The 61,962-nt window shown below is 33.9% G+C and overlaps 4 protein-coding genes across 6 annotated transcripts; 2 read left to right on the top strand and 2 right to left on the bottom strand.

Moving 5' to 3' along the window:
* The first annotated feature begins 8,061 nt into the window (after nucleotides 1-8,061).
* On the top strand, nucleotides 8,062-12,936 carry LOC110798873 (UDP-galactose transporter 1). Its single transcript, XM_022004103.2, has 5 exons — nucleotides 8,062-8,498; nucleotides 9,544-9,793; nucleotides 9,949-10,156; nucleotides 11,606-11,837; nucleotides 12,482-12,936. Exons 1-5 carry the CDS (start codon nucleotides 8,391-8,393, stop codon nucleotides 12,701-12,703), a joined length of 1,020 nt encoding a protein of 339 aa, XP_021859795.1. The 5' UTR covers nucleotides 8,062-8,390; the 3' UTR covers nucleotides 12,704-12,936.
* Nucleotides 12,937-14,839: 1,903 nt separating this feature from the next.
* Nucleotides 14,840-17,501, bottom strand: LOC110798790 (uncharacterized). The gene is made up of 3 exons (XM_022004014.2): nucleotides 16,819-17,501; nucleotides 15,370-15,491; nucleotides 14,840-15,256 (listed from the first exon to the last, which is right to left on the bottom strand). The coding sequence occupies exons 1-3, from the start codon at nucleotides 17,218-17,220 to the stop codon at nucleotides 15,106-15,108; spliced, it is 675 nt and encodes a 224-aa protein (XP_021859706.2). The 5' UTR covers nucleotides 17,221-17,501; the 3' UTR covers nucleotides 14,840-15,105.
* A 24,825-nt stretch (nucleotides 17,502-42,326) lies between these two features.
* Nucleotides 42,327-43,839, top strand: LOC110798716 (36.4 kDa proline-rich protein-like). The gene has a single exon (XM_022003931.2). It carries the CDS (start codon nucleotides 42,378-42,380, stop codon nucleotides 43,731-43,733), a length of 1,356 nt encoding a protein of 451 aa, XP_021859623.1. The 5' UTR covers nucleotides 42,327-42,377; the 3' UTR covers nucleotides 43,734-43,839.
* A 4,212-nt stretch (nucleotides 43,840-48,051) lies between these two features.
* Nucleotides 48,052-60,555, bottom strand: LOC110798529 (uncharacterized). 3 transcript variants are annotated; one of them, XM_022003853.2, is made up of 18 exons: nucleotides 60,040-60,555; nucleotides 59,321-59,381; nucleotides 57,758-57,927; nucleotides 57,389-57,556; nucleotides 56,970-57,257; nucleotides 56,795-56,874; nucleotides 55,653-55,737; nucleotides 55,315-55,524; nucleotides 54,554-54,613; nucleotides 54,252-54,331; nucleotides 53,859-54,166; nucleotides 53,621-53,712; nucleotides 53,393-53,522; nucleotides 51,367-52,542; nucleotides 50,390-51,294; nucleotides 50,002-50,288; nucleotides 48,814-48,981; nucleotides 48,052-48,366 (listed from the first exon to the last, which is right to left on the bottom strand). In XM_022003853.2, exons 1-18 carry the CDS (start codon nucleotides 60,418-60,420, stop codon nucleotides 48,261-48,263), a joined length of 4,755 nt encoding a protein of 1,584 aa, XP_021859545.1. In that variant the 5' UTR covers nucleotides 60,421-60,555; the 3' UTR covers nucleotides 48,052-48,260. The 3 variants fall into 3 exon arrangements, with proteins under 3 accessions (XP_021859545.1, XP_021859492.1, XP_021859433.1); XM_022003800.2 differs by having other exon boundaries at nucleotides 50,390-52,542; nucleotides 59,321-59,378; XM_022003741.2 differs by having other exon boundaries at nucleotides 50,390-52,542.
* Between the last annotated feature and the right edge of the window lie 1,407 nt (nucleotides 60,556-61,962).

A 61,962-nucleotide genomic window follows, 5' to 3' on the forward strand; every position in this document is an offset into this window, starting at 1 on the left:
CTACGGCGAAAGAACATGCGATATAATATTTCACTTTTTTGTTATAAAAATAATATATTATTTTACTATTTATTAAAAACCTAAATAAAGAAAATACTCATGTCTTTTCTCGCAACCAGATGTTCTTTCAATTATATACTAGTGTTCTTAAGGTGCACCATGCTCTATGTGCACCATGGTCCACCTTCTAAATTGCGCCTTTAAAGAGATAATAATAACGATAAATGAATAGTTCAAATTTCATTACTATTCAATGACACTTTAATGTGACCCGGTCACCCGGTTAATTTCTGTTCAATTGTGTTCAAATGTGACCCCATTAAAGATGGGACGAAAGTGAATATTGATTAATGAAATTGTCACATGACAGATCAATGACAAACTTTCATAAAAAAGAAGCCACGGGAATAAAAAGAACCAAGTGCATCCCAAATGGCTAAATTATGCTACTATGCACGGCTTGTGGTTGGTGAAAGGAACTCAAATGAACACTTCTGTTATTCGAAAATAAGAGAGGAAGTCATTTCGGCATGCTGTGATGTGTTTCAAAACACATCACAGGGGCATTTCTGTAAATAAATTGAATTTTAATGGTACATGTTTTAATTGTAATGGTACATGTTTTTATCGTAATGGTACATGTTTTTATCGTAATGGTACTCCGTTTAATGAAATGGTACTTTCCTTTTAATGAATGGTACACAAAATGCCCTGTGATGTACATCACAACATGCCGAAATTAAATAAGAGGTTTAGAGAGAAGTTTGGGGAAATATATATCAAATCTACGAAACAATAAGAAAACTGAAAAATAAATGGATTTACCAATGGTATACGCATGGAAGTTATGCAACATGGGGTTTTAGACAGTATTTCTCACTTTTTGTTAGGATGTGCCCGTCGTTTCTTCCGCATCTTTAAACATTGTTACAAAAAAAGATTTTGTACATTAATGTGTTGTTAGATCGAATGTTTTTTATTGTATGGAAGCGTCAATCAATGTGTTCATGACCAGTGCAACGCACATATGAGATTAATTTTTTACGGGTATTATTAATTATTCGTAAATAATAATTTATAAATAGAAAAAAAAATTAATGTAATAAATATTTGTATTCGTTATGTGTGTTTGAGAAAATATAAGGTACAAATTAAAAATAACCACGTAGTAAAATTTGGAATTTGTGTAAAACATGATTAATTAAAATTAATCAACTAGGCATGGCCTCATACTGCTTACATAAAGTATATTTTAAACTTGTTATTTTTAAACTTATTTTCATTTTTTCGGGGAGAAAGTAAAGATAACTTATGTTATAAAAAAATAAGTTAAGTTTTAAAAAAATAAGGATTAAATGATTTCTCTAAAATGTTAGGTGTTGAAATTGAAATGAGTTTTATTTGTAAATTTTGAGTATTTAGGTATTTAAAATTAGAGTCCCAGTTAGATGTGTTGACATGTTCTCAGTGTTCATCACAATGCAGCTGACGTCTGCCCCTGTTGTGGCATTGTTTACCATCGTCATGCAGCAAGAGTGCATGGCAGGGGATATGTACCCCTGCTGCTGATGCCAATGCTGCGCCTGTTGCCGATGCTGCGCCTGCTGCCGTTGTTGCTGCGGCAGAAGAGTAACCTGTATAGTCAGTGTTATGAAAATATTGCCAGAGTTGTTTGTTAAACAATCTTTTAAATGTATATTTTTTGTTAGTTGGATGATATTAGCAGAAACTCTGAAAATATTAGCAGTGATGGTTAAGGTTTTAGCCGTGCCGAAACGTTAAACAATTTCTGTTAATTGGATATATTTTGTTAGTTGGATAATATTTTAGCAGAAACTATGAAAATATTAGCGGTGCTGATTAAATTTTTTCCATGTTCAGTATAACAATGCAGATAGTGAATTTGTTCTCAACAAAAAAACATACAAAGTATGTTATACGAAAATATAATTTGAGTCTATGTTAGGACTCGTGTTATATATCAAATTCCATACAATTTTATCATAACGGTTATAGTTAGTATATATATTTATCGGTCTATATTAAAACACATCTAAAACATGTGGTAGATTATATGATTTAAGTTAGCACAAGATATATAATTTATTGTTTTGGTTATAAATATAATGTGTTATTCCTAATTATTAAATTACTATTTTAGTAAATTTTGTCAATATATTTTTTATGCTACATAAACACTCTTGTTATGATTTTTGAGTGTAATTGATGACTCATACAAAGCATATAAATTGTAGAAAATATTGTAAAAACTAGGTTTAAACCCGTGCGATACACGGATATCTATACTAATATATTAAAAGGCGTTGCGGAAAAAGTTTATGTGCCACCACTAAGGCTTTGTGATGTTATTGACAACCAAAAATCAATGCAACAAGGTTTGAACACAAGACCTCAAGTTTGGAGAATAACTATCATTACCATCTTAACCAACCACTAATTGTTGTTTATCCATGCACATTAATTTATAAATACATGTTAACATGAAGTCTAAAATATTTAAACCTTTATGTTACCTTTTATTTCTTGTATACTATATTGGAATAAAAATAACAAATTAAAGCATTAAGAAAACCATGAATTAAACATGATGTCTTATCACAAGTCTCATAAGCATCAACTACAAAATGTCCTGCATATATCTAATTTTGTGTTTATTAATTAGAAGCACTTAGTTTCATTAGAAAATAAATTAAATGAATTGTATGATGATCTAATTGAAAAATTAATTGACATGATAAATGACGCAATTTACATCTGTAATTGATCAACTTAATGAATCTTTTCACTTTTATGGACTACACATACTTTGGTAAAATATTGAGGTAAATTGAGAAGAATATATATATTCAATTATTTAAAGTAACAATCGGGGCATCGCCCGGGCACACACTAGTTAACAAATAACAATGCGTACAATGTATATCATCGCCGCCAATAATAAAAAGAACGGTTTTTTCATGAAATGCCCCTGAGGTTTAACGAAATGCACCAAATACACCTGCGTGTTTCAAATTACATATTATACCCCTATTTAAACTTATTGTGCACCAAATACCCTTCTTACTGACGGAAGTCTAACGACATTAGTCATTAGTGCTAATTAACTTACTTAACCCCCCTAATTAAACTAATTAAACCTAATCGAACATGATTATTTATGGAAATTAGAACCACTGTGATAGCTCTATCCACCACCAAGCCCACAGACACACCACCATTGAAGCTGCACCACCGCCATCACAAAAGTCCGCACCGGCTCCACCGTCAAAGTGCACAGCACCACCTCCATCATCCAATTTCCGCACCGTCGGCCTCCACCCTCAAAGCGCACACCGCCTCCACCACTACAACTCCTTCTCTCTCTCCCAAGTCCGAATGAAGTCCCACATCCACCACCAAAACCACCATCGACTACCCCAATAATGAGAATTACTCTATCCTCTCCATTCCCCCATCCTTGCTCTCCTCTCATCCTCTTCTCTCTCCTCTTCAATTCGCAACTCAAACCCCCAAATTTTAGGTTAAATTCATGCAACCCCAACTCCATTGAAGAAGCAACGAAGCTCTCGCGATGAAGATGCTTTTCAGAAACCCAACTCCATTGAAGAAGCAACAAAGCTCTGGATTAAATTCATATTTTCGAACCCAAAATTTTCCTCTTTTCCTCTCCCCTTCCCTGATTTTCGAACCCAGAAGTTACATTAATTGGATCAAAACATAAAGAAATCAATTCTGAATTTAGGATTTGGCAAATCAAATTGGGGATTTTACCACGAATTGTGGAGCTAATTGATGAGATAATTGATTGAAGTAGAAGCATTATTGCTCGATTAATTTTATCACAAGTTTGATTTAAATTGGGCAAATTTTGAACCTAGATTTTCGAGAAGTTTGATTGAATTTTGAGTGAGTTTTTTTTTTTGGTTGCTAAATCTTTAGGTTTGTTATGTATTAATCAGGTTTATTTGGAGGTTAATTGTTAATAATTAGGATAAATAGGTAAATTAGCACTAATGACTGACGGCGTTAGACTTCCGTTAGTAAGAAGGGTATTTGGTGCACAATAAGTTTAAATAGGGGTATAATATGTAATTTGAAACACGCGGGTGTATTTGGTGCATTTCGTTAAACCTCAAGGGCATTTCATGAAAAAACCGTAAAAAGAAAGTATATCATCATTCTTCAAATATCATCATACATTCTCGTATTTTCTTCTGTATATGTTATGCATTACTTTGTATTTTGTGACTTCCAGTAGAAGAACCTAACACCATCATTCGAAATTTGTAATTCTATCACACGTAGTAATATTGTTAATTAATAATTTAACTCACATCATCTTACTACCCGTGTCCAGCCAAGTGAATCTCTTAAATAAATACGGAGGGAGTACTATACTGAATCAAGATTTACACATTCTAATCGATATCTAATTTTCTTATTAGATACGTTAGGACAGTCTTGATGAAAATTATCCTGATTTCTATTCACTTTCATTTTATAAAAAAAGAAAAATTCTATATGTTGGGAAAAACTTGATAGAAATGATTCAAATGAATAACAGAAGCCTAATGACAAAAATAAATGATGATTTTCAGTTATATCGAAGGATCAAGATTTTTTTTAAAAGGGTGTAATTTTAAATTGCCAACATATTTTTTTCTAAGTTGATCGAGTACGAGTACATAATAGAGGGGTTTTGTATACACTTTGGTAAGTCAATTCACTTAATTTCTATCAATCTCTTCTACGTTGTTGAAAATATTTTGTCTTCTCACGATCGAATATTATAACCAAACGACCCCTACATCATCCCGAAAAGAATATTTTTCAAGATTGCCATGGTAGAAAACCACATGTAAAATATGTTACGAAGTATTGAAGAATCAAACGTCATAACAACTAGTTTTAAAATGATGCACACGTACGTGACACATGTATATTGCGGAGCTCTATTACCCCAATATATACTCGCTCCTTTCCATGAAATTCTTCTTATTTAACATTCATGTGGTCGTATTAAATATTGAGCGTTAAAGAGTTAGATGAAGCGGAAGAGGTTGAATGAATATATGAATTAAATGGTGAATAATAAAAGAAAAAATTGTAAAAGTAAAATAAGATTATGCATGGATGAAAGATGGGGTGAAACATGTTATCTAATCATCTATGATTTTCTTTTTTAAATATCAGGTATAAATTAAACCCCGTTATGGCATTAACCATTGTTCTACTCTTGTTTTTCATTATATTTACGAAACTAATATTTAAAATATATCTTAAACAACGCCTTAACCACTGTTCCGCCCGCTCATAGAGCCGTCTCGCTTAATTTAGCCCAAGTCCTGCCTTTAACCGTACAAGAAGTCATAAAGGCTAATATGAAACTTAAGGCTTAAATATGTCATCAATTCATCATCACATAAGTTATAAAGATACCAATTGAGGTTGGCATGAGTGGTTAAGGGTCTCTTGCTCCTTAACCATGGTCTCGGGTTCGAGCCTTGGGAATGGAAAAAATCTCAACTGGGAGGGATGCTGCCCATCGAGGTACCCATGCAAACTCCCGCGGGAGATTAGTCCACTCGCCGAAGGCGGTGGGAACTCCTCATAGTAGAACCAAAAAAAACATAAGTTATAAAGATGCTTTTAAATGAAATTGAAACTGCAGCATTGAAATCTCATGAGCACTCTTTCTTAAATTCTTAATGATACAAAAATAGTTTGTACCCGTGCATTAGCACGGGATTTTTATAAAATTAAAAAGCTAATAAAAAAAAGCATTAATTTTAATTTCCTTCTTTATTCATATTATTATTTAAATTGACTTAAGTTTTTAATACTTACCTTTTTTGTTAGTATTTTTTTCCTATAGTTAATAATTAATTTCATACTTTGGTAGTTTCCTATTTGGTTTAGCTTAATTTAAGGAAATTAAAGGTGATGAGGTGGAGTAGTTGTGGTTTAAGAATTGGGCTTTTGAAGACCTCTCATTTCTCACCACTCTACTTTAATAATATAGATATACGACATTAGGAGTCCTTCTGCATAAGGATCACACTGACCTAAGCCGTTATTGTTTATCATCGAAAGTAAATTTGCTCGTACAATGTTCTATACATATGACCTTCAAAAAAAAAAAATATACATATGTGAGCTCACAGGATGAACAATATTTGCAATCCTATCTACCGCCTGATTTGATTCTCTAAATACATGCTTGATTTCTCAAAAGTCGAACTGTTGAAGAATAGACTTGATATCCTTGATTGATGGTGGTGTAAAGTTTCAACAGGGTCTTTCGCACACCTTTAACTGAATTTATGATCGTAAGATTGTCACCTTCATAAAATACTTGAACTATACAGCCTTACTACCTCCGTTTCATAAAGTTCTTTACGATTTGAAAAATGTGTCCAAAAATTAAAACTTTGACCATTATTTGTCACTATTATATCTATCAAATATTATCATGAGATATCTTGTTATATTTGTCTCAAAATGTATTTTATAAATATCAAACTTTTTATATTTTTTTGCCATACATAATTGAATATATTAATGGTCAAATATTGCACCGGAGTCCGTGCAAATAGTAAGTGTAAATTTTTTGAAACGGAGGTAGTATTTATTTACCTGAATTTTCTTTTTCTTTTTTAGTTTAATTATTTTTATTAATCTTTGGATGCCAAGTATCAACTGTGTGTTCGACTTGTCAAATGTAATAATAGCCACCAAATACATTTATTAATGATGCCAAATCTCCATACTCATGGGAACAACAACAACAACAACAACAACAACAACAACAACCCTTTTATATTACCAAACGGGTGTCCATTTTTGGACCTTCGAACTTCAAATTTTATCAAGTGGGTCCCACTAACCCCCAAAATTGGTTGTTAAGGCACACATAAAATACACAAGGAGGGGAAAATGGCATGTATGAATGATTTATTTATGAATTTTGAATGAGCCAAAAATAACTTAAATTATTATGAAAATTATAATTACGGAATATTAGTAAAAAGTTATTGTATCTCTTTTAAAAAACACACGTTCTTTTGATAAATACTAACTCTGTTTTTGGAAGTTCTTTACGCTTTGGAATATGTGTCCAAATTATAAAAACTTTGACCGTAAATTCTCACTATTATATACTTCCTCCGTTTCTGAAAGTTCTTTACGATTTGGAAAATGTGTCCAAATATTAAAAACTTTGACCGTAAATTCTCACTATTGTATACATCAAAACGTTACATATAAGATATTGTTAGATTGGTCTCGGTATGTATTTTCAGAATATCAAATTTCTATAATTTTTTCACATACGAAATTGGATATATTAATAGTTAAATATTGCATTGGAGTTCGTGCAAATAGTAACTGTAAAGATCTTTTTGAAACGGAGGTAGTACATCAAAATGTTACATGTAAGATCTTGTTAGATCGATCTCGGTATGTATTTTCAAAATATCAAATTTTTATAATTTTTTCACATACGAAATCGGATACATTAGTGGTTAAATATCGCATTGGAGTCCGTGCAAATAGTAATTGTAAAAAACTTTCAGAAATGGAGGTAGTAATTGTTTAGAGACATTCTATTGAAAAAAATTAACACGGTTCGAGTTTGAAAAAATATTTAATTGAACTTTTAAAATATCATAATACGACTTTAAATTAGTTTTTAACAATACTGATGGAAAATATGAGATCCAATTAAATAATATCTCAAACTCATTTGAGTGTAATTTTTTTCATAGTACACTCAAAAACTAATTTAGAATCGCATTATGATAATTTAGACTCATTCGATTATATAACCCATAATGAAAATGCTCCACTTTTTGCCAGACTGTCTTATATTTAGACTAATATAAACACGGACTAATATACATATCGGTAAGAGGTGGGTGGCATGACATTTAGTCGTACAATTAAATAAAAAATATAAAAAAAATTGTAATTCGAAAAGGCAAAAAAAAAATTTAAAATAAAAATACAATAAGAAAAGTTAAAAAGGAAGAGAAATCACACAGATTTGTAGTAGAAGAACAGCTTCACCTCACTTCCCACGATAACGCCCCAAATGCCTTCCATGCTCTTTCTCTCTCTCCTCTTCAATCCCCCTTACTCTCCATGACACTCCAAACCCTTCTCAATTTCAATTCCAATTGAACAATATCTGGGATTTTCTCTCTCCTTTTTTGATATACAAATATAGCTTCTTCAATTGGGGTTTTCAGTTTTTGTTTAATTTTTCTGGGTTTTGGTTCATTTTTTGAAGGGTAATTTTGATCTGGGTATTTCTCATTTGGATCGATCTATCTGTGGAGAATTCAGGACAGAGAAATTAAGAAGAAGAAATGGAGGAAGCGCTTTGTAATTGGGCAGTGATCCGATCTCTTCTTGCTATTGTTCAATGGTGGGCTTTCAATGTCACTGTTATTATCATGAACAAATGGATCTTTCAGGTCCTTTTCCTTCCCTTTATCTTGAATTTCCTTTCAATTTAATTTGGTGTATGTAAATTATTCATGTTTTGATCGTAAATAAACTAATAGTGTTGAATTGTTGATGGGTTATTTGAGCTACTTCCTGTGTACAGTTATCTGTGTATTTTTTGAGGTTTGCCTTGTTCTAATTATATGGTAATCTGTAATGGGCTTATTTTTTTGGTGCGAATGAGCCAAATGGGGGCGGGGGATTCGAACATGAGACTTATTGTACCCAAATTTGCATCGATTGGTGTTAATTTTCCTGTGTGAACCATATAATTGTTACTGGTATTTCTTTTTGTGTTCAGAACAGTTTCCATTTTAAGCTAGTGTATGTGTTTGTTAAGTGACTTTGTCTTTGGTTATGATCAGAGTGATGCTATGGTTGATTAATGTAGTTGTTCGTTTGTCTATGTTTTTTTTAGTTTCTATGAGAATAAGGGAGAAAATAGGGAAGAAAAGTTCTTGCTATAACAAATTTGGGATCCCTTGAGGTGTGAATCAACCTAGTTCATGCACAAAATGTGTATGGAATTGTTGAGAATTCAGTGTAACAAAAATGATTAGAATAAAATTTAACCACCATGGACTTCCAAATCAATGGAATTCGTTTTCCTTGATATGTTACGATGCATAGTATTTCTGTAAAAGACTTTGATCATGGCTTATTAGGGAATTGCTGCTGTTGTGGAATTACAAGTCAAGCAATGTATTCAGATGGTATTCTTTGTTAAGTCGGCTCCTCATAGTTTGTGAACATGCTCTATTGTATTGTGAATAAATTGAGTTAAATTAAAACTCCATTGGAATGAAAATGGGGATTTTAAACTTTAAAGAGTTATACATACTTTTAGAGAAGATTATGTGGTGTTGTCTAGGAAGAATATCAATTTTTTCATAAGTTTAGATAGATCTATCAATGTCCAATGCCATTCTAGTTCTGTATTTTCTTAATTTACTCCCAGGTTAGCATTTTTTGCGGTTATTAATGTGTTTTCTTTCTCGGGTTTTGTTGAAACAGAAACTGGATTTTAAGTTTCCTCTTACAGTATCTTGTGTCCACTTCATATGCTCGTCTATCGGAGCTTATGTGGCGATCAAGATTCTGAAGATAAAACCTCTGATAACAGTTGACCCCGAGGATCGCTGGAAAAGGATATTCCCTATGTCATTTGTGTTCTGCATCAACATAGTCTTGGGAAATGTGAGCTTGCGTTATATACCAGTCTCCTTTATGCAGACCATTAAATCCTTCACTCCAGCAACAACAGGTTAGTTGTGGAATTAATATTGTTACATTAGTACGTACTAGGGAATATTACAAGATTATATTACAAATAATATAACTATCACTTAAAACCACAGATTTTTTTTACCTGGACTTTGATGGATTTAGTATTTGTTGTCTAAACATAAATTGTAACAGTTATTTTGCAGTGGCTTGTATGGAGAAAAAGTTTTGAGTGGAGAATCTGGGCTTCTTTGGTCCCGATTGTCGGAGGGATTCTTCTAACTTCTATGACAGAACTTAGTTTCAATATGTTTGGATTTTTGGCTGCTTTGTTTGGTTGTTTGGCGACCTCAACCAAAACTATTCTTGCGGAATCTCTTTTGCATGGCTACAAGTTTGATAGGTACTTGTTTATGTTTATCCTTTCCCATTTATTTTACTTGAAAGACCTCGGTATGCATGGTAAGTTGATCATTTTTGCATATATACCTTCTTTTCTGTTCGTGGTACTTTGGGTTGTTTATTAGACAGTTATAGAGGATTTATCAATGTTTTTTGTTTCTCATATACCTGCCTTTGGTGTAAGATTGATATTCATCCATGATTTTTTTGCACGTGCATTCCATTTTCACCAATCAACACTTACACTACATGAATTTTTGCTTCTAAAACTGGGGAATGAAGCTTCCATTGGGTAGAAGAGACTCAAGAATGGTTCCGTTAAATTCTGGCCTTGAAGCACATCCCTATTCCTGATTTTGCTCCATTGTTTTCATCTTCACAGCTCATCCCTGATCTTTGTATGGAAATGGTGATTCACTTTATGTGCTACCTAATTTTAGAAATCAATCTTACCTTAGATCAATGAGAATTTTGGTATACTAGTGTACATGAGCTTGCAATTTACTATTTCAGGAACTTCCCCCTAATTTTACTTTTTTTAAAAAGCATTTACAGATTTATTTATCAATAGTAACAGTCAGAAACTCAAAAATCAAATACATCGTATGTCGTTTGATGTTTTATTTATTTATTTATTTAAATAAGCTCTTAGATTTCTTACGATATTCATGAGGAGTCGAGGGCGATTAGAATATATACTTAGGTTAAGGGAACAACGCAGTGGCCTGAATCCTGATAAGACATTGCTGAACTGATGTTAGCAGGTGCAATCCAAAGATTTATAGAATCTTGGGCTTGTAGCCTTATAGCATGAGGAACTTCTGTCTTTAGATTGTGTGCAATTCCCACTTAGAAGTACAGTTCCAAAGGTAAACCAAGCAAGATAGTGATTCCAACCATCTCGGGAAAGGACTGAGGTCTCTGTTATAGTATATTCTTGTAGGAGGAAAAGATGTATGAGAAGAAAGAAAAGAATAAAGTTTTTCTCATAGTAATTTTGAATGCTATCTTCAGTAATGTTGCTCTTATCTACCTTGAGGAACTATGTTACCCAAACTCTTCATTTTACCTCAAATACCCGTCTCAGATCCCTGACACTCTAACATGGATATAAACACTTTGACACTTCATTTTTTACCAAAATCATGCTTTTTTTTCACAAAATAGCCATGTCAGACTCTTGGACACATACTCGTGTGCGACATGGGTATCCAATTGACCGAGTATGAGTAACATAGTTGAAGAATACAGCTTTCTAGAAAAGCATTCATTGATCTTCCGTGCAAAGTAGTAGAAAAGCATTCATTGATCTTCCGCACATAGTTAAGGAGTATAAGTAACATAGTTAATATGCTTGTTTTTAGTAGTCTACTTCCATCTTTCTCTTGCCTTGCTTCTGTAATGGCCTCCATTCTCTGTAACTGACATTGTTGTATTGATATCTACACAGCATAAACACCGTCTTCTACATGGCACCTTTTGCAACCGGTATTCTAGCATTACCAGCTTTGGTACTTGAAGGTCCTGGAGTAATTGTATGGCTTAACACACACCCTTCGGTCTTCTCTTCCTTGAGCATCGTCTTTGCCTCTGGAGTATTGGCTTTCTGTCTCAATTTTTCCATCTTTTATGTTATTCATTCTACTACGGCTGTCACGTTCAACGTTGCTGGAAATCTCAAGGTGAGCTTAAATAGTTCTGTTTTTTGTTTTTGTCATCCCTTATTAACTGAACTTCTTTTGCTAAATCTAAAATACAACTCTCTTTTTTGTAAGATTAAAGAAACTAATATTCCCTCTGATCCAAAATACAAGTCAAGTTGTAATTCAAGGGAAATTACTTCCCTTGTTAAATTCATGGGATCTTCCTTAGTTGTTTGGTTGACAACATGGGAATTAGAAATTCCTATGAATTTTGATTGACCAAGAGGGGCTAAGTAACTTACTTCTCATGTTTTGTAGACCAATTTCCTCCATTTTTTATTTTTTATGTCAACCAAATAACTACACTATCTATAAATTCCCATGAGTTGTCAACCAAACAGGAAAACAACCCCTAAAATTTCTGCTTTTGTGGATTGTTTCATAAATCAAAAAGCTAAGGGCCTGTTTGGTATCGTTTTTTGTTTTCAGTTTTTTGTTTTTTACAAAACTAAAAACCAAAATATGAAAACCACAATTTTTTTTGTCAGTTTTCAAAATCAACATGATTACTATCATTATGATTATTTTTTAATCCATAATTCAATCTAAATCATACGATTATGACTTACAAAACCAAAAAACCGATAACTGACAGTGATAACTCGTTTTTTTGTTTTTCTTAGGTTGCTGTTGCCGTTCTCATTTCATGGCTGATATTCAAAAACCCAATATCGGGTTTGAACGCAGTAGGGTGTGCAATAACACTGGTTGGTTGTACGTTCTACGGCTACGTGAGGCACATGATATCACAACAACTGCCCGGAACACCGAGAACTCCTAGGACACCACGGAATCGTACAGAAATGATCCCCCTTGTGAATGAGAAGTTAGATGACAAGGTCTGAAACTCTGAATCAATCAAGTAGTAATTTTCCAGGTAAAAATTCAAGGTTTCTTGGAATATAGGTTTTATAGGAAGACAACAGAGGTGATTATGATTATGATTATGATGATAATGATATTTATTTCTTTGTTGTTTTAGACATGATTAGATTCTTATAAGTTCAAATAGAATGCTTCTTTCCTAACCCTTCATACATATATATAGAGAGAGAGAAAAGTTTTTCCCTGATTGTCATATTATCATGTAGTTCTATAATTACTTACAGGTCTGAAAGTTTTTCGTTTTCTGAATTTTATCAGCAGCAGCACTTGATTTGTATGATTTCGTTCTAAAAAATGTTCGAGTCATGGTTAAAGGCCGAGTACTCTAACGTTGAGCTAGCAACCCGAAAAACAGACATGTTTTGTAGTTACAGCTGATATGAGAAAGAAATGGATAGATTTGATGCACATAAACTAGAGCCTAGTGGTGAATAGGTGATCAAAATTTGGTATGGGCCTGGGATTTAACCCAAAAACTCATGCGCAAACCCATAAATTTGCTATGGGCTTCTTGGGTCAAATCGGGTTTTGTTGGGCCGGACTGGGGCTTTTGGTAATAAAAAGCGTATTTGAGATTGCTCAAACCTGTACTTTATTTGGGCCGGGCTATAGTTGATCAGGTCTAGCATAAACTATAGAATTGTGAATAATTGGGAGTTTAATGAAGTGATTAGTTATACTTGTAATGGTAGTTTTGAGTACTAACTCATCTAATTGGTTTTTGTTTTTGTTCAAGCTTACTTATCTTAAATCGAACTGGAACATGGTTACTTGGTTACTATAGAATTGTGAATAATTGGAGAGTTTAATGAAGTGATTAGTTCAAGCTTACTAATCTGAAATCGAATTTGAACATGGTTACTATACGCAACCCTTCAAAATTAAGTGAAAAACAAATACTCCGTACTCGTAAAGACATGACTCGAACCCGTGTTCAATGTGGTCGGATATTCAATACGACCCTCTTCATAGCATACATTATACTTCATCTGCTCTTGTTTAGTTGATACGTTTATCTTATAAAATTTGCCAATATATTCAATAATTAATATCTTTAATTACTAATGGGTAAAAATTATAAACAGTTAAATCATTTTATACACAAGATTTTATATAATTATATTTTTTCTTTAGTATAAATCATAACTGATAGTCGAACTAGATTTTATGAATAGTGTCAAAAATCAAAGTGTATCAAGTAAAAAAAAATAGAGGAAGTAATAATCTATGTGTATAATAATATGGTCTCTCTTGAAGTTTACCCCTCTTTACTTGTCTATTATGGGTAAATGGGTAAATCCATTTTTGTTGAAGCATCTTTGTAATATTTAAAGTTTAACATTTAAGGGGGGGTAGGCTTTGATGGCCTCAATGTTTTGTTTTACTTAGAACGGCTACATACTTTTGTAGTTTTGAACTATCATATTTATCAAATAGTAGTATTATAAATTTATCACAACTAAATATGTGACATAAAATTGTCCTATACGAATTTGGTTTATACTCCTTACCAACCTTGGATTTAAATCTCCAATACGCAAACATTTGTAATTTATATTGTCCTCATAGCTAATTTGAATCAAACTAATTAAATATGACACAATGTTTACAAAAAAATTTATATATATGACTCGTCTTTTTGCCAAATAGTTGTACTATCTAATAAAATTGTTACACATTGTGATCAAATAGTTAAACTCTATAATTAAATAGTTATACCTTTTAATTATAAGTAATTACGGGGTATATTTTTAATAATGATATCAACGATCTTATGTGTATGACGGTCACATAGGAGTCCTGCTCCACAAAGTTTATGCCTCTACAAATTCCAAGACACCTTAATGATCTTTATTAATTGCAATAAGAAAGTCTTCCATTCAATCAATGCAATTTTAAAAACCAGAAACAAACAATGTAGGAGTACTCCATAGCATTCAAAATCCAACTAAACACCATTATATCTCACAAATCTAAAGGTACCCTTCAACCTGTTTTTAATTATGATAAAGTTACCAGTCTATTTCCAAAATCTGACCATTTCTGACATTATTGTCACATTTCATAATTATAAATAAATGAAAATTGCAGAGGAATTTAATTTAAAAAAAGGAGATAATCATGATTATGATACTTTCCCATTTCATAAACAGATCTAATGATCTAAATTAGTAGTTAGTAATTACATCATGGGTTTAACATATAATCCCAAATATTTTACTACAATAATTATTAATAATAATATTCTTCATTCCCCTTCTAAATTCCTAATAATTCTTTATATTCCCATTGTTTTTTTCTCTCTACAAACCCACATAAAATTCAATTTAATTTAAATTAAATTAAATTAACTTTTAATTTATTAAGCTAATAACCAGAAATTCTTCTGCCACCTTGTGCTAATGAGGTAACCTCCCATGCCTTTGCTTTGTTTTCTCACTCCAATTGTCAAGCACTCTGCATTGTTTATGCACTGCTCCACAAAATCCTCTGAGTTGCTCATTCCAAATAAACTGCCCAATTAATCAAACCAAAATCATAATTAATTAATATTAATTAGATAGATCTATGAGTAATTAAAAAAAATTAAGAATTTTAATGAAATTCTTTAGAAAATGAAACTTACCATGTCATTATTGGGGAGGGTTTCTTTTGGCCTAAAACTAGCACAGATGCTTCTAGCTTCTTCACTTGGCTCAATACTGTTGATAGCTTGGGACCTTGGATCACTAGTGCCTCTACTTCCACCTGAAAAAGTATTAACAAAAGCTTTACGCGTAATTCAAAGACTACTAGACTCTGACTAATCCGGATTTGAGCAGGCAAAACCATAATTTGGAGCCAAATGGACTCCGGCTAACCCGTATTTGAGCCGGCCAAACCATAATTTAGAGTCTACTGGACTCTGACTAATACGGACTTGAACCGACCAAACCATAATTTGGAGCTTACTGGACTCCGACTAGTCCGGATTTCAGGCGACCAACTATAATTTAGAACCTACTAGACTACGACTAATACGTGTTTGAGCCGGCTACACCATAATTTGGAGCCTACAAGACTACGATTAATTCGGATTTGAGCCGTCCAACCCATAATTTGGAGCCTACTAGACTCCGACAAATCCGGATTTGAGCCGTCCAACCCAACCCATAATTTGGAGCCTACTAGACTCCGACTAATCCGGATTTGAGCCGTCCAAACAATAATTTGGAGCCTACTAGACTCCAACTAATCAGTATTTGAGCCGGCCAAACCTTATGGAGCCCACTAGACTCCGACTAATCCGGATTTGAGCAGACCATACGATAATTTGGAGCTTACTGGACTCCGATTAATCCGGATTTGAGGCGACCAACTCATAATTTGAGCCTAACAGACTCCGACTAATACAGATTGGCCAAAACATAATTTGGAGGACGCTCCCCCCAACAGTTTGAAATTATTCAAAATAACCATACTTTTGATGCATAATTAATTAATTATACAAAGAAAGAGACCCTTAACAGACAGCCCAATAAAAATGGGAAAATTCTGGTTTAAGTCACTTTCCGATGTTATGAAACAAAGAAAAAAGTTCAAAATTTACAAAGAACAGAACAAAAATAGTGTATTCCTAGATTTCATACATGCATATACTTCCACTAACAAAGATCCAATCTTTTTCCCCCATAACTTTAGCTTAACTTTTTGTTAATTTAACTTTATGAAAGCATCATTATCATTAATTAATTTTCATATGTCACAAGAAAAGATTAAAAACCAAGAAATACATAACAACCAAAAAAAATAATAAATAATCCAATCTTATGAATCTTTTCACTGAAAATCAATCAACATCATCTAAAAAAATGGTAAGTTGTTACACTCCAAATTAACCATGTAATAATAAACCATTTTAAACAGCTAAAACTCTTTTCCAATGAATCTTAATTGATTAACCACCATAAACAACCAAAAATCAAGATCTCAACTTTACTCTGTATTTCTGAAAATCAACCCACAAACAAGGTAAACAAAAATGAGTAAACTTCACAAAAATCAACATCAGTAAAAAGTAAAAAACAAAAATTACCTCAGGTTTGCAAGCTTTGCAGAGAGAACCAAGAGAGCTAGCAAGAGTAGTGTTGTTGTTAGAGTGAGAATCAGAGTCAGAAATTATATGAAGAAGAGTAAGCCAATCACCCTTATTAGTAATATGAGTAAGTGCCCACATCATAGCATGTTTAGATCTTGATGTTTCATCAACAACAACCATTACCCTTTTCTGGGCACCGCCATTGTTACCACCACCACCACCACCACCATACTCATTCGCATACATTTGTTTCCAGCAAGAACCCATGTCACTTTCACCGCCATAGGAGTTGTATCTTCCATGGGTGCTACGACCTCCGTAACTCGCCCATCTCTTTGATGTTGATTTCCACCCTTCTTTCGCGCTTAACTGCCTCAAGATTGAACCTGGGGTTGGCATTTTTTTGTTGTTTCTGGGTAAGGGATGCAGGGAAGGTGTTTGATGAAATGCGTGAGTGGGGAAAAAAGTGAGGAAAGTGGGAAGAAGAAGGGTTTTTATTAATGGAGAGGAGGAATGGGTTGATGGGGGTATTGAAAAGGTGGAGGGGGGTTTAGGAGAGAGAAAGAAGGTTTGTTGGGGTGAATGGAGGAGAGAGAAAGAAGGGTTGCAGGTAATTATAATGAGACAAAGCACTGAATGAAGTGAGTAGAGTGAGAAAATCAGTAAGTGAGTGAGCCTCATTTGTGATCAAAATTCGGGTGTGGTCGGGCTTTAATATAAAAAATTATGTCCAAATTCATAAATTTTGTGCGGGTTATTTGGATTGAAACGGGTTTTTTTGAGTCGGGGTCAAGTTTTGGTCTACAAATATTTTCCCCGTTTTGAAAATATCGCACTATTTGTTTTTACATTATTCACACTACGACTTTGGCCATTTTTTTGTGATTCGTACGTAAGGAAATTTTAGTCATATAGGGTCATGTTAGATTCGTATCGATATATATTTTCTAAATATTAAATTTTTATAATTTTTACTTGCACGCGATTTGAGATATTAAGAGTCAAAGTAATAGTCAGAGGAGTAAAAGTCAACCATAATGAGATATTTTCGAAACGGAAGAAGTACAAAAATTTATGTCCAAACTCATAAATTTGATGTGGGTTTTACGGGTAGAAACGTTGGATCGGGCTCGAATTTTGGTCGAAAAATACATATTTTAGAATATCCAAACCCACATGTTTTTGGATCAGGTCGGGCTATAGTTGATCGGGTCTAAAATGAGCGAGTGCAAAGACAAAATAGTGGACGGATGGATGAGTGTTTGGATGGGATGTGATGAAACGTATGGATGTGATTAACAGGAGAGACAGAGTATTTGATGGAAATAATTATGAGAGCATTTACTTTATGACAAGATTAATTAATCACATAATTAAGGAAGTAGTAATAGATTACGTCAAAGATGAATATATATCCTACGCCTCATGGAAATAATTATGATAGCATTCACTTAATCACAATATTAATTAATCACATAATTGAGGAAGTAGTAGTAGATTATGTCAAAGATCAATATATTTGTTATTTTCTTCCTGTCTCATGGAAATAATTTTGGTAGCATTTACTTAATCTCAAGATTAAATAATCACATGATTAAGAAAGTAGTAGATTATGTCAAATATCAATATATTTCCTCCGTCTCATGGAAATAATTATATATGGAGTACCATTTACTTAATAACAAGATTAATTAATCACATAATTAAGGAAATAGTTGATTATGTCAAAGATCAATATATTTCCTCCATCTCTAAAATATGATCCCATATACGGAGTACTTTTTTGGAATTCCATATTTATTCGCCTTATTTACTACTCCGTATATCACAAGATTAATTAATTACATAATTAAGGAATGGGTAGATTATGTTAAAGATCCATATTTCCCTCAACCCCTAAAATATTGGCCCATATATTTTTTGAATTTATCTTTTTGTTTAACCCAATTTATTTTATTTAATTTATTTTTTTCCATTTGCTCTCTGTATCTCTCACCTTAAGGCCAAACTTTTTCAAACCATTAACTTAACACTACAAATAAGTTTAAACACGCACTCCGACCAAGTAATTTTTCATAATTTCAGTTCAATTTAACACTACAAATAAGTTTAATTTAGTTAAGTCTAAAAGAACAAAACCTGAATTAATTCAGAACAAGTCATCGTATTGTATCAACTTCCACCACGTATCTCTACCCCTCTGTAAACTCTATTCTCTCCACTTCATTCTTATTACTACCTCCGTTTCAGAAAGTTCTTTACGCTTTGGAAAATGTGTCCAAAATATAAAAACTTTGACCGTAAATTCTCACCATTATATACATCAAAACGTTACATGTAAGATCTTGTTAGATTGGTATCGAGATGTACTTTCAGAATATCAAATTTTTATAATTTTTTCACAAACGAAATTGGATATATTTTTAGTTAAATATTGCATTGGAGTCCGTGCAAATAGTAACTGTAAAGATCTTTTTGAAACGGAGGTAGTATTTATTAGACCGAACAGATCAGAATGAATCAAAACAGATCAAACCATAAACCAGAAAACCAGACTAGACCAAGTACAAACAAGGGAGCCTATTAGTTTATGGAAAAGCAAAAACTAATCACTTGAGCTACCCTACACTAGATTGATTATCATAATTAACCAATATTTCATCATAATTTTTTAAAAAAAAATTAAAAAGAAAATAAGATATTGTAAGAGATATGATGATGAGGTCGGGGGTGGGATGAATGATAATGCAAAACTTTATGGGTTGGTTCACGAGAATCACTGGCGCGGGGATGTGGCTTTACTCTGCTTAACCAGATCTACGACTACTAATTACACTTTTTTTTAGTCTTCTGTTTTTATCATCATTCTTATTGAAATTAAATTAAACCCTGTTTTTTTCTATTCCTATTCACTTATTTATTCAGGAGTATCAAAGATTCTGTCAATACTTTTTGCAATATACACCTATTGAATTAATTCTCAATTTATTGTCTATGTCAGCAAAGAAAAACGGTCTATTTTTTGTTTTATTGAGTCAGTATTACATTGCCAACTGAATTAGCGATGTAAGAGGCCTAAATTGCCAATTTAAATGGAGGTGTACTACTTTTTACTTGTTTAGTTAGTAATCTAAAACTGACAATGTACCATACAAAAACCGTCAATTGAAATGACGAAGTAATATGGAGTAATCAGCAATTAAAATGGGGGGTTACCTGGTAAAATTACCATTTCAATCGGCGGTCATTGCCAGATTTGGTGTTGAATAGGGGAAAAAAGTTCTTTTAAATCAACATTGATGTGGACGGTAGATTGAGACTTTATTGAAAATTGTTCATATTTTGGGAATTTTAACATCCTTAAGCATTTAAACCGAAAATCGCTCATTTTTCCCCTCAATCCTTTTTCCTTATTTGATGTTTTATATACGTGTCAAAAATAAACTCGTGCAATGCACAGGGCAAGAGAATATGATTAGTAACAAACTAACAATGCATGCAAGCTTGTAAGTTGAGGCGACCTATCACTTATTCTGTAGCGTATGTATGAGGTATCGTGTTGTTGGTCGTGCCTAACTTATCCGCCTACTCGACACGAGTCACAACACACAAGTCTCGCAACTAAACGTTAAACCTTGCATCCCCTAGTTAAAAGAAACTCGTGATGAAAATCAACATTTTCTTCATAATACTACATCCGTTTCAAAATGTTGATGTTTTATCCGTTTCTTAATGTTATTTCACTACAAGAATTTGTATTTTTAATGACAACCTAATAACGACGGGTCAACATAAAAGGTTTTTGCGACGGGGCTAACAACCAAACAAATACGGGAACAACTGTCACAAATATTTTTTTACGACGGGTTAACAACGGCCCCTTTTATGACGAGTTCGCGACAGAAAATCCCGTCACTAATCAACGATCTTTGACATTTAACGACGGGAATTCCCGTAGTTAATAATACAATTTCTTGTAGTGTTTACGAAACGGATGTACCGATGTAGTATACATGTGGTATACATATTCACAATTACACAAAACACACGATAGTTTATTGTATGGTACCAATTCATTTTCCATATTAACACTGTGGTCCTACTCCCACCAACCACCACCGTTGCATTTAGACTACTCATCAGTCAACACCATCGCCGTCGCGCAACAACCACCACCGACGTTCGTCGACAGGATGTCCAATCCAGGAAGGGGGGTGGTGGGTGGTTTCCTAGTTCCCACCTTGTACATTTTCATTGTACGTAACCGTGTGCTCTAACTACTATCTGAATTTTATGAATATAAATAAATTAAATATACAAGATACTAATCTTAATTAAGAGATCCTTAAAAAGGTACATTAATTAATCACGTGATAGTCTACTATTTGCTACTCCGTATAAACAACATAGATCATGGTACTCTAAATGAAATACTCCTACATACTTCATTTCCTTAAATGAATCACTCTACTTTGCATTGTTCATGTAATTTACTTTATAACTATGTTTTGTTATTGTCATTATCATTCATTATGATTACCCTGTTGCTTTAAGGAGACTACGATTGAGGGTATGTGTACGATAAGTTTCAGGCTCGAATCCCCTCCCATGTTTTTAAGTTATTATTATCCTTGTGGGTCATTTGCACCACAAAAATTGCCTCAAAGAGGCTCTCACAACAAGTGGGGTAAGAGGGTCGAACGTACACAACTTTACCCTTCTGATTGTAGAGAGGTTGTTTTTAATTGACTCAACAACGATAACGGGACGATCACATGACGGTCGTCTTCTACTTCAAGGAAACGAAGAGGTTTTAAGAACTATTTTAATTTAGTCCATCACATACCAAAACCACAAGAACAAATGAATATTTGGCTCTATCAGAAATCGCAATTTGAATTTACACCCGGGTGCACAGTGTTCATTGTGCACCCTGTTTTACAAATAACATATTGTTCATACCCAAAGAACAAATGAACATATAGTTCAAATCCAAAGAACATATAGCCAAATAACATATTGTTCATACCCGGGTGAGCATTGTGCACCCGGGTGCATAAACCATATTTTGATCAGAAATGGACAATATATTTTGTAATTGCATGTGATAAAAAAACATAGTCATATGAATTATTTTTATTCATCTCATACTACATATGAGTTCCTAATAATGTATTGCCGACTTGGCCTAATGTTAAGACTTAAGACTGGATACATGTGTACAATAGGTTCCAAGTTCGGATACTCATATCTTATATTTGCTATTTGTATTGTCTATTCATAGTTTCAAAATATCAACTTTTTATAATATTCGAAAATATTAATGTATAAATTAGTACATTCAGGAATGTGACGAAACAATTTATTTGAAACGGAGAAAGTAAAGGAAGCGGGTACGGAATCGTTGACAAATACGTATCATGTACGTTATCGAAAAGGGTATATATAGTCCAAACAACGTAAACATGTTACATGTCGTATGTGATGTAATAAGCATATCAATTGGTAATTGTGGGTTTGTAATGTTATGGCTTGTGTTGTGTCATCTTTTTCAAACGATAGACCCCGTGAAGGTGAACTTCATCCACATTATCATCATCTTTACAAATTGCACGAGATTGCCCTCTTTATCACGGTACTTATGTGTGTATGTATCCTTAAAACGTGAGTGTAACTAGGAATGAGGGGACCTTTACAATTTGGCAAAATAATCTGAATGATTGATCTAGGAAAAAAGTTGGGTCCAACCAACTTCGAATGTTTGGCTATCCTAGTCCTTTTTGTGTATGTGATTGTGGATAGTCGGTGGTGAACAACTCGCGAACAAGCTGCTCTGTGAACGCTCGTACGTTAAACAATTTAACGAGTTCGAGCAGATATTTAAGGCATGTTTACTAAACGAGCATTACTCAAAATCTCAAACAACATCACGTTCGATTCGTTAGTGTTCAAGGTCGGCTCGTTTACAACTCGTTTATAGCTCAATAACATCTTTAATAGAACAATATAAAAAGATAGGTTTTCCTAAAATATATTTTGCAATCATAAACATTATTTAGTATAAAGGTAAAAATAAAGTTTTGTATGGTAACAAAATAATTTTTATACCTACCAAATAAGTTTTAAATGGTAGTAAAATGAATTTGTATCTTTATAAAAAGGTCGAGTTGCAAAGCTTGTATGCTAAACCTCGTTCGATTTGAGCTCAACTCTAACAAAAAAAATTATAAGTTGGTTCAAGCTCGAGAATGTTCAAACGCCAATATTCTTTAACAAGTTTAGCTTGATAACGTTATTGCTCAGCTCGTCTCTACTCGACTCATTTCCAGTCTTAGTTATAAAATTGTCACAGACGTACTCAATCACTCTATGGATGTGCCACACTAAGGTTTGTAACTTTGTATGTGTACATTATTTCACATTTCTTTATGATAAATTGCTAATTAGCTAGGTCTACTTACATTATAACATTAATATAATGTACGTTGTGTTTTCAATTCCAATTGATACATGCATCCATATTCTATTTAAAGAAATTCCAAAAATAGCATTAGAAACAAATCATTTCAATTGTTTCTAATGAAGTCAAGGGATTATTTGAAGCATCCTTCTTAATAAGGAAATATATTTGATTGATCTATAACCTTTATTCTCAAAGCATAATACTTGTATGATCAAATCAAAAGTTCAATTGGAATTGCAAAAACTTTTGCAAAGTAGAGAATATATCTCAAAATATTTCCATTTGAAATGACCCAAGACTGCCAAAAATGTAATATAGCTTAGTAGTATTTCTTTAATGAAGGTGATTCCCACGGACAAAAGCAAGGACACACGGCACGTCTAATTTAAATATGGAGTAGAGTATGTATTACTCAATTCATGATTTGTTGCCTAGTTCATAATTTTAATTAATTACTTTCTCAAACGCAACTTAATTCATCCAAATTTGAAGTCCATAATACATACACTATTTTGATCAAATTTGGTGATTTCGGATCCCGGTCTTGAGAACTCTTGGAAATTTGAGGAACGTGTCCGATGGTTGTATAAGGAAGTTTGGAATCATAAAACCCTACTTGTTTGTCACTAAATGCACATAATAACCTTAATTTAACAACATGCGTTTGTAAGAAAATCGACTAAAATGTCATATAAGAAACGAAGTAGATGTATGCCTCCGGGTGGACCAATGGGTATATGAGAAGCTTCCAAACTTCTAGCCTTTTCGGGTCAAAAAATGTCCAAATTTGAAGGTTGTATAATATACCATTTTTTTAACCGAATTTGGAGATTCCGAGTTCGGGATCAGAGACTCCTGACATTTTGAGGAATGTGTCCCACGACAGTATAAGGAAGTTTGAGAACATAAAAACTCAATTGTTGATTACTTAAAGGCACAAAATGACCTTGATTCAACAGACCAAGTCATATAATCTCCATTTACTTTCTCAATGACAACTTTTTGATAAAAGTATAAACATTATTAGTAACATAATTTGCATTGATTAAGTAACAAAACTAATATTTTCCATATTAATTATTTGTTTAAGCAGGTGAATGATAACAAAGTACAAAAAATAAAAAGAGACACGTCAATTGGACACATGTTTGGTTCATAAAAAAATACCTGCTTACTTTCTCTTCCATTTTCCTTTTGTTTCTTCATTTTTTCTACAGGGAACCAAACAACATAAAACTAACGGATATTTCATGAAATACCCCCGAGTTTTAACGTAATTCACCAAATGCCCATCAAGTTTGGATAATTCATAAAATACCCCTATTTCAATATTTAATGTACTAAGTGCCCCTATTTTAAAACTTAATACACCAAACACCCTTTAATGACGTTATCAACCTAATATCAACCAATTAATATCTAATTAACTCACTAATCCTCCAATCAACCTAACCTAATTAACTTAACCCCTAATTAATGACCAACTAATTAACTTACCCCTCTTTTTTCTTTTTTTTCCCCTCTTATCTTTTCTCTCTCCATTTCGGCTGCCATGGAAGCCACCATGCCACCTTCTTTCTCTCCTTCATTTTCACTGCACCTTAGCCCTTGTTGCCGGAATTTCGAGGTCAACATCCTCGCTGATCGAAATCAATCAAAAATTCACACTCACAAAGTCTCACACCAAAAAGCTCCTAATCAATTAAGCTCCCAACGCCAAAGAAGAGGGCACAACAATGGCTGAAATCGAGCACGAACAACAATTAACTCGAAATATTTGCAATAGAAAATGTATAAATCACCGAATGTATGACAGGTTCACTGAAACTTGTGTTTTACCCCTTGAGAGAGCGGAAACTGAACTGAATCATCAAGAATCTTAATCGCCTGAAACCTTCAATCACCTGAACTCACAATCGAAAGGTCGAGGAAATCTTCAATCCCAGATCTTAATCACCTGAAACCTTCTTCAATTCCTATCGCAAAGCTCTACTACCTGTTTTCAATTTTCTGCGACGAACCGCTTCCCCCGAGCGCATCATCCCCTTCATTTCCGCCTCCGTCTGTTTTAACTTTTTTTTGGATTGATTTTATTTTTTTTGGATTGATTTTCACTTTTTTTTTTTATTGATTTTCGTATTGAAGATTTGGGGATTTTAATTGTTTAGGAAACTGAGTTTAAGTCTCCTATTTACCCACTCACTTTTCTCTCTCCTCTAATTCGTTGGTCTTGCGAGGGTGGTGGTGGTTGCGTTACTCCTCAATTTCGATCAATGAGGAGGGTGAGGGAAGGAGAGAGATTAGGCATGGCGACAGGCTGCGGGCAGGGCGACGATGGCGACATGGAGTTGGAAGCAAGAGCTATGGTTGGTGTTAATGGAGAGAGGAATTAGGGGGTTGACAAGGTGGTGGTGGGACTTGAGGAGACAGACCAAAGGCAACAACAGGGTGGGAAGACAGGGAAGAAAGGCCAACGAAGAAGAAAGGGGGGAGAAAAAGAAAAAAAGGAAAATGAGTTAATTAAGGTTAAGTGGGTTAATTAGGTGTTAATTGAGTTGATTAGGGGTTGATGATGTCACTAAGGGTACTTGGTACATTTAATATTGAAATAGGGGTATTTTATGTATTATCCAAACTTGATGGGCATTTGGTGAATTATGCTAAAACTCGGGGGTATTTCATGAAATATCCGTAAAACTAATTTTGAAATTATATTTTTCCATTATAAATTATTTTTCATAAATATCATTGTATACTGAAAATATTTTAAACCCAAAGAAACCGAAGAAGTTGAGAATCCAAACTAGACTCATCACTAGAACCAAACATGCGTCCAATTGATGAGCTTTGCAACAACCCAACCCATTGAAGGAACTTTTATATAGTACGTGCGATCAGCATTCAGATTTCAGAGTAGAGAATCTTAATAATTGAGAGCTATATATATATATATATAGCTATATTTCATCATTATTTATTGGCCTATATGAATGCATGCATGTAATGACAAATTGAAATGATACTTAAAGTTGTTTCAATTTTTTTAGTTTCATCATCATTTTTCCATCAGACTTCTTCCTACAATTGGCCATATCTGTACCTTCCCATTTCTCATCAAACCAAACTGCTTCCTCCGTCCCGGAATACTCGACCCGGTTTGACCGGCACAGAGTTTAAGAGACTTGAATTGACTTATTTAATTTAATAGGTAGTAGTTGATAGTGGGGTATTATTTTAATGTAGTTAGTGGGAGGTGGGTTAAGAGGTGGGGTTGGGGGAGGGTAAGGGTTGAATTTTTAATTATTTTTTGTATGGAGTAGGGGGTAGGTGGGTTAATAGGGGTGGAGTGAGAAATAATATAATATTGTTAGAATATTTCCATTTTTAGAAACAGGTCAAGTATTAAGGGACGGCCCGATAAGGAAAACAGGTCAAGTATTCCGGGACGGAGGGAGTACCTATTTTTATTTTATATTCGTTCTGTTTCGAAATAACGAGAACAATTTTCTTTCTTATGCTTGCCAATGTAAATATTTTGATATTAGTATTTCTAATTTTATATTCGTAAAAGTTATAAGAGTTGATATTTAGAAAGTACATATCCAGACGAAAACAAGACCCCACACGACTATATTTTTCCTTACCCATAATTCACAAATGATAGTCAATTTAAAATTTGTGAATAGTGACAAAAGTCAAAGTGTCCCTATTATTTCGAAACGGAGGTAGTAGTATATAATTTTTAATTGTCATCTTATAACATCACCATGGGTTGTCAACAAGGATATGTTTACAATTTTTAAATAGTTGGAGCTACAAGTTTAACCAATACTGAAACCCAAAAACCGGTTCAATCAGATTCAGAACAGAAATCGATTCAATCAGATTCAGGACAGATCAAGTGTAGCTCATCTGCTCAGATAACTTTGTATTTGAGTCATTTACGGATCGGATCATTTCATTTTTCCCGGTATATAAAGATAATGTTGTTCTTTTAAACTGAACTGAACTGAACTGAATGAAACTGCAATTAAGTCCAAAAGAACAAGCCTTGTATATTTTAATATTTTATGTAACATAAACTTTTGGGCAACGAAATGGATATAAAATATTTGAATCATTACAATAACAAATGGATAAATACGAAATGTATAAAAAACGATTTATCCAATATCATTGGCATATTTATATTTCTTATTGCCAAATAAATAAAGACAACAATGTTGAAAACGAAATGTCATTTCAATGGGCCCCAAAAAGTGGGCCCAATGGGTTAAGTTTAAACAGGAGTCAGAACTCTCATAACAGTCCTATATAATTACTCCCGATTAATTCGCCGGGCCCTATTTTATTTTTCTCTCAGTTATGATTATGAGTTTATCTCTGATTCTCTGAAGAAATTTAAGACAAACCCTTTTTAAGCCAACTTACAAATTCAGAGTTTGAGGACAGTAAATTTTTTTAACCCCAAATTCCCAATCCCCTCAATAATTAACACTTTTTCATAACTAAAAATGGTTAATTTTCAACGATCCTAACCTTTAAAACCTTGCTTTTTCTGGATTTTATTTCATACTCCGTATCTATTTGGTTAAGTTAAGTTCAGCTAAATAAAGTCCAGAAGAAATAACCTAAATCTTGTTTATTTATTGGTAACTTTCTTTGGTAATTCCACTACTATTGTAACAAAATTCCTTATAGAACTAGCCTTCTTTCGATATCACAGTTTATACGAATTATTTTTACTATTTTCTTTGTTAGCGATTTATTTATAGAATACTACTAAATTGATAATTAATTTTTTTTTTAATGCAGATGAGCCACGATAATATCGGTAGTATTTAGAATAATGTAAACTAGATCACAACTTACCATATTAAAATTTCAGGAATCGAAACCTGTTGTAACTAGGGGTGTGCACAGGTCCAAACCCGGACCGGACCGGACCGGAACCGGTTGAACCAGTAGATCGGAATTTTTAATTTTCTTGGACCGAGGACTGGACCGAAATCATTCGGTCCGGTCCGGTCCAAAACCGGATTTTTCAGGCCCGGGGGGTTTGGACCTATTTTATAATTTTTTTTGGCATTTATGAGTATAACTTGTAACTTTTGCCCTTTTTATGACAATTTTTAACTTGTATGATGTACAACATGGAATATAAATTAATCTTTTAGTCACTAAATAATTTCAAATAAAATTATATCCGAAAGTTAGTCAATTAAGTAGCGCACACAAAAGAAAATAATGAAATTAAAACAAGACAAGTGAAAAGAAAGAACTTCAACAAATGCATATCAATTATCAACCATGCACATCAATATCCTTGTATAAATACCAAACGAAAAAAAACGAGTAGTACTCGATGAATAACACGTCTTGGTTTTAATAAGTAGTAAGTACTTCGTACATAAATAGGAACAAGGGAGATGAAAGAACAACTTTATTTATTTTTGTAATGCCAAAAAAGTTTTGCATACATTAGAGTATTATCATATGTTATATTTACACTATAATATATTATTTTTATAAATGAACCAGGTCACCGGTCTGGACCGGATTTTTCCGGGTTTTACCCAGATCAGACCGGAAAACCGGAATTGATGTTTTTCAAGGACCGAGGACCGGACCGGAATCCTTCGGTCCAATTCGGTCCGGTCCAATTCTGGTCCGGTTCCGGTCCAACTTCCGGTCCGGACCGGACCATGCACACCCCTAGTTGTAACATGTTGTCGAAATTGAAAGTGAAAACTACTGCAACAAGTTCCTGAAAATTAGAACTGGAACCGGAACTGGAACCTACTCCCTCCGTCCCTTAATACTCGAGCTGTTTTGAAAGGACACGTTTGCCAATGCACAACTTTGACCACCAATTTCTTTAACTACATATTATAAAAACTTTTAAAAACATTAATATATTGAAGATATTAATATATTGAAAATATATATTAAGATGAAGCCAACAATATATTATATAATAACATTTGATTTCATATACTAGAAATAAAATAGAGTCAGAGTGAATTATATGAGTAGTGTAAAAAGTCAAAACGAGTCGAGTATTAAGGACCGGAGTGAGTAACTTTTAACAAAATGTTTAATGGATTTAATTTATTTATGTTAAAAATAATTTATAGTTTGTTGCTTTTACGCAAGCCCGTAAAATGGTCCAAATATGGATATACTGTAATTTTATAGGAGTTTGTGCTTGCTGATTGAAACCATTTTAGCGCATAAATTGTTGTAAAATCATGTTATTTTAATTTAGTTAGGTTGGAATGTTGGATGAACTCAAAGAAGAGACGAGTTAGAGTTCAACGTTCTTGTAATGACTAATGAGTGGGAGTCTCGTGAGCATCATAAGATTGTTAATAAACTTTTGTTAAAACTTCTTGTAGACTTAAACACCACACTTTTTCTGGATCATTATGCTAATCTAACCCCACCTTTTTATGCTAATCTAACCCCACCTTTGCCGGGAAATGATTTTAACACATCTATTATAAGCAGTGGCGGATCTTGAATAATTTTATAAGGGGATCAGTAGAAAACTTAAGCAATGTAATATAAAAGTTATACAACTATATTCAAATATTACGAGGAATCAATTTGCACGTTGTGCAAAAGAACATTAGTCTAATAGGCTGAAATGGATCTAACAACTTTGAACGTACATGTTTGTGACTACGGAGAGTATATGAGATAGAGGGACCGAGGGAGTACTAAATTGCTACTAATTGGGAGCGGCGAGGCGACATGATGTGATGTGTGAGCAAACACATCACAACGCTATTTCGTTAAAAACATGTATCATTTCTTTAAAACAAGAGTACCATTTTGTTAAAAAAAGTGTGATTTCGTTAAAAAAATGTACCATTCATTGTATTTTTTGGCGGTTATGTTTTTACAAAAACATCCCAGCATTGGATTTTGACTTCCTCATACTAACGAGCTACAGTTAGATCATATTTATGGTACTTAATACATTTGTAAACTAGAGTACTTAGAGCAAGATCAAGGGGTTTTGTCTTAAGATTTTCTTCATTTGCCATGTCAGCATTTCATTAATATTAAATAATTAAATTATTGTTAAGACTCCTTAAGATTCAATCAAATTTAGCTCTTCACCCATTAAATCATTTAAGACTTGTAAATTTATGTAAAATATCATTTTATTATTTAATTAAACTCGCATACCAAGTCTTAAGTTGTGTCTTAATTTTTCAAGACTCACTTTAAGACTTTGATAAAACTTGTCTACTTCCATGCTACAATTTCTATATGTCTGATCTTAAGACTGATGAATCATATGCTATGTCAGCACAACTCATGTCTTAAGACTTGGGGCTGATCATGCTCTTATCATTGTATCAATGTTGTACCAATAATATCTTGGTCCAATGATAAACATTGAGCTTTTGTGTACAATATGTCACATATCCGAATCTCCTTTCTCTATTTATAATTTACACGCCCTCTCGACTCATTCGCATAATATTTTTTTTTACCCGTGGTACTATGCTATAAGGCTGTAACCTGAAAAGTGAACACGAACTCTTATCCTACATTCCTACTCGGCAGTTCAAATAGTTGGTCAAATGGATGGGTGAAAATGTGAAATGTACAGTAAAATATGATAGAAATAAAAAGATAACAGTACATAAGTACATTATTTGTAACTTGCGTACTCCCTAGTTTCAGTGAACAATTACCCTCTTTTCAAAGATGTGCAGTGTGCAGTGTGCAGTGTGCAGTGTGCAGTATATGTGCAAAGAGATACATGGTCATTTTTTATTTTTTTTAATTAAGGAAAGAAAACTTAGGCGAATTACCTGAAATCATCTTTTCGAATGGATACAATGACTTTGAAACCTACGCTCTAACCTCATACTACTCCAACCCTAGTTTCAAGTAAACTTGGTGAATAGACTTCAAAGATAGACGATTAGCCAAACGATATATGATGACACTCCATCCTCCAGAAGTAACACAAACCCGAATCTCGACACTACACAACTACACTACACAAGAATCATGTTCGGTAAATGAGTTTTAGCTTTTGGTTTTTTACGTGGTCGAAGAACCAAAATAATTATGTGGTAAATATCCGTCAAAAAAAAAAAATGTATGGTAAACGACTTTTCACTTGACTTTAAGAACAATATTTCCGCTAAAAATCCAAAGTTACAAACCGGATCAGGCCCAAAGGCAAGCCCAGTTCACAATCGAACAAGCCCACAAGCTGCATCTTAGTTGCAACTTTAACAAAATCTTCAGGTATGGAACCAGTACTTGGTTCCGATTTCAGGTAACAAAATTAGAAATTGGTTGCAGTTTGTCCCAATACTCAATTTTTGGGATCTAGAACCGGTAAAATATACGGTTATCCGACCAGAAAAACAAATACTTCATCCGTTTTGGAAATATCGCACTATTTATTTTTTACACTATTCACACTACGGCTTTGACCATTTTTTGTGATTCGTACGTAAGTAAATTTTAGTCATGTGGGATTATGTTAGATACGTATCGATATATATTTTCTAATTTTTTTTTAATTATAATTTTGCCTTGCATTGTTGCACACGATTTGAGATATTAAGAGTCAAAGTAATGATTAGAGGAGTAAAAGTCAACCATGACGCGATATTTCCGGAACGGATAAAAAAAAAAAACACAAACCACGATGAATGTATTTAGTTAGTAAGCCTAAAAGGCATTACTGATCCAATCTTTAAAACCAAGCACATACAAATTACATTGCTAGTTTTTCTCTAATCGTTGCATGTACCCAAATAATTCATCATCTACAATTGGATCCTTACCATGGGCCTATCCCAGCCCTATTGGTCCAGTTGTCCACTTGTGCTTCATCCTGGGCCTTCCAAGCTCACCCACAATTACTCCAAGTCTTAGTTGGGGGCCCTTGGGGCCCATATTACGCAGCGTGGTGTATTTTTTAGGCCCACACAAAGCCTGAGACAATGCTCCAGAAAGGCCATGGACTGCGCAAATTTTTGGCTATACCCGGGTACAGTCAAAGCTGGCTGTACCCCCATCCAAAACGATGTCATTTTGTGTTGTTTAAAATGAACATTAATATACTGGTACAAAAATGAACATTTACTATTTTGGAAATGAACATTTATTTATTTATTTGGAATGAACATTTACTATTTTGGAAATGAACATTTATTTATTTATTTGGAAATAAACTACAAAAATGAACATTTACTATTTCGGAAATGAACATTTATTTATTTATTTGGAATGAACATTTACTATTTTGGAAATGAACATTTATTTATTTATTTGGAATGAACATTTACTATTTTGGAAATGAACATTTATTTATTTATTTGGAAATAAACAATATAGGCGCTTGTAAAAACATAAAAGACCAATGAAGTTAACAATTTCATTATGAACATTAACCATATATTTATTGTGAACAAACAAATAAACAAAAAAGAACAAACAATATAAAAAAGAACATTAAATTCCAGAAAAAGAACAACCAATACAACAATTATGAACAATTTTATGATGAATTTTAAAGCCAACATGAAAGAACAAACAATACAACAAGAAAGAACAAATACTGGTACAAAAATGAACATTTACTATTTCGGAAATGAACATTTATTTATTTATTTGAAATGAACATTTACTATTTTGGAAATGAACATTTATTTATTTATTTGGAAATAAACTACAAAAATGAACATTTACTATTTCAGAAATGAACATTTATTTATTTATTTGGAATGAGCATTTACTATTTTGGAAATGAACATTTATTTATTTATTTGCAAATAAACAATATAGACGCTTGTAAAAACATAAAAGACCAATGAAGTGAACAATTTCATTATGAATTTTAAAGCCAACATGAAAGAACAAACAATACAACAAGAAAGAACAAACAATACAACAAGAAAGAACAAACAATAAAGCAGATAATTATTATGAACAAACAAATAAACAAGAAAGAACAAATAATTCAACAAAAAAGAACAAACAATATAAAAAAGAACATAAAGTTCCAGAAAAAAGAACAAACAATACAACAATTATGAACAATTTTATGATGAATATTAAAGCCAACATGAAAGAACAAACAATACAACAATAAGTTTGATGAATGAATTTAAAAAACAACAAGAAAGAACAACCAGTACAACAAAAAAGAACAAACAATACAAAAAGAAAGAATAAAAGATTAATGAAGAGTTTAATTATAAACATTAACCATATGATTATTATAAACAAACAAATAAACCAGAAAGAACAAACAATATAAAAAAGAACATAAAATTCCAGAAGAAAGAACAAAAAATACAACAATTATGAAAATTTGATGATGAATTTAAAAAACAACATGAAAGAACAAACAGTACAAGAATGAACAAACAGTACAACAAGAATGAACAAACAGTACAATAAGAATGAACAAACAATACAATAAAAAGAACAAACAGTCGACAAGAATGAACAAACAATATGAGCGCGTCGTTTTTGGGGGTACAGCCAGAGCTGGCTGTACCCGGGTACAGCAGTTAGCGATATCATGGACTGGGCTTGAAGAGATGGTCAAACAGGGCTGATTATGGGCCAGTTCAGCCCAATGGCCTTTCTCTGTACCCAACACTTTAGTGGCCTATTAATTCCTATACTTTTGTGCACGCGCGATTGAGCCATATGCGTAATAGAAATTACGAATGGGGTGGGAGAATTGCAGGAAAAGGCTACAATGTACACCTAGTGTATAAGATTCTCTTGTACAACAACATTAATTTGTTGACACATCATCAAACCCACTAAAAAATGAGAATGGAAGACAATAAATATGTCATTTTAATCAATAGAAAAACATGGAGTACAAGATGCCTTGTACATAGGTGTATATGTAGTAGGATCCGGAATTGCAGGGGTACTTGTGATTTTGGGGAATTGCTATGCTTGTTACTGTATATCCAAGTAATATTTCAAATTCATCTTCAAATTAATTCAAATACCGTTATTCATAAATTATACTTCGTAATTTGTTTTCAGGGTTTGTGATTTCTGTAATAACAATTTCACAGGTTGATAAAGTAGGCACATAAGAGCATCTCCAATGGTTGTAGCTAGGGACTTGCTTGCAATTTTTAGAAATTTCAAGCTACTAGCTTGACCATTGGAGTTGGAATAATAAATTAGCTTGGCCAAGCAAATTAACTTATTTAAGCTAATTTGGTTGAAAAAACTTGTCCAATGAAATAATTTTAAATCAAATTAAGTTTAAATATTAATTGACAAATATGACTACATTAAATATCAAGCTAGTAGCTAATCACTAGGGTACTAACTAGCTAAAAAGGAAAATAGCTTGAAATATTATGTGGCATGATAAGCTAATTTAGAAATTAGTTTACCATTAGAGATGCTTTAAGAAAAGATATCGAGAGAGCAAGTGGGAAAAAAAAATCTAAAATATGAAATTATTTCAAAGGGACATTTGAAAAATACGGGTCAAACAATAATAATGGTATGATACGATAAATGGGTCAAAAGGATAAAATCCAGGTCAATCGTGAAAATGGTTTATAGTGAGTTTTGCTAAGGGGACATAACCGACCAATCCAAAAGCAAAAAAGCAAGCGTACTTTAGGGGGTTTTAGCGACTATTCAAATATAGAAGATTGGCATAAAAATAATGCCATGATTAAGAGGTGACAAAATCTGACACGATACAACACAACATCAAATGATCATGGAAAAAATGGATATGATTAGTGTTAAAGATTTATGACCGTTTAATTAAACGTGTAAACACGACATAAACAAAGTTATTAAACAGGTGAACACAATATGACAACGCTTAATTAAACGGGTCAAATTAGTTTTTATGTTTTCCAACGTGTAGGGGTGGACACGAGCCGAACCGAACCGAACTCTAATAGGCTCGGCTTGGTTTGGTTATTTTTTTCCTAAGTTCGAACTCGAGCTCGAACTTAAAATCCGTATCGAGCCAGAATTCTTCGAGTTCGAGCCGAGTTTCGAGCTTCTTCGAGCCTTGATTCGATAAACCCATAAATCATATTCTACCAACAGGTTTAGTAATATTACTAATAATTTTCTTAATCTAACATTATAATAGTATTTTTCTTGGACAAGTTACGTAAAATACTATCCCTTATTTGTCATTTAATTAATAGGTTGGACAATGGTATTAAACAATATATAAATATCTCATAAATATGTATTATTATTCTTAAATTAATGAGCTTGCGAGCTTTCGAGCCGAACACCATTGAGTTTTAGTTTGGTTCGTTTAGTTATCGAACCATAAATTTAAGCTCAAGTTTGGTTCATTTACAAACGAATCGAGCTCGAGCCGAACTTTTATCAAACCGATTCCGAACTGTTCACGAACTGTCCACCCCTACCAACGTGTTTACTCAAACACGACCCAACACGACATGTTTATCGGTATTTAGAAGATTTGTACAGAGTTATTTATTCTTTTTTGATGGGAGGATTGGTGTAGAATGAAAAACCTTATCTTGGATTAATAAAAATTTAGATAATATTACTATATTTTTTAAAGGGGTACACAGATAATACTACCTAATGTACAAACTACAAAGACAATATCTCATTTTTCAACACCACCTACCTAGAAGATCAGGTCAAGCTAGTTGTCAATTGAAAAGGGCAAAATTAAAGTATGAAGGTTTTGTCTTGTAATAAAATTACTTCAATATTTTAACTAAAATATTTGATTTTATCCCCTTTTATTTATTATACTAATCCGTACATGTGAGGGCATTTTGACGTTTAATACTTAAAAAAAAATGGTGGGAAAAAATAAATAAAATGGAGTGTCAAATATCCTTCATTAATTGTCGTATTTGGCTCTTTGTAGTTAAAGATAAAGATTTAAGTTTTGACCACAATATTAAAATATGACCTATTAAAAAGGTAAGGGTTGATAATGATGAAATAAATAAATTTCGGTTTGTTTGGTCGACATCGATTCTATTCTTTTTAGATTTAAATTTCATTTTTTTCATTATTTCAGTTTAATTTAGGTACATTAAGCTTAGTTAAATGCAATTTAACTTTTACAATTCAGTTTTCGGATATCATTAAGTTCTATTTAATTCAAACCAATTTAGAAGCCTCAGCAAATATTATTACAACAAAAATATGTTAATACAAAGATTCGAATATGTGACCAACAAGTATATAAATAACAAAACTTACTAACTTAGCCAAGTATTTGTTGTGCTTTATTACTCTATATAAATATAATTAATTTTAAAGATGAGTGATTAATTATACTACTCTTATCATGATGCAATTAATAATTATATAAGACACTTTAAATTTTGTTAAAGAAATTGCTAGCAACTTTAATTTTGTGGTTTTTCAATATATATTTTTTCCATTTACGACACATAAAAATAATTTTCTTTTACGCAAGTTTTTTTGTTTTTTTAAAAAAAGTCAAACATATATACATATATTATTCAAAGTAGCATCCCGAGGCATAGCTCGGACAACACACTAGTATAAATATCAAAACGAGTTAGGACTTAGGGTAGCCAAAAACTTTGCAAGTCACCTATATATATATGCTCGTAATCACTCGTAGTTCATTGTAATTTGTAAAGTAAATAATTAATTAAATATGGAAATAGGAGTAACATTGGTTCAAGATATAATTAGGGTTAGCACGATGTGCCTATATAGCGAACATCGCGTCTTCTGTGAGACCAGTCACACCATCAACTTGATGGTGTGACGAGCGCAAAATCAATAACGTACCTTCCCTAAAACTATTAAAAAAAAAGTAACAGATCTAAACTATAGAAGTAACATACCTAAACTAAAAATGTACCTCCCCTAAAACTATTCCGCATAAAAAAAAGTAACATGTCTAAATTATAGAAGTAACATACCTAAACTAAAAAAGTACCTCATCTAAAATTATAAAAATAAAGTAACATGTCTAAACTATTGAAGTAACATACCTAAACTAAAAAAAATACCTTCTCTAAAATTATTAAAAAAAACTAACATGCCTAAACTATAGAAGTAACATACTTAAACTAAGAAGGTATCTCCCCTAAAACTACTCCGTATAAAAAAAGTAACATGTATAAACTATAGAAGTAACATACCTAAACTAAAAAAAGTACTTCCTCTAAAATTATCAAAAAAAAGTAACATGTCTAAACTATAGAAGTAACATACCTAAACTAAGAAGGTATCTCCCCTAAAACTACTCCGTATAAAAAAAAGTAACATGTATAAACTATAGAAGTAACATACCTAAATTAAAAAAAGTACCTCCTCTAAAATTGTAAAAAAAAAGTAACATGTCTAAACTATAGAAGTAACATAACTAAATTAGCAAGTGTGAACTGGTCTCACCATCAGTTGATGGTGAGGACAGTCTCATATAAGAATTTGGGTATAGCGAAAGGGATTTTTACTTTTAAATGAAATGTAAGAGAGAAAAATAACTTCAAGAGCTAGTTTCATAGTTCGGCTTGCTCGAACTCTCAACGGTTGATTGGCTACAACAATTTATAGGTTGCAACAATTCCTACAAAATGATATCAAGAATTACAAATATAGCATAAGGAGCAAATTAGTAACAAAATTAGCTCAGAATAGCACGTTAACACCAAAATTAATCAAGGAACGAGGCTAATATCCGTAAAATAATGTACTTATACTCCGTATAAAACAGACACATTAATTATTCAATTATCTGCCTATCATGCGTGACGTAATATTTATAAGTCATAACAACGGTAAGTGTACATAAAGCCCTATTTGAATTCACTATAAATAAAAAGATCAAACTGTAGATAGATGAATAGGAAATGAATAAGTCTTTTATGAGACCGCCATACACGTAAAACCGTTGATGTAATCGTCAAAATAAAAGATAACTACTTGATTGGACAATTAATGTATCTACTAATTTTAGACTATAGAGTAACTATTTGATTAAAAAATATAACTATTTTGTAGAATGCATCAGACTGTTATGTACAAGTTTTTATAATAGAGATTTCCCTTTATCCTTAAAATTCAAGTGCAAAAAATAAATAAAAATGTAGGAGATTCAACCCCCTTAGCAAAAATCTTAGGAAGTGAAGTGACAAAATATTGTTCAATTTTCATAAATTTGCAATTTGCAATTTGCATGGATATTTGGGTGTGACTTCACGTGGGTTTATAGACAACGCAAAGTCACGGACTCCATAGTTATTGTCGTTTTAGGAGCCATTAAAGGCACAACAACACAACTTGCTTAAAGTTCACATCTCAATCATTGAAACATCTTTACCCTAAATCTTAAGTATTACTCCATTCGTTTCAGAATACTAGCTTCAATTCGTAAATAGCACACTGTATTGGGCACGTAGTTTAAATAAATAATGGATGAAGCGTTGAAGACTGGTGAGATTTTATAATATAAAGAATAGTTAATGAAATGAAAGAAAAGAAATGTTCTAGTTTTTTTTGTTGCGAGGTTGATTGATGCTCTTGAACTCGAAACCTACCGACAAGGCTACCAAGCTGAGATTGACGACTGAAAAAATTCCTTGCGATTGAGGTAACAGAACGACCCTCATCTAACGAATCTCTTGGAGAGGACTTTATATATACAAAGTTTGAGCTTAGCCCGGCCCGAAAATGCTCTTCCTTTGTCATTGGGGTTCCATCCATTTTATATTATTAGAAAGATGGTCATGTGGGTGTGAGAGAAGTTAGCGGGTCATGATAAGTAACGCAAGGACATTTTAATATAGGTGGTGGGTCCTTTCAGAATAAGGAACTATGTAAATGGATTATTCTGAAACGGACGGGAAAAAAAAGTGTATCACTTATTGTTGAAACAGATGGCCGGAGCATATTTTTGGAAAATTAACAGTTGCGCGAATGGCTAATAATCTCTACGGAGTAAGGAGTATTATACTTTGTATAAGGGATCACGCAGGTTGAATGTTAATAGTATGGATAATGATATATGCAACTCTTAAGACTATAAGTAAGATTTTAGTGCGTTGCCTAAATCAGAATAAATTTAGGAATGGATGAAAAAATCACGAGCTGATCGTTATATCTCCCAATAATATTTATAAAAACATTCCAAATATTATTTTAATAAATATCTAACATTCCTATGCTTAATATTAATCACAATTATTCGTATATATAAAATGTCACGCATACATCGTGTACATAAACACTAATGTATACAGAAAAACTTGAAACAAGAGTACCCTTACCAAAAACTACATACATCCAAAAGGACCTAAATTCATTCAACTTGTTGTCAATCTTACTGATCCCTAGTCAATTAATTAATGTCGACAAAAACACAATCAATACAGTGTTATTAGTCCATAAATTACTCCAATATCCACAAATTAACAAATAACAAAGGGTTACCAAAACGAATATCTACTGCTCACTAGTTGTACGTACATCACACAGTTACCTAAGAAATAGAGCACATTAATTGATTAAATCACTACAAGAATTTGTATATTTAACGATAATCTAATAACGACGGGTTAAAAATTCGTCGTAAAAGCTTTTTGGTACGGGGCTACCAATCAAACAAAGACGTGAACAATCGCCGCAAATGTCTTTTACGACGGGTTAACAACGCCCTCCTTTTATGACGGGTTCGCGACAGGAAATCCCGTCGTTAATCAACGATTATTGACCTTTAGCGACGGACGTTAATGATACAATTTCTTGTAGTGCATATAGGGCCGGATTTTCCGCCCTACTTCCTCTGTTTTTTATGCTCGCACTTTTTTTCTTATAGAGAAGTCGCTAATTATTTATACTATTTTCTCTTTTAGTAAGTTTACCCATACGAAATTACATTTTTATCCTCATCATAATGTGAGTGATTGCTACTTGCTAGAGATCCTTGTCAAATTATGAAATATTTTTGTCTTGAAAAGAGGTTAAAGATTCGAATTTGAACAACAGCCATCCCCCAACCTTTGTACGGAGTAATTTTAATTTCACAAAATTCGCTACTAATTTGAAACTGGTTTTTTCAATATTTTTGTGTTGCTGAGAAAGTCACAAAGGGTAAGACGATAAATAACGTAGACGAGATTCGATCTCATGTCTTGAATATTACCCCTTAACATTTTACCAACTAAGTTAGTTGAAAGATTCGATCTCATGTCTTGAATATTACCCCTTAACATTTTACCAACTAAGTGAGTTGATTTCAACGACGGATTTTTCGATAATTATAAGGTACACCCGGTTGTATGTAGTTCTACATACAACCGGGTTAAAATCACATATTTTTACGGCTTAAAAGCACATTTACATACTTAAAAAGCACATTAACGATTTAAAAGCACATACTTATATATTTTTCATTTCCTTTTACTTGCAAAACTTTGCTTTTCATCTGTAACAATGTGTTTTAAAACTGTAAAAGGTGCTTTTAATTTGTAAATATGTGCTTTTAAACTATAAAATATGCTTTTAAGGGGTTAAAAGTATAAAATGAACTGGTTACACGTTATTACGGAGTAGTTCTTATTTTTTTATATATCGTGGGAAGGAAGGAGTATTTTAGTAATTTTACAGTGTAAAATGAAAAATTGCAACTACTATTTCAGCTTTATCATCAACATTTAGTGAACATACGTTTAAGATTTTGTTATATACGAAGTATATAATAATCATGATACTAATGAGTTTTTTTTTTTTAATACAATATTGACCGACAGATAGACAATGATGATCGATAAATTGATAACTTAAACAAATTCAAATCAAGAACATAATTCTAACATAATGGATATTTTAGGGTACGTAAGTATTTGTATATGTAAAACACTGTAATATTCAATGTACGCGATGCATGCATATATTTATGTAACTAATATTGCAACACTTTATAAATGTAATTTAAAATTTTAATTGGATTTATTAAGTAAGATATTAGTTATATTTTACATAAATACTAAAGTGCTCAAACATTTACGTGAACACTGAAATGATTAATCAGTAATCAATAAGAGTGTTTTAATCTTTCTCTATTTACTTAAGTACTACTCCCTTTGTCCCTTAAAACTCGCACCGTTTGACTTTTTGAACTCTTCACATAATTTATTTTGACCCTATTTTATTTATAGTATATGAAAACGAATGTTATTATTATATTGTTGGATTCATCTTAATATATATATTCACAATATTAATATTTATATACGTTTTTATAATATGTAGTTAAAGATATTGGTAGTTAAAATTGTGCATTGACAAACGTGTTCAATCAAAACGGTGCGAGTATTAAGGGACAGGGGAGCACTTACGATTATAGGAGTATTTGAGAATGATGCGGCTCACTGGCCTCAATCGAGAGATGAAGAACCCCACACTATATACCATAGATAGAAAAAGTATTCAAGACCTACAACAATAAAGAACATAATGTCCATTACCTATGCAAATACCCTAACTATTTCATTCACTTTTTAAGAGTAATGTTTTAACTTTCACTCTTGTAAATGTATAATTTCAACACTTTACCTCTCAACATAAGTAAAAATAATAGAAATTTGATATTCTTAAATACGAAGTACTCCGTACAAAGTATAAAATTAAATAAAACGATGAACTTGACTAATACGTAAAACCAACACAAGTTTGTGAAGTTGGTGGAGAACTCGATCCCCTTGTGACTGGGAGGTCACATGATTAAGCCTGATCAGCTGCAAAATGCTTAAAAGTGGCTCAAGCGCAAACCTGTATAACTGAGCTGCCTAACATGCAATAGATGTTGGTTCACCTATTAAAAAATCTAACGAATTTGTAACATCGCAACTAAAAGTGAACGGAGAAAGTATCACTTGTCTACTACTTGATTTAATTATGTGATGGTGTAACTTACAAGTTAACAGCTAGCTATTCCTCACTTTCACATTCATTCTTGTGACTCAAATTTTGACGTTGGAATTTCCTATAAGAAGGTCTTCTACCATTCACTAAACTCATTGGTCATTTCTACTCTCTAGTCTTACTCTCCACACTCCCCAATATGGGGGCTTATTATTTGGCTACTCTTTTCTTACTTCTTCTTAACTTTTCTACTACTTTTTTCACTTCCTTAGCATGCCCTACTTGCCCTTACCTTCCACCCCCTAAACCACCCAAATCCGATTGTCCACCACCGTCACACACCAAGCCCCCCCACCATACTCCCACCGGAAAACCACCGTCCCATCCCCACAAACCACCACTAGTAAACCCACCACCTCATCATCATCATCCTTACAAGCCACCTCAACAACCACCAACCACAACCCCACCTCATCATCATCCCTACAAACCACCTCAACAACCACCTACAAAACCACCTCATCATCCTTACAAACCACCTTACACACCAAAACCTCCGGCCACAAAACCACCTCACCATCCTTACAAACCACCTTACACACCTAAACCTCCTACACATGCACCACCAAAGTCTCCACCGTACACACCTAAACCTCCTACACATACACCACCAAAATCTCCACCACACACACCTAAACCTCCTACACATACACCACCAAAGTCTCCTCCACATACTCCTAAACCGCCCGTTATTGTAAAACCTCCTATTGTAAGCCCACCATACACTCCACCCTACACTCCCAAACCACCACATGTGAGTCCACCTCACACACCAAAACCCCCGGTTGTAAGCCCACCATACAGCCCACCAGTTATCGTAAAACCTCCTATTGTTAGCCCACCATACACTCCACCCTACACCCCTAAACCCCCGGTTGTAAGCCCACCTTACAGCCCACCATCAACACCTCCGATTGTGACCCCACCTTCAACACCTCCGGTTGTGACACCACCCTATACTCCTCCAGTTGTAACTCCACCATCAACACCTCCAGTTGTGACACCACCAGTTGTGACCCCACCATCAACACCTCCAGTTGTAACCCCACCATCAACTCCTCCAGTTGTTACCCCACCCTATACACCTCCAGTTGTGACCCCACCATCAACACCCCCTGTTGTGACCCCACCCTCAACACCTCCAGTTGTGACTCCACCTGAAACACCTTGTCCTCCACCACCACCAACACCAGTGGTGCCAATATCACCGCCTTCGCCGCCAAAACAACCAACATGCCCTATCGACGCGTTGAAGTTGGGTGGTTGTGTTGATGTTCTAGGAGGACTCATACACATTGGTCTAGGAGGAGGTGCTAAGAAAACTTGTTGTCCATTGTTAGGCAATCTTGTTGGTTTGGATGCAGCAATATGTCTTTGCACCACAATTAGGCTCAAGCTTTTGAACATTAACATAATTCTTCCAATTGCTCTTCAAGTTTTGCTTGATTGTGGAAAGTCTCCACCTCCTGGATTCCAATGCCCTACTAATTATTAGTTTTTATTTTTTTTTATTTGTCAACTACGTTATTTACTTATTTTGGCTATGTATTTTAAGTGTACGTTAAAAGTTTAAGTGAATAAAGTCTATTTTTTGTGTGCAAGTAGTATGCATGGTGTACGTAACCTTTTTTTTTTTTTTTATTACTATTATTATTATTATTATTATTATTATTATTATTATTTTTATAATTTTTTTTTATATTATTATTATTATTATTATTATTATTATTATTATTATTATTATTGCAAATGAGCTATAAAGACAATAAAAATTACAAATACGGATAAGGGGATTCGAACCTTAGATCTATCGACTATCTTACACAGAATCTCAGTATTAACGAATACGTAGTAGGTCAATAACTCATTAGTACGTACAAGTATTAGTAATTTGGGAAAAGTATTCATTTGGCCTTGGGTGGTTCACGTGAGAGAATCTACAATTTAATTGTCAACAAGGGGAAAAGGCCAACGGGTGCATTATTGAATTGCCAATATTGTTAACCTTTTTTCTATCCTACGTACGTCGTATTGTATACAACGTACGTATTTCTTTTGATGTATGCTTAATTATAAATTTGGTGTGTGTCATTTTCCTCCTATCCATTAATTAATTTAAGGTATATATAAGCTAGTTTTTAGCGCATAACATATATATTTCGTAATGTTTTTATACGAATTAGCGCAAATTATAAAGTAAAAAAGTTACAAGTTTGTGACAAAAAATATTCAATAAATTCATGACATTTCGACTTTACGTATTAATATGCAATCTTAATTAGAAAAAAATATACGAAATATATATATATACACTCCTTATTAGACTGTACTCTAATATTCTTATAAATTATCATAAACTAATTGAGATTGGCATGAGTGGTTAAGGGCTTCTTGCTCCTTAACTAAGGTCTCGGGTTCGAGCCTTGGGAATGGAAAAAACCTCAACTGGGAGGGATGCTGCCCATCAAGGTACCCATGCAAACTCCCGCGGAAGATTAATCCACTCGCCGAAGGCGGTGTGGGAACTCCTTGTAGTAGAACCAAAAAAAAATAAAAAACTATCATAATTATACTACATATGTAGGTCCTTTTTTGAATTAGTTAAATCAAGAAATAAATAATTAAATAAATTCAGAAATCAATAGCAAAAATTATAAATGTCTTTTTCCTATCGACTTTAAAATAGATTCACAAATACTTTGGATATTTAAATTTTAGAATTAGTTCATTGAGGCTCGAACTCTTAACGAGCCAAACTCTTATCTAACTCGAACCCTCATAATGGTTGTCAATCTTATTAACTCAAACAAACTAATTAAGCTAGAAATTGTATAGACTAAAGTCACTCAACTCATTTGTACACGACCCTAGTACGTACCCTACGTAGTAGGAGAGAAAGTTTGTTATTGAACGTACGTACCAAGAATGGAAATGTGGGGTTGTATAATAGTGGCTGTTTTTTGCAAGATTTATTGACGATTTTTTTTTTTTTTTTGGTGTTAGCATTCAGTTCACTTTTAGGGCTAATTCGGATTCGGGTTGAGTTATGGGTTGATAGGTTCCAGTTCCTTCCCAATTGTTGTTGTGGGGGATCGAACACGGATTCTCCCTATCAAGTTCAGCCTCAATCACCACTGAACCAACAAGCAATTGGTATTGACGATTATTCTTTGTCATGGGCCAGTACGGCGCATAATAAGGAGTGGAGTTATCAACTTTGAAACTAAGGCTGTATTATTCAAGCTCTTTGTTTTATTTTTATTACTTATAAGATCAGAATAGAAAAATCATACCAGATCAGAAAAGACAAAAAAACAATCACATAAAACATTCAGATCAAACTAGATGAAAAGAACAAAGCTTAAAATTAAAGGAGGTGCAATCCCAAAAGGCTATTGGAGGAGTAGCTCCCCAACTTATACGGTACGTTGGTTATTATCACCCTTTTGCTCCGATGTGGGACAACTCTACATGTGAGTTGCCCTTAAGTCTAGCTAGACTATTTTTTCAATGACCCAACCGAGCTCGATCTGATACCATGATGACTTTTCGTCATGGCTCTTGGCTGTGCACAATAAGAATTAGGATTATCAACTTTGAGCGTAATAAAAGGTTCCATCTCAAATCAATTGGGAATTGGAGGAGTAGCTTTCCAATCTTATAAGTTAATTATTATCAGTTTATCACTCATCTACTATAATGCATGTGGGTAAAGATGGTCGTGGGCCCACGGGTCATGGGCCTAACCGGGCGGGGCCCACGACAAGCCCACATTTTATCGTATTGGACCGGAAAGTTCAAAACAGGGCCCAAACCCGGCCCAAGCCCACGGGATTTCGTGTCGGGACAGGCCGTCGTGCCTAAGGCTAATTTTACTGAATTTAACGTGCTTTGTCGTGCCGTGCCTTGTCGTAATTTTTCCAAAAAAATAAGGCATATGCTCGACCCACAGGCCACAGCCCATGACTTCGTGCCCATGTTGGGTCGGCCCACAACCTTCTTTAAATGTGGGACAACTTTATATGTGCATATATGTTCATATGAGGTCTCAACATTTCCTAATAAGGAGCAATACAGAGCAAGGACAGTAACAACGTACCAAGCAAGGGTAAAATCGAATGAGAGTAATGAAGAGACATGAAAGGAGGGTGGGGGACACTTTGAGCTATAATCCAAACTTGACATAACATTTCAATAGAGATGGACGCAAATGCATGGATGTATGGTACACACCCCCCGTGGGCCCATTCGCCCGTGGCCCGTGCCTTTTGAGACGGAAGGAATAGTGCAGGAAAAAAAAACGTACGTATGGATATTCGAAAAATATTATTTGATTTTTTTTTTGTAAAATATTTAACTAAAGTATTTATCCCCAAATATAATGCATAATTAATTAATAAATTTTGAACATATCCGTTTAATCATTTAATATGCAATTTTTTTCCTATTACGTATTATGGAGTACAGATTTTATATGCTTTAATATGATAATCTGACCAAACTATTACCAAAATCATCTAAAGTTATCATATTCTATATTCCAACATTTATTTTCCATACATATGAGTTAAAAAATGAGAGAAAAATAAAGCAACTACGGAGTACTTTTTTAGAAAATGAGTTTTTTGCTCCAAAATTTTGCACTAGAAAGTGAAATGTGTCATTCCTAGTACTTCATACTCGTATATTTTAGTATCAAAAGGTCTTGCATGCACATGTTGTACAATAAATTTATTTTATAACTTTTACCTACTTTTTTTTAACGTTTATATTATTAAATAAAAAGTTGATAGATAAACATTTTAAAGGGTTAAATGATTACTTTTATACATGATTAGTGATTCTGAAGAAATATTTTTTATTAAAATGAAAAATTTTATCACTAAAAAATAGATAACTTTTACATATATAAGGACAACTTTTAAAATTATCAAAAAAAAAAAATATATATATATATAAGGGCAACTTTTAAATATTTTACGTTAACTTTAACTTCGGTGCACAATATTTATCGTATACCCCATATAAATAAGAATTTGTGTTTTAGTATATAGAGTTATAGATTCTATATATATTTTGGACATAAGGAAAAACCAACTTTAGGAATATATAAAAAGACCGACAACGTAACATCTTATTTTATCAAGAATTATTTTGTTAAAAAACATGATAAATTAAAGAATTGGTACGTAGCAGTACTAGTTCTACTAGTATAGCACATTCTATTAACATGGTACTGGAATAAGACGTGACCTTAGCAACTTCATGTTTAAAGGTTTGTCCAATTATTATTTTTCCCGATCATATATATACCATACAAACTTTTATATAAGACAGTCTTACACAAAAATCCGTATTGGTGTTATATAAGTTAAGCATTGAAACTAATTAGTTAAGTAATTAAACCAATTAGTTAAGCAATCAAAGTGGTCTTTCCGGTAAGACGGTATTACACAAAAGTTGTCGTACCATACAATGAACAGCGATATGGTACTTCTGGATTATGATAATTGTAGGTGGGTATTAGTGTATTAAGTTGTTAATTATCCTAATTCTGAATGTTGACTCATTATTCACCTTTTTAATTTTGTATGAATGCTCATCAAAATTGCAAGCGCAAAGATGGATCTCATCACATGGTCAATAACGAATAGGTTATGGCTAAATAAAACATCAAAGCGCATAATTAACAAGGTTGAGTACATAAACACTAATAGGAGTAAATAAAAACTTGGATTCTAACAATTAACATACTTCACTCCAAAGATAAATAACATTTGGTCACTGCTCTCCAAAGTCAGACTCCTTGAAACTGATAGTGAGAAGCTTACCTTTGATTTCAATAAATCAATATTATCACTAAAAACATTTACAACAAACCCTTCACTTCAAACTTTATGCAAAGAATACAAGTTGAAGAAGGATCAATACTAAGCTATACTATTATTTACAACAGCAATTTTGTAAAAAAATAAACTAACAATTAGTTTAAATTTAGTCAGTAATCCTACAAGTTTCTTGATTATGATGTATCTTTTCGACAGAAATCGTACTCGTTCAACTTTAAGATATCGTCCTGTGACAAGTTTATACCGCCACTGCTTAAATAGTTCTTGGCAACGCGCACCCTGCAATTCACAATACTTGGCTCAATTATAAGAAGTGCATTAAAGAAGAAGAAGAAGAAGAAGAAGAAGAAGAAGAAGAAGAAGAAGAGTTAATGGATGAAAATGGAGGGAAAGTTAACATAACTCGTTGAGGTGGGCCCATTAAAGGAATACTTGTCAGATTCCGTTAAAAGGTGGTGATTTTGAAAATGTTAATAAATCTAAGGGGTAATTTTGATAAAAGAACTTATAAGGTAGTAATTACAAAACTTGGAAAGGTGAACGGAAAATCCTAAGAACAATAACCGGTATCAATGTCAGTTTCCAATTTTTGTTTTGAAAGTCATACGGAGTATGATTTAGAGTGAATAATAAACTACAAAATATTCATTCATATTTTGGTTTTTAGTTTTGTAAAAAACAGAAAACTGAAAACATAAAACAATAAGGAATGGAACGGGCCCTTACCTTCTTCGTTTTGTTTTCTGAGGAGCTTCAGCCAAGCGAGAAGCCTCTGATCTCGAAATTTGAGTCAATGAAGAAAGATAATCATGGAGTGCATGTCCTCTCACAGTTAAGTAAGATCTCAATGGAACTACTGACTGAACAATATTCTGCACCCACATCTCCCTTTCTCTGCAGTAGGTCACATCACATATTAGACTATTAGTTTTTATGATTCGAATTAGTTTTTATAATCCATGATTAAGTTATTTAAAACATGACCAAGAGACACCTGCACAAATACTACAAGAAACTGCAAACTCATAATAACCAGAGAACTAATTGTTCATACTGCAATTCAACAGATTGTTCATAGTTTCATACTGCAATTCAACAGATTGTTCATACTGCAATTCAACAGCTTGTTCGTACTGCAATTCACTGTATTTTCCCGTTAATTCAACAAATGCAATTCTCCAAGAAGACTAAACATCAAAGATAGTTGTTCATACTGCAATTCTAATCCTGTCCTAAATGTCTAGCTAAACCAAGCCTTCTGAACTAATTCTCACCTATCTAAGTTCAGTTCAAAATCCTCGTCCAGTTGCATTAGCAGACACATTAACAGATAATGGAGCTCTATAGATCACTTGAGAGCAGAAGAAAGATTGTACCAATCAATCAAGATTTTATTTTTGTGACTAACTAACTCATTATGATTAAGGCAAGTAGTATAATCTTGGTTCAGCCAGGATAAATCCAATTCCAGAATTCATCCCCTTCCTGTGTATCCTCACGCACATCCGAGTAACTTCCCCATTACTCACCCAAAAGATGCCAACACCGCTAAAATTACCAAGTTATTCCTAAATTTACGTTTATGAATTAGGGATATGATGACGTCTTCAACTCTTTACTCTAGAAAATAAGTAGTCACAAAACAAAATTTAGCTACTGCCATTGGTCAACGTATTGATTTTTACAGACATAAATGCGTACAAGCATGACAGCATAACTTGTTTAGTGGCAACATCATTGAGAAAAACAGGCAATATAGAGAAGCTTATATTAACTACGTAGCACAACAGATATTAAAAAACAATCATTGAAACTCATGAGTGGGTTATGTGGCTGAACATTGCACCATGAAAGGAACAATATAGAATTGGTATGAATCAATTATAAGTATGGAATGAAAGTTCAAGTTCAAACCTTGTTGATGAACTATCAACAGTTGTTGCCTGCTTTATGCTTGTGTCAGTCAGTGAAATTTGACTCTTACTTAGACTGAGTAGCTTTCCTAACGCCACCGAGTCACCTGTTGACACAAGCATCTCCCAACCTAGATGTAAATTGTTGGCTACGCCCATATTTGATTGTAAAGCATCAATATCTTTAGCATACAAAAAATAGCCATATTGTGCAATTGAAAGTGCCATCCGAACTTGCTGATCATGCCAGCTAAAGGTGTAAGTTTCCTCACTAAGACCTGAAGAATCCTGCCCCCATAAACAAAATTGTCATAGATGAAACAGATGAGCATAACATACAGAAGTGAGAACAGACAATAAAATGTGAAGATTATTTGAAAAGTGCTTACATTGAGTAGATATTCATAGTCATGAAGTAAACGATCGCCCTCGGATATTAGATTGCTCATTCTATAACCCAAATCCACAAGTTGAAGAGCATTTTTATGTTCCGCGATTAAATATTGTCCCAAATCTGTCTGTCGGAGTTCTTTCCACCTTTCCTGTACAGAATTGTGTACATAATTTTTCACTTTCAATGGAGAGTTCCTAAAGCTCTTGGATCTCTTAAAGAAATCCATACGACTGCACTCATCCATCACCGGACAACCAGATGTGCTGGGCTCAAGATGTTCTTTTTCACAGTGAGAATCTCCCATCTCCTCATCCCTCACATTCATATTTATGTCAAAACCACAAAACCTATACTCAGAAGCTTGATGAAGCTTGATTTCATCAGATGGGTCCGCATTGTTAATTGTAACACGTGACACAATTTCCATCAGATCTGTTCCTGACGGACACTCTGTTCCATCATTAACCTCAGTTTCTGGAACATATGTGGACTCTGGTACATAAGACATGTTAAATGACTGGCACTGATCCATCACATGATTAACATTTGTAGTGTCTGAAGATTGGCACTGATTCTCCTCTGCTGTTACCTCAATTAAATTTGTTGTTTTGCCGTCTAATGGGTTCAGAGAATTGTCTATGGTAGGACAACCGATGAAATCCATAATATCCTTATAAGGTGATTGATCACCCATTGGTTTCAGAGAACCATCTAATTGTACACAACCATCATACTTGACATCAGAAATTTCTGGATGTTGCAGCTGGATTTTCTCCGGGTTTTCCACTGTAAGGAATTGGTTACTCAATTGTAATATAGGACCATCAACAGCTGCAAAGCTGTTGCCACTTCCATCACCTGCCTCTGGAAGTTGGTTCTGAATTTCCTTTTCTTTAGCCTCTACAAAATTAATCAGGTGGTCACTTGAAGGGTTCAAAGAGTCACCCAACGCTGTATAGCAGAAAGGATTACCATTTGCTGTTCCTGGATGTTGCTGCTCACTGTTTGCCATATTTGCCTTACTACAAGAAAGTAACTGGTCAAAAGATGGATTAAAAGAGGCATCAGCTGCTACCGGACCATCATGATTCACAGTTCCCATTTCAAGATGCTGATGCTGAGATTCTGCCATGCTGATGGGACCCGCCTGTACTGGAAGTGGAAAGAGGCATCTCTTTACTGCAACTTTTTCCTCATCAAAATGTTGTACAAGGTCGTTTAATGGGTTCAAACACAGATTTACTTCATTTCCTGTCCCTATTTCCACTCTATTTGCCTCTTCAAAATAACAGGGTGACTGGTTTCCAGAGTTACCTACTGTTGGAAATTTTTCATGATCAACTGCTTCTCCAAACTTTCCATCTCGAGTATGTTCTAGCAGGTCATTGAACAGGTTCAAAGAGTCATTGGCTTCCCCAAAACTACTACAGTTTGCATGTACAAATTCTAGTTGTTGATGATGTTTTGCCTCTGCAGCGTGTACACAAGGGTCAGTAGATTGGTTATATGAGTTACCCTGAGCAAAAAAGTTGAAGTGGTTAGCCTTTACTGTTTCTGCTTCTACTTCTTTTGCACCGGGATGAACTAACTGTCCCCAAAACTCATTTGAAGCTCCCTCTAAACCCGAGTGAAGGACAGGAAACTGAGAATGAACTTCTGAGAATAATGTACCATTACCGTTACCAAACAAACCGGCCGAAACAGGAAGATTTTCATGATTACAGATCTCATCTTCGGAATCTGACAGCACAGTGTCAACTTTTCTGCGCATATTGCGGCGATTAAATGCTACCGGGGTGCCTGATGAATTGGAGAACTCACATTGATTGCTTCCGGCAACAATATCGTTGTCTAGATCTAAAAAGTAGTTTCCGCTTAAAATTGCTTCCTTCTTTGCCTCAATACTAGCTGTTTCACCTATATCAGAGTCCTGCTTATTCTGTATTCCTATATTGCCTGCTTCTTCTTCCTCAATCATTCCTAACAAGTTATGGTTTTCTTCAATTCCGGAAAAGGATTTCGCAACTTCTGCTTCAACAAACTCGGATAGCAAAGAGGGTAATGCCCAAGGAATCAGTTTAGGCAATATACAGTGGCCAGCTTCAAGGTTGAACATCAGAGGACAAGTGATACTTTGCATTTTCCCATCTGAACCATTAAAAGACCAATCTGAGAGAAAGTATTTTAATGATGATAAAACAAATATGTATATAGGGGAAGAATCCAATAGAAGTCTCTTAAAATGAGGAGAGGAGCAATAGATACTCTGTTACCGGTTCATCGTTTTTTATAACACACACACACACTTATCAAGTTATCAACCTACTGCAACGATGTCACTAAGCACAAACTAGTCGATTGATTGCCACTTCCAACAAATAATTCAAAATAACAAGAACAATGAATAAACCTGAATACATAAAAAAAATAAAAATAAAAAAAAATAAAAAAAACAAGATCCTAACCAACTGAAACTAAAAAAGGTGATGTCCATAAAAGATCACATAAGGGTGGTAATAGATGAGGTTTTCTCAATTTTATTAGAACTAATTAGATTAAGCATGAACAATTTTGTCGAGATGTAAAATCTAAGCATTCTATTGAAAAGTGATATAAGCTTGTAACTTGAATTATCAGTACTATGCGTAAGAAAACTTATCGGAGAGATAAACAGGTTTCAGTCCAATTTGATGAGGGTTAGTGAACTTGGATTAGAGAGGGGTGAGGATGAAAACTTGAAAGCCTTCCTAAAAAGTGCCTACTATCCACCCAATGGATTTTTCTTTAGGGAATACCCTATGTAACTCTGTATCATATCTTCAATAAATGAATAGTTGCTAGAAACCCCTCACCCCCTTCCGGCCTTCCCCACCCCCTCAATTAATTAAAACTTAAAAGAAAGAATATATTAATCCCACAAAAATAGGGTGCCGGAGTGGGTGGGGGTGGGGGGTATTTGTGACAAATATTACACATCCACTCTCTGAATCCATCTCACCTTTAATGCATTTGTTGCTCTGGCACCAGAATTGAAGATGCATCAAAGTCTTACGGATGTCCCCTTGGCAAAATTCGATGCATCTCTCAATAAGATTCGGATGTATGTCGGCTTTTTCAGCAGAACAAACCTGCATATAACAAGATAGCAATGAGAAATTTGATGGGGAAAAAAATCTAAATAGGCAACAGGTTAGAGGGAGATGCCGAGGTGTTATCAAGATCAAACCAGATGTATATGGTGTGCCAGCTCCTTTTGTGATGGCATTGTGAAACACACTTCTTCTCTATCCAAATTGTCCGGCAACAGCGGGCTTTCATCTGAAAATTTTCACTGTAAATAACTTCACAACCGAATAAATAGGAAAACATATAAGAAAATATTAATTATGTTTGTTTGTTTGTTTGTTTTGGTGGAGCAGTATACTTTACTCTGTACATGAATATCTTCATTAGTAGTCACTTACTATTACTAGTCAATATCATGGGCCGCTTTCCTGTATCAGCAAGTTGTTGTATGGTGGAAATAAATCCCCGATCATCACATAAAGTAACATCAACATCCTCGAAAAGTATCAAGGTTTTGATGTCACCTTTGTCACAAGAATGTCTAACATTACTGTGGTATTGACTTCCAACAGTACCCACATAATCTTCCTCTTCTAACAGAGATATAACTTCAACTACACCATTGTTCAAACCTTGTGCTGGTGCTCCATTTGTAATTACAGGTGAAGACTTTAAGTTGAGTTTACCCGATGGGCTTTCCTGGGACCTAGACAGCACAATTGGTCAGTTTCAGGAGATTAAGTCAACTTCTTTGAAACATAGTTTCGAGGCATTGAGAATCTAAGACAAACCGCTTGAGCAAATGCGATCCTACAGCCTCTCCGAATTTTTGCTTAAGAAGAGCTCCATTTCTCCAGTCCGATGAATTAACCTTGAAATAGATAAAGTAACATGACTAAGCATCCAGGAAAAAAGAATCAGCGCTGTAGCATAAATTCCACCGTTGGTAAGAATTACAGAGGTCCAAATGTCAACAACCTTCTCCCTAAACAGTTCTAGTGTCTAGACTCTATAGACAGTGAGTTAGAAATGAATGAGCCTTATTGAAAAGTATAGGTGGGAGAACCGGAGAAATCTATACTAAGAAATATACCTCAATGACTTGGAAGCCTTGCTCTTTTGCACAAGCATAAATAGCTGCCGACTTTCCACTCTGCATGCGGAAACAACATAGAAAAACCATATTCATGTGTATATAGTAGAAAAAACTCAAGACTTCGATTTCAATCGAAATTCAAACCAATGTATACGGATCACCTAGAAAGAAATAAGCAGCAGTTACTAATGTATCAAGCTTACTATTTGCAGTTACACTAACATTCTTCCTCTTATACATCATCACAGAGTCATGAAAGTTATTACCACCTCCATTAAAGAAAATAACAATATAGCACTATAAGTGGTTCCAATTACAGGGTCTGATAAGGAAAGAAGTGCGTAGATTTTTCCACAAAAAACGGACTGACTTTAAAAGAGTGGCGTGGATCATACACACTGACGTACATAACTTTGTACCCGACAGTTAATTCGTAATGATTTATTAGCTACATTGTGAAGCAGAGTAAGAAGGGAAGCACTGCTGCTATGTTGTTATTTAATTACTTCAAGTAACTACGGAAAGCTAGTAGATTGAATCCCCAACTGAAGCAGACTGATGACAAAGGATAACTGGAATTGAGTAACTTTACTATCTGTTGACATGAGGATGTATGATTGCTAGGATAGACCATATGTCACAGAAAAGAATGACTATGTTATACAAATACATTATAGCAAAGATCAGAAACATGAGTGAGGTTAAGCATGTTATACCACATTAGTATAACAGTAAATACATAGTGAAGAAAGACATACCCCAACAGGCCCTGTTACCAAAAGAACATTTTTCAAACCAGATTCTTCTGCATTTTCAGAATCTGAATCACTATCATAAAGACCATATTCATCGCACTTGACCGAACACTTGTCAGCAGAGTAGGAGCTTTTGGTTACACGAGAACCCGTTGCTTGCCAAAGACCCAGCCAGTCATTTATAAACTTTACAGCTTCACTGTTACCACAAACCTGCCAATTTTATCAGAAGGTGATCTTTTAGCAACAAAAGTTGTTTTGAAGCAAGATACTTTACAGTTGACATTCTCAAGGAATATAATAGAACCCTCAGAAGGAAAGATAATATTTGAATGCCAAACCTCCAATGCCTTTTCTGGATGATATTTGTTTGCCCACAAGCCATTCTCTGGATAATTACCACGATTTAAATAGTATGACGTAATTCTGCATGTAAAATACCATAGTTAGCTTTTGCTTTAAGGGATGTATCCTTCCATCAGAACATTGCTTTGAGAGACAATAATAGGAACTTCTCCACATTATCATAATTCCTATAAGTCAAAGACTACATTTTTTAGTCAAAGCGCATTAAAATCATTGGTCCAGGGCAGTGACTTGGCATGAAAACCAAATGAAGAAATTGAGACAATATCAGAGAGACAACAGAAGCCGAAGGAGTTGAGCTTTCTATTGCTGTATAAACATGCACTATAAGGAGACACAACAAACACAAGACGTTCTTGCTTCAGAGTCCTATGGACAACCAAGAAGTGGTCACCTTCCAGAATTTAGCATGGAATTCATACCCTGACCCCCCCCCCCCCCCCCCCCCCACACACACACACACCTTCCTCTTTCCTGTTTCTGTTGTCCCCTTTACTGTTGCTGCTTCTTGAGAATGATAAACTACTATTTTTTTTAGCATCGCTTTCACTTCAGGGCTATCCTCAACTATAAACTGCTTACAATATCGGCCTCCACAAAATATCTTCTAAACTCTCTGCTGATTGAGCTAAGCCAGTGTGACGTCCTAGACCAGGATCGAACAGAGACTTAATACACTCTACTAGAGGTTAACGAAGAGGGAAAGGGAAAACAGAAGCAAGGAATTAATCGCGTGAAGTGAGTAAGTGCGGTAGGCAATGAAATTCACTGGTCTTTCAGATAACGAAGCCACAAACGACAAGATTTTCTTGTCTTGTCCCGAAACACAACAGGGGTGCAAAAGCTTAGTTACTACATATATAAAAACACAACTACAAAAAATGGGCATATATGAATATTGAATGCTACATATCACTAGAGATAATGCCAAAGTCTCGAACTTTGGTAAACAATAGGTATGTCCTACAGGAACTGCTAGAAATAGAAACTAGTAGAAATGAAGCACCAGAATGGTACCTACAGCCATCTGATATAAGACCCAAATATTCATGGAAATTAAATACAACAACTAAAAGTATCTACTGAAATTCAGGAAAAAAAAAGTGTAAAAGATCACCTTTCCCGCGGAATGGTATTTTGCTGCTCAAAATGTGAGCTGAAATAGCCGACATTACCATATATACAAGATTCTCTCTCCTAGCAAAACATTTAGACAGAGCAGTGAGTAAAGTGCAAAGGTCAAACCAAACACAGCTTATTCGGTTATAATTAATCTTAAGTTGTAACCTCACCTTTTCTATATTCGCCAGTGGGTCATATGCTGTTACTTCTTTATCAACTACTATAGGAGAGACAGACGTCCATAATACAGAAGAGCCTTCTTCACCACGAAGTTGGGCCAAAGAAATATCCTTAAGATGCATTACGGAATGATTTGAAGCGCTTGGGATACCATTAAAATTTAAGGAATCAACAATGCCTTCAAAGCAAGAACCATTCCTTTCTTGAATACAAGTTTTCTTGCTGAAGATCCCGTCATCAAAGGTCCAATTGCTCCAGTCAATAATATCATAAGTATCCTGAAAAATCAATTGTGAGAAAACAGAAAACGGAATGTCTTCTACACAACAGTGAGTAGTAGCATCAACAGACAGAGTGTGTGCGAAGAAGATTATTAAAACAGTTCATCTAGCAGTACAAGCCAACAAACCTTAGCAGTATCAAATACATGAACAGGACCTAACTCCACATTTCTCTCCTTCGTTTTCTCTAAGCACCCATTATTCTCCACCTCAGTAGTCTCCAAATCTTTTTTTCCCGCCTTCCACGAGGAGAAAAATGGATGTATCTGTTTTCCAGCAAATATCCGTGAATTCTCCTGATAAGAAGCAACATAGTTAGCCGTATATAAACTGTATATTAGAGATAACAAGCCGTTTTAATGCTGATGAGCTAAGTTTTCAGGACTTCGACAAAACACAAGCAACCAACATAACTTACCACTTGAAATAAAAAATAAGCATGTGAATCCAAATCCAAGCATAAGGAAGTAATTAGATGGATGATGCTAAAAGCTAACCTCGGCTGTCTTTTTAGCCTCCAGCCACAGATCAGGAACAGGCTGTGAAGATTGCAGGGTAGCTACTGGATGAGTTCCCTTAGACGTGGATGCTGCTTTATTCCCGTTACTCCTTCCATTTTTTGTTGAAACACGTCGTTTTGCTTTCAGCTGTTGAGGACTTGCATCATCTTCAGTAATGGAAAGCAAATTTTAAATTTTCCCTCAAGAAATAGAAAAAAGAATTTAAATGAGGCCAAAAATCTAAGCAATCCTTCAAGTCAAAATTTCTGAATAGATCTTTATCTATTGAGAATTATGTATAATAGGTAAAAGGTTAAATAGAGTTTAGCACTGTGTGATCTCCTAGTTAAACAAACATACAAAGAGTAAAAGGAAAGTGTGAATCGGAGAGGCTGCCCCACATTCATAATGTGGAGTACTTTTGGTTTGTGTACATGACACAATAACTATTTGTGAGCTGAGGCCAAGAAAGGGACGAAGAAGGTTTGAAGGAGGGGGGGGAGGAGGACCGTGAAAGGTTTATTTACCATTGTTATTATAACCATTAGATTTAGCTAGTAAAGGATAATGAAGGAACTGCATTCCTCCATAAACAAAATCTTTCCACAATTGGGGAGATTTGCAACAAAAGAAAATATATTAAAGCCCATGATCTAATAGCAATGATTAATTTGTCTTTCGCGTATAGGGTGAGACAGATTGATATTCTTATAATGTATGCTTTACACTATTCTGGTTAATGATATTTCCCAAAACGACTTTGAATCACCAGAAGAAGATATTTGATTAGTTGATTAACCACTCCCTTGGTGACCGTGATTGGTGTATCATCCAAAAGGGTGCTATGGAGGGGCACTTTGTAGCGGTAATTCGGTGTCATTGTTGGACGGTAATGGCAGCACCTTGCATGATAGGGATAATGGTGTTATGGGATTGTGTGGTGATTGTTGCCTCTTTTGTGGTGCTCTCTTGTACTTCTATGACAAAATAACTGTTTAGGATGTCTGACTCTGACCTGAATGGGATGCTCTCCTGTAATTCTGTTCTTTTCTTTACTAAGGAATCATTGGCCTGTTTTGCAGTCTCAAAAAAGTTTTATTTATCGGAAAAATATATATAAATCACTCAGCCTCTTCAATAGAGATCAGCCTTGTTGAATACATTGCACCTAATGATCATTGGATATTGCCAAACATAGTCGTGCTGTCTCAAATCGGTACAGAAACATCTTGGTCGTATCCACTTTAAACATGTCTTAGACCTACACTCCAGCATCCCTTATACTAAAGGCACAAAGGTGGAACAAACTACCCAACGATTCTCAGAATCACAAGTCACGTAAGTAGTGACCCGGAATTAACAGTCTACAAGCAAGAGTTCCAAAAAGATAAAAGTAGCATCAATTTTCTAGATTATGATCAACTTGATTGGCCTTAATGCTCCGGGTAACACTTATTAGATCCACAAAATTGAAATCTTAACACAGACATCAAAGTTCTAAACATATTACAGAATGTGTATTAGTCTAACTACATCCAGAAAAGATTCAATAGAACTCACCAGGAGATTCAGTATCATCAATTGCAACAACAGAAACATCTTTTCCATTGGGAGTCCCCTGCTATTCAATGACAATGCATACTAATTAATAAAAGCATCATTCACGTGAAGAAACTAAACATGTAAAGGAAAGTGTAAACAGATATAATAATAGCATGAAACACATTTTACAGGTAACAACAGTCTGTAATATACCAAAACATGGCTCGTGGAGTGCCTTCATGGCACTTAGAACTATTAACAATTTTTACTTTTTTGTTGGAGAAATAACCAACACTTACGAGGTAAAACCGTAAACCAGGGACAAAAAGATGCACATTACATCAAACCATGTCCAAGATCTCAATTCTCAAACATCCATATAATAAACTAATATCTCTAACAAGTACATCAAAAAAATCAGATGATCCCAACATCACTATAGCAGTCCATAACAATACCCAGTTAAAGCATTATCGAGTTAATTCTAAAATTATGTAAAATCCTGCAATACAGTTATATCTTAAAGAATTATCCCTCGAGTACTCAACTAATTTCATAATTATGGTTTGAACACACCACATTCTTCCAACGAGAAATAAACAAGATTTAAATTTGTTTAATTATGATATCAAAGCTGGAAATCGTCGAAAAAATAAGCTCAAACAAAATCAATTGAACAAATTTCTTTCAACTCAGTCCAACAGCTAAAACACTCACAGATTAAGCAACGCAATTACCTTCTTTGACCCCCGTTTCGAAGGCGTAGAATTCCCCTTTGTATTCCTCCCTCTCTTTCTCTTTCCTCCTTGACTCCCACCAGCTTCCTCCACGTCATCGTCGTCCCCGATTTCCTCCACTTTGGTATCAACAACCTTCTTAACACCCCGTTTCTGCGGCGTAGTGTTTCCCTTCGGTTTTCTACCTCTTTTTTTCTTTCCTCCTTGACTACCGCCAACTTCCGCCTCATCGTCATCGTCGGGAATTTCCTCCACTTTAGTGTTGTGCGGCTTAAGAGGAAACAGCGTCGTCTGTACAAATTTCCGGCGAACAACTTTCGGATCCGGTGATTGTAGATCGACGGCCTTCGCTGGCGATGATTGATCAGGTGGGTTTTCCATTGAATTGATGAGGTAGGGTTTCTGGGAAACTAGGGTTTTTCAATCCAATTTGGGGGTTTTTTGAGCGGGAGTAGACTGGAGTTTCACATGTGATGGAGAGAGAGAAAGATGGAGGGAGTGAAAGAGTTATTCCCGCGCAAATTGGAGATTGTTTTTTATAGGATTTCTATAGTAATTCACTAATACGAGTAGGAATAGGATTTCATCAATAAAAATATTATTTTTGAATGGCTTAAAATATTATTAAAAAAAGTAATCATTAAATATAAAATAATTAATGATTATTATTTTATTTTTATTTTTTAAAGTTAATGATTACTTAAACAGTTAAACACTAAAGTAGTGCTAGAAGAAAAACGTTTACCTAAGTTTTAATCCGGTGGTTCTTGAGAAATAAGTCTACTATTTTCGTGTACTAATCAAACCTAGTCAAATGCTAAGATTAGGCTATGTTCTGTTTGACTTATTTTGACTTGTTTCAGACAAAATAACTTCAGATAAGTTCAGATAATATAAGTTTGAAAAAAATAAGTTTTTTCATACATTTTCACATACAGATAAGTTTTTTTCAGATAAAATAAGTTCAGATAAGTCCAGTTAAATTCACATAAGTTCAGATAATATAAGTTCAGTCAAAATAAGTCGAATAGAACAGAACCTTAGTATTATTCTTTGTACTAAAATACGATTTTTTTATTCATGTTTGAGAGTTGTGAGGAATTTGGATTGAACATCTTATTCGAACGTTATCGGATTTTGCCGAGTATTCGAATACAATTTGCATCGGCATCAAGTATTGTTACTCGACCACATTAATTCACAAATGACTGAAAATAAATGAATCCCATTTTTGTAATAATCTGATAAAGTAATCACTATATATAATTGGTATCAAGAAGCTAAAACATAATTTTTAATTCAAGTTTGAGATGATTGTGAGAAATTTGGATCAAACATTCTTATTCGAATGTTATCCCTTCAAATTACATATTGAATTCAAATTTCCCTAAAGTAGAAATCGGAAAATTAATGGAGATAAAACCCGACCATTGATTTTGTTTGAGATTATTATACTTCCTTCGATCCGGAAATATCGCACCATTTGTTTTTTACACTATTCACACTACGATTTTGACAATTTTTTGTAATTTGTAAAAAATTTAGTCACGTGGGTCATGTTAGATTCGTATCGATATATATTTTCTAAATATTAATTTTTTATAATTTTTACCTGCACACGATGTGAGATATTAAGAGTTAAAATAGGGCTTAGAAGAATAAAAGTCAACCATGGTGCGATGTTTTCGGAACGGAGAAAGTATATGATATTGTTGACAAACGTCTATTCTCAAAATTGTATGGGGTATGTTTCAAAGATCTATAATTGCAAATTTAACAAAATTGCATTAATTTCAGTTTTCAGATGAATGCTCAAGTGGAACAACGTCGACCAACGACTCGCACTAGCCACACTTGGATAAGTTATTTAATTTTGTATCTCGGGATTGTAGCGTCGTTGCATAGATATGGAAAAGTAAATAA

This window comes from Spinacia oleracea, chromosome 2, assembly GCF_020520425.1.
Source record: "Spinacia oleracea cultivar Varoflay chromosome 2, BTI_SOV_V1, whole genome shotgun sequence".
Taxonomy (NCBI): domain Eukaryota; kingdom Viridiplantae; phylum Streptophyta; class Magnoliopsida; order Caryophyllales; family Amaranthaceae; genus Spinacia; species Spinacia oleracea.

What these genes read in the sequence shown, in the direction of transcription:
- LOC110798529 (XM_022003741.2), bottom strand. Translation starts at nt 60,420, where the DNA reads ATGGAAAACCCACCTGATCAATCATCGCCAGCGAAGGCCGTCGATCTA. An exon ending in GGATCGCATTTGCTCAAGCG is followed by an intron (nt 54,167 to 54,251) that starts GTTTGTCTTAGA and finishes TGTGCTGTCTAG; the next exon opens with GTCCCAGGAAAGCCCATCGG. An exon ending in ACTATGAATATCTACTCAAT is followed by an intron (nt 50,289 to 50,389) that starts GTAAGCACTTTT and finishes TTATGGGGGCAG; the next exon opens with GATTCTTCAGGTCTTAGTGA.
- LOC110798790 (XM_022004014.2), bottom strand. Translation starts at nt 17,220, where the DNA reads ATGCCAACCCCAGGTTCAATCTTGAGGCAGTTAAGCGCGAAAGAAGGG. An exon ending in GCAAAGCTTGCAAACCTGAG is followed by an intron (nt 15,492 to 16,818) that starts GTAATTTTTGTT and finishes ATACTTTTTCAG; the next exon opens with GTGGAAGTAGAGGCACTAGT. An exon ending in CCCTCCCCAATAATGACATG is followed by an intron (nt 15,257 to 15,369) that starts GTAAGTTTCATT and finishes TTAATTGGGCAG; the next exon opens with TTTATTTGGAATGAGCAACT.
- LOC110798873 (XM_022004103.2), top strand. Translation starts at nt 8,391, where the DNA reads ATGGAGGAAGCGCTTTGTAATTGGGCAGTGATCCGATCTCTTCTTGCT. An exon ending in CTTCACTCCAGCAACAACAG is followed by an intron (nt 9,794 to 9,948) that starts GTTAGTTGTGGA and finishes AAATTGTAACAG; the next exon opens with TTATTTTGCAGTGGCTTGTA. An exon ending in CATGGCTACAAGTTTGATAG is followed by an intron (nt 10,157 to 11,605) that starts GTACTTGTTTAT and finishes ATATCTACACAG; the next exon opens with CATAAACACCGTCTTCTACA.
- LOC110798716 (XM_022003931.2), top strand. Translation starts at nt 42,378, where the DNA reads ATGGGGGCTTATTATTTGGCTACTCTTTTCTTACTTCTTCTTAACTTT.